Genomic DNA, 72,089 nt, shown 5'->3' with positions numbered 1-72,089 from the left:
TTAGACTATGAGGTCATGTTTGATTCATAAGATTAATAGTGAAGTATTAATAATCCTATTAAATTAGTGTGGTATTCACTATTCAATTGGATTAATATCCATTGGATTAATAATCACACCTCTATCCCATTTCTAATAATTCTACAAATTTGTTGGATTAATTATCCATTGGATTAATAATCCTAAACCAAAATGTTAAAACAAACATAAGATAATTGGACCCACGGATTAATAATCTCAATCCTATGCTCTAATCCACCCAATCAAACATGACCTGAAAAATGCTAGGAATACAAAAAAATTATCAAAATGTGATTGATTTAGCAAATTTTTTGATAAATTTAGTTACCAATTACTATTATAGTAGTCTTGTATAGTACAACTTAATACTCCAAAAAAATTTATAACTTACACATTTCTTGTATATTTAAAATAATTGATAAAAAAAAAAAAATCTCATGTATCCAAAAAAAAAAAAAAAAAAACTTGGGTCATATTTGGATCCAACTTGGAAAAAAGCAGAGATCTGAATAATATAGAAAATTTGATTAGAAAAATGATGTGGCTAAGATCTAATTTTTGTATAGTAGCAACCACACATAAAATGAATCTCAACCCTAATAAATTTTTATTTTCTTTTTGAGTACCTAGTATTGTTGAAAAATAGATCCCTGAAAAAATTAGTCATTTGGACCCATTATTTATTCTATTCAATAAGAAATTAATGTTAAAATTTGGATATTGTGACTACTGTTTCTTAATCCCCAGAACTTAAGCTTGCAAGCTGCAACAATTTTTTTTTTTTTGTGCGAATAATTAAAGATAATGGCCCCTTTCTGTTGCCACTCATGCACCAAATTAGGTAGTACCAATACGATATTGAAAATTACTGTCACCACTCAAAACCAACCAAGCTAGGCACCTGATAATGCCACACCCCTATAAGATTTCACCCTGTGAGCATGCAGGGCTGATAAGAAAATCATTTCAATCTCATTCCACAATAATCATGGCAAATTGGCAACGAAGAGATAAAACCTCAATTGGTAATAATTTAATCCACAATACCATAAGTCTCGTCTCCAGCAATGCTAGGAATCATGAAAAGTCTTTCATGAAAATGATCACGAAAGATTTGTGATCTTTGAATTACATATAAAATAAAACACCACACACTAATTAAGGTAATCTAAAGGTCACAAATCTTTCATGATCATTTTCATGAAAAAAATTTCATAATTTCTAACATTTCTCGTCTCCCAACAACCCACAAGGAAGAAGGTAATATTTAAAGCATAAGACAAAAACCCATAAAGCATATAAATAATAACTAATGTCTCTACAAAATAACTCTTAGCACTCTATTCACCAATACAACTTGTGCAACACTATTCCTTTGGACCTGTAATAAAGAAGAAGACAATAAGTTTGATAGCTCAAAAAGTAACAACTACCATAACTAGCCAGATTTATGCAAAAATAAATAAATAAATAAAATTCAATAAGTAAAATTAACCTACAAGGACTTTTCATAAATCTTTTGTGATTCAATAGTGTAAAGACAAATTCATGCACTTCAGTTATCATTAAAGATAAAATAATTCCAATAAGGCGAGTTCAATGATCATACAATTTAGAAACTAATAGGGATTACTATTCGAAATCTCAACAAATTTGATATTCAATACAAACAATCCAAACCTCAACAGTTTGATAAACACAAACTCAAGTTTTTGCAGCTGCAGCCACAGTAACATAAGCCAAAACCAAAAAGAGTAACAAAAGTGTCTCAATAGTTAGCCTCCAGTTGCTTAGGGTCCAAATCATAGTCAATTGGATTCATCCTCTTGATAAAAAATACATGAATTCACATTGAGCTTATAAAACATTTCAATCACACTAAAATAATGATCACAAATAGTTTTGATAATCTCAAAGTTAACGGAAATTCTCTTACTTGATCCTCATTTAGCATAAATACAAGAAAATATTAAAAATTCAGACAAGAGGGGATTTCATAAATCAATGTTTTAAGGCATTCTTCAAATGAAATATGCAGTTTATTGCAGTGACAAAATCCAAACTCATAAGCCAAAGAGTTCACAAAATTCTCCACACAACTATAGACAAGGAATCCAACAAAATTATAAAAACAACAGTTCTATGAGCCTGAATTCCTATGATTATTAAAATAAAAAAGTTGTCGATCATGCTGGTAGGTTTGTTCATTTCTCATCATCAAGTTTAGGAGTTATTTTTATCTTTTTCATAATTCAGAACTCCGTATGTGGTTGTGATGAAACTAGATCAATATGATTTCTAAAAGAGATAAAGAAAAAAATTAAAACATCAAGCTTAATTTTGTAATCTCAATCAGTAGTGGTGCCACACAAGTTTCGGGGTCACAAAGCACAAATAATTGAAGCAGATGTGTAGTGGCTTCTTCTACATCTAGGGCTAATTGAAAATTTTATCAGTATTTTTACTTGAATACAGTTTGCCTTATTCTAGAGATTCCCACCATTTTTCCCTTCCACAAATGTCCTCAAGAGCAGGTGGTGCCAATGATTGCCATAGCTCTTTGCATTCTGACATTATCCCCATCACCTCATCCAGAGTAGTTGTGTCCTGTGTCATTGCTGCTGAAACTTCTTCATAGATTCTCCCTAACTTACAACTGGCTGGATCAGGTATCCAATTGTGGTTAGCTGACTGCTTTAGAATGGCACCCAATCTGAAGAACATAAAAGGACCATCTTAGAACAAGCCCAGATCATTTGCGGTACCACATTCTAAACTCATCAAAGTACAAGTAACACATGCATAGGGACCCCTGTTCTAGAAGAAATGTTCTCCTAGTTAACTACATGCACTAGAGGCTGGGAAGTCTCATTGAGCATCCCTCAGACTAGGGTTTGAGTGCATACCATCCATATTTCGGATTTTACAGTTGTTAACTTGTGTTTCGGGAAATGATTGCTAGGTATATACACCTACACAACACCCTTTTAATATACCTTGAAAGGTACTTCGCCAGCGAGGTGGTATCAATCCAGGAAGTTTTGGTTTACGCAATGTACGTACATATTTGGTTTGTGTACCCAACTTTTTTTCTTATAAATAGAAGTACTCCCATTTCTCATTCAAAACTAGCTATAACTAGTTTTGGGAAAATATTGCAACCAACTCCAAACGCTGGCTTTCAATTTGTCTATATTCATATCTAAGTTGCTTTAAAACTTTGGTGCTGAATCAAGTTTGATGAGGCAAGCAAATACATGGTTATTCAAACGACAGCAAACAAATAAATACCAAAAAAATAAACAATCATGTTTGGATTGAGTGATTTGGAGAGAAAAAAAAAGAATTAGAGAAATATGTATTTCTCTTACTTATTTGATAACAAGTAGAAAGAAATTGGAAGAAATAGAGAGAAACGTTTCTCTTATAACTCTCATTTTCAATTTTTCCAAAAGTTGAGAGAATGGGACAGAAAAGAAATCAACAAATTTTTATATTTTCGTATTATCAATTTTGTCCCTGTAAAAATAAAAGAAATAAAATGATTGAAAATATAAAAGACTATTTGGTAATATAACATAAAATAATTTCTTTTCTTTTCTCTTATGAAATTTAACCAAACAAGAATGAGATATATTACAATCATTTTTTTTATTTTATTTCCTCCTTATCCAAACAAGAAAGAAATAAATTACAATCATTTCTTTTCTTTTCTTTTATCTTTTAACTTAAATAATTATTTCTTTTCTTTGCTCTTCTACATTTCCAAACATAGTGTTAGCAAACAAATAAACAATTGGTCACAACTGAAAGTAGATTTTTGGGTAAATATTGGGGAAAATAATTTTGAGTCGTGTAGATGAAAAGGACTTTGAAATTTTGGGACGGGATATGACAGATAGGGTTTTAGGGATTTCAAGCCATACCTCTTCAATGAGAGCTCCTGAGATCTTCAAGAACCCCCCTTCGAGAGCAAGAAACGAGAGCAAAAGAGAAATGGACAAGAGAAATCAATTGATTGAGTCGAAGCAAAGAAGAAGAGAGGATTTTAGGGTTTTTAGAGCCATACCTCTTCAATCCCATTGCTGACGAACCAGAGAAGAGGCTGGAGAGGGAATTTGGGTGTAAATGTAATAAAGTTTGAAAAATATTCGATTAATTCACTCAAATCCAATGACTGAATATAGGGGTGTTCGCGGATCGATTTTGTGCGGTTTGTAATTCGGTTTTGACACGCCTGCATTTATTCAGTTTGAGAAAAAGTCAACCTGCAACCGCCGACAGTGCGGTTTGCGATTTTTACTATAAAAAAATTATAAAAATGCACCGTGTTTGGTTTAATTTTTTGGAAATTATATTTTTTATTTTTGGTGTTTTTGGTTTTAAATAAATATTTTTTAATTTTTAAAATTTTAAACATATTTTTTATTTTTTTAAATATACCTTATTTAGATGTATTTAAAAAATAAAATATTTGTAAAAAATTAATAAATACACAAAAATACGAAAATATATTAAATTCTCGTATTTTTTTGAATTTTTGATATTTAGTAAATTTTTTAAGGATTTTTTTCACAAATATTATAATTTTTAAGTGTCTTTATGTTAGATGTATCTAAAAATTAAAAAAATTATTTAAAATATTAAAAAAATAAAACAAAACAAAAAAATATGAAAAATAAAAAAATTAAATTTTTTGAAAAGTGAATCTTGAATTCGAAAACCAAACAAGCTGATTTTTTCGAAATAAATTTTTTGAAGATAGAAAAACTATTTTTTAAATTTTAAATTTTTATAAGTTAGAACATCTCCGATCATTTAGTAATTATTTGATTGAATTCAAGTTTGATAAATGAAGAGCTAAAAATGAGTTCCTATCATTTCATTAAACTTATAGAAATCAAATTAAAGAAGTGACAAATTTTACACCAAATCAATGATAAAACAAATCTTTCACCAAATTTCAAACAATGATATATTTATTTAAATTTCATAAAATTTCAAAAAGAATAATGATCAAGGATGATTTTCTTTCATATAAAATGGTTAAAACAAGTTTTAGGGTAAGTAGAATTTTTCAAAAATATTTTATTCCAAAAAAAAAAAAAGGTATAGATCACAGTGTTCTATACGAGATCAAGTTTTGAATCAAATTTTCACTCAAATTTGATGAAAAAAAAATATATTTTTTACTCAAATGAGTACAAATAGGGTAGCTATGGGAGAAGAAAGGCTGAAAAGAGGTTTTGGTGTGGAGATCATCCCATTCGAGAGATTCCCACCATTTTTCCTCTCTATGAAAAACAGGTAGTGCAGAAGCTTGCTCACCATCCTCATTTATGTGCAAAGAAATAGGCAATCTCCTTAACATGGGACACCATTATATATGAATTTCTTGCAGAGATTCACAGACCATTATGCCCTTCTAAGAAGGATGATGATCAAAAGATGGATTCAAGCCCATCACAGTCTTCAATTATAAATCTTGTTAAATCTCTCACATCCCTTAACGATTGGATATCTGATAAGCTAATGTGATAGTCCCATCTTCTAATGTTCAAGTACTCTATGTTACTGGGGAGCGTTACATGACCTACACCAATACTCCTAAAATATTTGGAGTTGTAGATACAAACTTCTGATGCTTCAGGATAGTATTTCTCTTGTTCATCATCTTGGTCTTTTTTATCAACAATTCCTACCACAAGACTGTAGTTTTCCAAACTTTGGCATTGTAGAGATGTCACATAATTGGTAAGCTCTTGCACATTGTGAAACTGGGCTTCGTGAACTTTTAATTGTGTCAAGCCCAACAGCTCTTTTGATGACACTTCAACTTTTGTTCTCTTAATTCCAAGGCATTAGAGTTGTGAGAGTCTGCGTAACTTCCAGCAAGGAAACGTACGTAGGCTGTAATTCCGGGAGAGGTTGAGATTTCTAAGACCGGTCAATTCTTCTATACCTTGAGGTACTTCTTCAATTTGACTTTCAGTCAGTTTTAACTCTTTCAATGCCTTCAGTTTCTCTAGTGAAGGAACATAACTTAGTTGCCGACAATTCTCTAGTAACAGTGCATACAAGTTCTCCAACTTGGAGATGGACTGTAGCAGAGATTGTATGGCTGAATGACAAATCCAGTACCTTGAGACACTGCATATGGGTGAAGAAAGAATTTGGAATCCGTAATACTTCTGAATCATTCATTATTAGTAGTAAGGTGGTGAGCTGAGTGCAAATTGGTGGTCCAGAAGGAAGTTCATCTATATTGTTGTGTACTAAGGAAACCCTATCAAGAACTTCAGACCAGTCTTCATGCGGTACTCCTTCTAATCCTTCACCAGCTCGAACCATGAATCGAGGACCAGCTGATGTTATTTTCAGAGCCATATTCCAGATCAAATCAAGCATCCTCGCATATTTTCCCTGATTTTCGTCGATAAGACTCACCAACCAGCTGTTTGTCATAAGTTTATCCAAATCATGCGTACTCCTGAATACTTCCTTGCATATGTTGGCAAGACTCTCCAACAAGCAAGTATTTATGAGTTTATTAGTGTGACCTTCATCGAACATTGTTTCCATACTGTCCATCTTGGTTATTAGTCCTTCAGCAATCCAATATTCTATGAGATGTTTCTTAGGGATTATATGTATTGGAAAAAATTGGTTTTATATGGCTTATTTTAGGCCAACTTTGTGCCCAAAATTTAGTGGGCCCCAAACTTCTTTTGAGGTGGGTCCGAAGATGTGACGTATTTCTTGTCTCATAGCAAGTCACACGGTGAAGACGGTTTATCAAAACCATTTATGAGTGAATGAGAAGTTGACATCATTTTCGGGTTCGTGAAATAGATAATTAAAGAAGTAAATATGGGTTTCTTTGAAATGGGTTGTCCCACATTGAAACTTTAAGAAAGCTTTTGTGTGTATATAAACTTTTGGTGACAACACTTGGGTTGGGCCTCAAGTGGCACCCCAAGTTTGTAGAAGGGAAGAGTTATGGACAAAATGAACCTTAGCCCAAACCGCCACACACGCACACACGCACCGCCGCCGTCCGACCAGGCCTGGTCGTGGGTGCGGGTTGTCGGTCGGATCGATTCTTATATTAATTTTTTGGACAAAATTCATTTGAATTTTTTCCAAAAAATTTTTGCCAGAAATTTAATTCAAATTTGAATTCTAGATTTCTGTCCATTTCTAGTCCAAAATTCAAATAGATTAAACAGTCCAAAACTGTTTGCACCCGGACAGTTTTAAAACTGCTGAAACTGTCTAGCAGTTACCAACAAATCTATTTGAATTTCAAACAGTATCTGCCCAGTTTGAATTTACACTTGTTCACTTTCTTTTTGTACATGTTCGCGTCTGTTCTTTTGCCTATTAATAGAGACCATTTTTGCAGTCTTTTGCATCCAGAAAATAGACAAAAAAAATACATTGTCTTGCTGTCCAGATTTTATCTGTTTGCATAAATTCTTCATATTAGTCTTTAGGAAATTTAAAGAGAGTATAGAACACAAGGTTTGCTTGCCGTACAAGTTGTTTGGAGTGCTACTACAATTTGTGAAGATCATTGTATCTTAGGAGATAGACGCCATTTATCCATAAGTACCGCAACAAGGTGAATCTGTCTTAAGGACAGAATGTCACACACTCAACTTGGTCTTCAAATATTCATTTGGTTCGGTAAAAATAAATTCGGTATGTAATTTATTTTATTTGTTTGATTTGTTTCAATTTATTTATTTTTCACAGAAGATTATTCCAACAATCTTAAGACCGATTCGAATTATTCTATTTATAAAATTTTTCGTTTATTTCCTTTCTTCTTTCTTCTTCTTGCAGAAATTATTTTCTGTGATTTTACAAAATAATATTCTGGTTGAAAAAAAAATAGTAGTAATATATTGTTTGACAGATAGTAGTAATGTATTGTCTATTTTCTTTGACAACTAGTAGTAATATACTGGTGTCATTAACAATTTAGAATATTTATTTTGAAGTTTGTCAGAAATTAATTTTGGTTTTCTTAAATAATTTCTGAGTATTCATTAATTAAAAATAAATTCATTTTTTTTAATTATTGAAGTGTTACAGAAATTAAATTTTCTATGTGGAATTAATTTGGTTAAATAAAATTTTATTTTATTTCCAAATTAATTGGAAAAGTAAAATTTACATTCTTGTTTCTTTTATTTTTATAGAATTTAATTCTGTGAATTTGAATTAATTTTCTGTGTAGTATAAATTCTAATTATAATTTTGTTTTATAATTTAGAATTCATGGCTACTGAAACAAATGTTCAAACGAGTACGAGAATGGTGGTTGTAATTGCGCCAACCCTCTCTCCTGTTGTGACAGTACCGGTAAATTATGGTGAGAAGCCAAAGAAGTTCTCTGGAATTGATTTTAAAAGATGGCAGCAGAAAATGCTGTTCTATCCTACAACTCTAAACTTGGCTCATTTTCTCCATGAGAATGCTCCTACTCTGAACGAGGATGAAACTGACCAGCAAATGGTTGCTGCGGTCAATGCCTACAAACATGCCGATTTCCTTTACCGGAACTACATCTTGAACGGACTTGACAACATATTATACAACGTCTACTGTCCTATCAAGACAGCAAAGGAACTTTAGGAGTCTTTGGAGAAAAAGTACAAAACAGAAGATGTTGGCTCAAAGAAATTTGTGGTTGGCAAATTCCTGGACTTTGTGATGGTTAATTCTAAGACTGTGATCAGCCAAGTTCAAGATCTCCAACTCATTCTATATGACATTTACGCAGAAGGCATGTCTCTCAGTGAATCCTTTTAAGTTGCAGCCTTAATTGAGAAATTACCACAAGGCTGGAAAGAATTCAAAAGCTACCTCAAACACAAGCGCAAAGAAATGTCTTTGGAAGAATTGATTGTGCGTTTGAGGATTGAGGAGGACAACCGCAATTTTGAAAAGCAGGTTGGTAAGCATCCTATGGAGTCTAAGGAAAATGTGGTGGAACATGCTCCAAAAGCAAAGAAACGAAAGTTTTCTAAAGAAAGTTCATCACAAGGCTCTAAGGGAGGGGAAATTAAAAAGTACAAGTTTAATGGCAAGTGTTACATCTGTGACAAAGAGGGACATCGGGCCAAAGATTGCTGTAGCAAAGGCAAAAGCAAAAGAAGAACAAGCAAGAAGCCTGCTCAAGCCCACATGATCAAAGTGGACAAAATTTCCAATGGTGTTGATGACATTAATCTTTCCGCAGTTGTTTCCGAGGCAAATCTTGTCAGAAATCCTAAAGAATGGTGGGTGGACACTGGTGCTACTTGCCACATTTGTGCCGATAAAAAGATGTTCACATCTTATTCTATAGCGGACAACGGTGAACAACTTTTTATGGCAACTCCTCAACTTTCAAAGTTGAAGGACAAGAGAAGATTGTTCTGAAGATGATATCTGGAAAGGAACTCACTCTCAACAATGTGTTGCATGTACCGGACATTCGCAAGAATCTTGTTTCCGGATCTTTGTTGAGTAAGAATGGGTTTATGCTAGTATTTGAGAGTGATAAATTTGTACTTAGATTGGGATGTATGTAGGAAAATGTTACATGTCTGATGGCCTTTTTAAGATGAATGTAATGACCGTTGTACCCTTAATTATTAATAAAAATACATCTTCTTCTTACTTGCTTGAGTCTTCAAATTTATGGCATGGTAGACTTGAACATGTTAATTATGAATCTTTGCGTAGATTAATTAATATGGAATGTTTACCTAAATTTGACATTGATTCAAATCATAAATGTGAAATTTGCGTTGAGGCAAAATTATCCAAAACTTCTTTTCATTCAATTAAAAGAAGTACGGAACCACTTGAATTAATTCATAGTGACATTTGTGATTTTAAATCAATTCAAACTAGAGGTGGGAAAAAATATTTTATCACTTTTATAGATGACTATACTAGATATAGTTATGCTTATTTAATTCGAACCAAGGATGAAGCTTTGGAAACTTTCATTCAATATAAGAATGAAGTTGAAAATCAACTTGGTAAGAAAATAAAAAAACGTAGAAGTGATAGAGGTGGTGAATATGAATCACCTTTTGGTGAATTTTGTAAAGAACATGGAATAATTCATCAAACCACCGCTCCTTACTTACCTCAGCAAAATGGAATTGCTGAAAGGAAAAATAGAACTTTAAAAGGAATGATGAATGCCATGTTAATAAGTTCTGGATTACCTCAGAACTTGTGGGGGGAAGCAATACTTTCTGCTAATTATATACTTAATAAAGTACCCCGAAAGAAAATGGATCAAACACCTTATGAATTGTGGCATGGGAGAGTATCATCCTACAAATACTTAAAAGTGTGGAGGTGTTTGGCTAAAGTGGTTATCCTAGTCCTAAAAAGACTAAGATAGGTCCTAAAACAGTTGATTGCATTTTCATTGGTTATGCCAAGAATATTAGTGCATATCGATTTTTGATTCATAAATCAGAACATTCCGAAATGCATGTAAATACTATTATTGAATCTTGGAATGCATCTTTCTTTGAACATGTGTTTCCAAATAAGATTGGACAAGAGACTAGTAATAAGAAAAGATATTTTGATGCTATTACTAGTAATGATCAAGAGCAAGATCAAATTGATAAAGAGGAACCTAGGCGTAGTAAACGTGTTAGAACCTCAAAATCTTTTGGTCCAGATTTTCTAACTTTTTTGTTAAAGAATAAGCCTTTAACTTTTAAAGAAACTATGTCCAGTCCTGAGGCTCCTTTATGGAAAGAAGCTGTCAATAGTGAAGTTGAATCCATCTTGCAAAATCACACTTAAGAATTAGTGGACTTACTACCAGGTTATAAGCATCTTGGGTACAAGTGGATTTTCAAAAGAAAAATGAAAGCGGATGGATCAATTGACAAATACAAGGCAAGACTTGTGGTCAAAGGATTTAGACAAAAAGAAGGTCTAGATTACTTTGACACATACTCACCAGTTATTAGAATAACATCTATTAGAATGCTAATTGCTATTGCATCTTTGCACAATCTAGAAATTCATCAAATGGATGTGAAAACCGCTTTCTTAAATGGTGAGTTAGATGAAGAAATTTACATGGAACAACCAGAAGGTTTTTCTATTCCAGGAAAATGAAAGAAAGTGTGTAAATTAGTTAAATCATTATATGGTTTAAACCAAGCGCCAAAACAATGGCATGAAAAATTTGACAAGATAATGATGTCAAATGGATTTAAAATTAATGAGTGTGACAAATGTGTTTATAGTAAAAACACAGACAAAGGTTATGTCATTGTATGTCTTTATGTGGGTGATATGCTCATCATAGGTAGTAATAATTACATGATTAAAACTACCAAAAAAATATTGAATAAACATTTTGACATGAAGGACATGAGCATTGCTGATGTAATTCTTGGTATGAAAATTACCAAAATATCAGAAGGTTATGCTTTGTCACAATCTCACTACATTGAGAAAATACTTGACAAATTCAGCAAAGATAATGATCATTTTACTATAACACCTGTGTATGTTAATTTGTTTTTTTCAAAGAATGTAAAAGAAAGTATTTCTCAATTAGAGTATGCCCAAATTATTGGAAGCTTAATGTACTTGATGAACTGCACTCGCCCTGATATAGCTTATGCAATAAGTAAATTAAGTAGATATACGAGTAATCTAGGAGTAGAACACTGGAAATCAATTATAAAGGTTCTAAGATATTTCCGATTTACTTGTAACATTGGGCTTAATTATACTAGATATCCAGCAGTACTTGAAGGATACTGTGATGCAAATTGGATATCGAATACTAAAGACTCAAAGTCCACTAGTGGGTATGTCTTTACTCTTGGTGGTGCGGCTGTATCTTGGAAATATTCCAAATAGACTTGCATTGCTAAGTCTACTATGGAATCAAAATTCATAGCTTTAGACAAAGCTGGGGAAGAGGCAGAAGGGCTTCGCCATTTCCTTGAAGATATTCCAATGTGGCCAAAATCGGTGCCTGCTATATGCATACATTGCGATAGTCAATCAGCAATAGGTAGAGCACAAAGTCATATGTATAACGGTAAGTCATGACACATTCGTCGTCGACATAACACCGTGAGACAACTACTCTCTAATGAAATTATTTCCATTGAATATGTGAAGTCTAAAGACAACATAGCGGATCCACTAACTAAATGGTTAGCAAGAGAGTTAGTTGAGAATTCATTGAGGGAAATGGGACTAAAGCCTATTAAATAAGAGTTACCACAATGGCAACCCAACCTAGTTAATTGGAGATCCCAAGATCTAGGTTCAAAGGGACAACCGAGTTGTGAATGACTCAGAAGAATCACTAGGGAGTCCAACTCCTACCCATTTCTAGGATGAAATAGTGATGTCTACAGTGTTTTAGGTTAAGTAAAATTTTAATGGTTCTTATATCTAGGTAAACCTAGTGGAGTATGGTAGGATACTCTTCATAAGAATCACCTATGTGAGTGTGAACTGGGTCGGTTCTATGAGATTTGTGAAGGGTTACAAGTCTTTAGAGCACTCATAAAAGACCAGGTTGTTCAAGGCCAAAATGAACATAATAGTGAGAACTAAACTGTGTCTGGTGATATACTGTGTGAGTTCTATTGTCTTGGTTTACACAAACGGCTGAACAGTTCAAGACATCATATTTACTGGTTAGCTAGTAAATTCGATAGTGTCTCACAAGGAAAGGTTCAAAGCCAAAAGCTACCTATCCTTTGCAGAATATTTCCAATTTCTGTACTCTCTGTAATTAGATCATGCTATTGCATTTTCTCTCCGTCAAATTCCATTCATGTGGGGGATTGTTGGAAAAAATTGATTTTATAAGGCTTATTTTAGGCCAACTTTGAGCCCAAAGTTGAGTGGGTCTCAAACGTCTTTTGAGGTGGGTCTGAAGAGGTGACATGTTCCTTGCCGCATGGCAAGTCACACGGTAAATACGATTCATCAAAACCATTTATGAGTGAATGGGAAGTTGACGTCGTTTTTGGATTCGTGGAATGGACAATTAAAGAAGTAAATGTGGGTTTCTTTGAAATGGATTATCCCATATTGAAACTTTAAGAGAGCTTTTGTGTGTATATAAGCTTTTGGTGACAACATTTGGGTTGGGCCCCAAGGAGCACCCCAAGTTTGTAGAAGGGAGGAGTTATGGATAAAATGAACCTTAACCCAAACCACCACATATGCACACGCGTGCCGCTGTCACCGTCCGTCCGTCCGACCGATCGGCATAACCGTGCCGGGCCTGGGTGTGGGTATGGGTTGTGGGTCAGGTCGGTTCTTATATTAATTTTTTGAAAAAAATTCAAAAATTATTGCGGGAAATTTAATTCAAATTTGAATTCTAGATTTCTGTCCATTTCTAGTCTGAAATTCAAACAGATTAAACAGTCCAAAACTGTTTGCACCCGGACAGTTTTAAAGCTGCTGAAACTGTCTAGCAGTTACCAACAGATCTGTTTGAATTTCAAACAGTATCTGTCCAGTTTGAATTTACACCTGTTCACTTCCTTTTTGTACCTGTTCGGGTCTGTTCTTTTGCCTATTAATAGAGGCCATTTCTGCAGTCTTTTGCAACCAGAAAATAGACAGAAAAATATATTTTCTTGTTGTCCAGATTTTATCTATTTGCATAAATTCTTCATATTAGTCTTTAGGAAATTTAAAGAGAGTATAGAACACAAGGTTTGTTCGCCGTATAAGTTGTTTGGAGTGCTACTACAATTTGTGAAGATCATTGTATCCTGGGAGATAGACGGCATTTATTTGTAAACACCGTAACGGGGCGAATCTGTCTTAAGGACAGAGTGTCACACACTCGACTTGGTCTTTAAATATTCATTCAGTTCGGTAAAAATAAATTCGATATGTAATTTATTTTAATTATTTGATTTGTTTCAATTTATTTATTTTTCACAGAAGATTGTTCCAACAATATGATCTTCTGGATACAATACACAATACAAGAAATAATGTTACAGCTTTTCATCTTTTAGGCGACTATAACTAAATTTTAGTTGCTCAAATACTCCATTCTCTTTGTCCATGATCTGCTTTGTCGAGCTAATCAATTCATTTAGTGCGTTTCTCCACTCGTGAATGTCATTCACTCATCTCATACTTCCAGCTAGAGTAATGATTGCAAGGGATTCTCTTGCAACTTTTGTTGCAATTTGTTTCACTTTTGAAGTAAGCACTGTCTGATGTCCTTCAACCTTACTCATAATATAGCGATCCCAGTTGTCCCTTTACTATTCTGTTGTGTTCCGGACTGGGTTCCGTGAAGTTGGTAGTTGAATCTATCTTGTTGTCGTCCTTTAATTCTGCTTGATTGAGTTTTAGGATGTTTTGGGCAGGGTTGTTACAGGTTGGTTAGGCCTTGGTTTCAATTCCTTATTGCCTAGTTTTTAGGCGGTCCGCTCGAGCGGGTCTTCTTACGCTCGAGCGGGGATTGCACACTCCCAGTTTTTCGTGTCCTTGCAAAACTTCTGCAGGTGTGATTTTTACGCTCGAGCGGTGGCGCTCGAGCGGGTATTCTGACGCTTAAGTGGGTAGTACCTTTTCGGTGTAAGTTCTGGGAGGGGGAAATCTGCGCCCGAGCGGACTGGTTTTCGCGCTCGAGCGGATGTGCTTTATTCTTGTGTCTTGGCGCTCGAGCGGGTCTTCTTACGCTCGAGCGGACCTAGTTTTTGTTCTTGACGCTCGAGCGTTGTGTTTTCCGCTCGAGCGAGAATGTCGTATATCAATTCACTGTGGGACAGTTTTAAATCACTTTTTCTCATTCTTGCTCTCTCTTACTTTTCCGAAAGAGCCATTTGAGAGTCTCTCTCTCTAAAACCTTGCCTTCTCTCTAGATATTGATCTAGCTAGGGTGTTTTCCTCACCTTTGGCCTTTGCAAAAAGATTGTTGATCGTCGAGAGCTATCTTTTGATCCGAGAAACTCGTGGTTTGGAGCAAGTTCGTTTTCATCATCTTCTTCGTTGGTTGTCATCTTTTGAGGTAGGGATTCCTACTCACTCTTATGGTCTTTGACCTAGATTTTTAGTTGTTTTGATAGAGTGTTGAACTTGGGAAATTTTGGGACTTAGGGTTTCAAAATGTGTAAAAAGGGTTTTGTGATTTTGGGCTCATAACTTGTATTTTGGGTTTCAAAGTGATGATATAGTTGTTGGTTGTTGATATTGGGCCATTAGGTCAATATTGGGAAATGGGGTAGAAAACCCTAATTTGTTGTATAAATTAATTGGCATAATTAATTTGGGAAAAAATTGTAAACTTATGGAATTGAGTTGGAAATAATGAAATCGGTTCATTATAAGGTTGAATAGTGGAGTTAGATTTATTAATCGCTCACTTTTGAAAACATTGATATTTTATCTGTTGGAGCATTTATTATCTATTTAGAAATAATTGCTTGGGCTACCGGTGGAGGGTAGTTTTGATTGTTGTAGACAATGCATGATGATTAGGCAAACTAAAACTAATCAATTGGATATGTCATTGAGTATGACGGTTGATAGAATACATTAACGTTATGTATTGATTGATTGCGTATATGACCTTTGTGTATATATGTTGTGTGTGTGGGAGGAGATAGGGGATGTACTCCACGGTTTAGGGGAAGATAGGAGATGGACCTCTAAACCGAATGTTGTTTAGGAGGAGATAGGCGATGGACTCCACTAATACAGCTCATATGCTTGTCAGAAAATGTGTTGATACAGCTCATATGCTTATCTTTGGAAGTGTTGATACAGCTCATATGCTTGTCATTGGAAGTGTTGATATAGCTAATATGCATATCTGTTGAAAAGTGGATACAGCTTGTATGCTTATCTGTTGAGATATTGATATAACCAGTCTGTTTATCTATTGTAAAAATGGAAAATGTTAAATATGAGTCTTTGTCTCATATAAGTGGTTGGCCAGGTTCTGAGCCGTTGATGGAAATTGTGAAATTGATAAGAAATGGAAATGGATTATGAATTGGTTTATGAAAATTGAACATTTATCAATTGCTAATGTCTTAGTCATTGCTCATATTGTGTTTAGCATATCTCTACTGGGCTGTGGCTCACCCTTTATGGGACTTCATTTTCAGGTACAGGTAGCATGTCACCTCCAAGAACATAGCTTGGGAGGCTAGAGGCAGGCAGATTGTTTTGTTTATTTTCTTTTGGTGCATTACATGTAAATTCAAGCCAAGGGCTTTATATATATTGAGCTAGTACTCTCTTTTTGTAACCAAGTGTTAACTTGGAAAGCTGTAAGCCCGCAGGGCATTTGTTTTTGTTGTTAACATGTAATACTTTTGTAAGGAACTACTCTGATGAATAGAAGAATGTTTATCTTTATTACCAATGCATGTCTATGTTGATGGGCTTTAACGTTTTGATTTCGAGGGTGTTACAACTTGGTATCAGAGCGTACCGCGTTAGAATACTTTGGGTACGTGGGAAGTGATTAGGATCACAATGGGTTTGTCTCGCTTGATAGAGACTTAGATGTAGTGTCATATGTTATGTGCTTAATTGATAACATGCTTGTGTGACTATGTGGGTATGGAATGTAGTTTCTAGGATGTTGATTGGATCCTTGGGTTTCTGGGAGTCTTGTTGGAAAGGCACTTGATCAATGTTGTTTCTAACCGGAACTCTAGTAACACCTCAGGACTATCATTATCCGGAAATGAAATTCGTAAATGCTTATGTGTTTATGTGCTTACATGGAGTGAATTACAGTTGTCCATGCATTAGGATGAGGGTGTTATAGCTTCGGCACATTTGTAAATGTGCTAATAGTCTTGGTTACCTTTATTAGGATGTCAGGACGAGGGCGTGGTAGGCGTGGCAGGCATGGTTGGCAGGAGGTACCTGTATCGGATGACGTTCCGGCAATGCAAGAGGGTGTTGGTCAGGCCAACGTGGCCGAGCCAGCGGGTCAGCAGGCTATGGGCGCCTTGGCCCGAGAGATAGTGAGATCTTTGGGTATTCTCAGAGTTGAGAATCAGGTTGTTGAGGCAGGGCCTTCTTTCTTGAAGAGGGAATTCTTCCGATCTAACCCGGACGAGTTTGTTGGGGATCCAAAGAAGCCACTTAAGGCTGACGAGTGGTTGGAACAAATGGAGAAGACGTTCGAGATGCTTGGCATCGAGGACGGGACTTTGAAGGTGACCTTGGCATCCTTCCAGCTGAAGGGAGATGCGGGTCAATGGTGGAAGTATGAGAAGGGCAGTGTTGGTGGTACATGGGAGGCGTTTGTGAATGCTTTCCAGGAGAAGTTTTTATCTTCAGCTGCGAGGGAGAAGCTGAGAGAGCAGTTTTGCCAGCTTAGACAGCAAGGCTTGTCTGTGGCCGAGTTTGAGGCTACTTTTACCAGTCTGTCCAGGTTTGCACCTGAACTGGTGGTGTCCGAGGAACGCCATTGCTTTGAGTTTGAGCGGAAGTTGAGGCGAGGCCTCAAGTTGAGGGTTGGTGGATCTTTCATCCGGGAGTATAGACGTTTGGTGGATGCGGCAGCTCATATGGAGCTCATGATGCAGGAGGAGGATGAGGGGCAGAGAGGCTCTAAGAGGGGCCAAGATGGTCAGGGTGATGGCAGGAGACAGAGGGGTTCTAACCCTCAGCAGTCTCAGGGTGGTGTGGCTAGATCGACCTTTCCAGTATCGAGTACGGGCTCTGGGAGAGGTAGTCAGGGAGGCTTGACTTGTTTTGCGTGTGGCCAGCTGGGTCACAAGTCTTCGGTTTGCCCGCAAAAGGGAGGGGGTCAGCGAGCTGCTTCTTCTTCAGCTAGACCTCAGGGCCAGAGTCAGGGCAGGGGCCAGTCTTTGTCTTGCTATCAGTGTGGTTAGCCTGGGCACCTGAAGAGGTATTGCCCGCAGTTGAGTGCTACTTCAGGAGCGTCTGGTTCTAGACAGACGCAGGGATTTCAGCCAGCTCAATCTGTGCAGGCCTCGAGGGCCAATCCGGGAGCTTCGTCATCCCAATCAGTGCAACAGTCCTTTGCTCCTAGAGGTGAGCAGGTGGATCAGGGGCCTACAGGGCGCGTGTATGCTGTTACCGCGCAAGACCTAGTACCGGCTCCATCAGTAGTGAGAGGTACTCTTCTGTTTTGTAACTCGGTTGCTAGTGTGTTGATTGATACGAGTGCATCTCATTCTTTTGTGTCTGCTGCATTTGCATCTGTTTTGGAATTGGAGTTGGCACAGTTAGCATCTCCTATATGTGTGGTATCGCCTATTGGTAGTGAGTTGATCTTGAAATAGGGTGTTAGAGGTTATGATATAGAGGTCGCCGATCATAGGCTCCCTTTTCCTTTTGTTGTCATGCCTATGAAGGGTTTTGATATTATTTTGGGTATGGACTGGCTATCTTCATACCGAGCTGTTATTGATTGCTACCGCCACCGTATGTACCTTGAGCGGGGAGTGTTTCCATTTCTTGGGGGATCGGGTTGGTAGTGTGTTGCCACCGATGTATGATCCGCAAGGGCGGAATAAGCTTAGTGGTCTACTTGCTAGCTTTATGAGTAGTGAGTGTGACGAGACCCAGATTGTATTGCCGAGGGTGGTTTGTGAGTATTCGGATGTTTTTTCCGAGGATCTCGTTAGTTTACCACCTTACCGAGAGATAGAGTTCTCTATTGATTTAGTGCCCGGCACGGCGCCGATTTCTATGGCACCTTATCGTTTTGCCCCAGTCGAGTTGAGTGAGTTGAAGATTCAGCTCCAGGAATTGCTAGATAAGGGTTTTGTTCGCCCTAGTGTTTCGCCGTGGGGAGCACCGGCCCTCTTTGCTAAAAAGAAAGATGGTGCCTTGAGATTGTGTATAGACTACCGGAAGTTGAATCGGGCTACGGTCAAGAATAAGTACCCTATGCCCCGTATAGATGATCTGTTTGACCAGTTGAAGGGTTCCCGTTGTTTCTCTAAGATAGACTTGAGATCGGGTTACCACCAGTTGAGGGTCAGGGAGGAGGATATTCCTAAGACGGCATTCCATACGCGGTATGGCCACTATGAGTTTCTGGTGATGCCATTCGAGCTTACCAATGCACCGGCAGTCTTTATGGACTTGATGAACCGGATCTTCCGGGAATTCTTGGATCGATTTGTAGTCGTTTTCGTGGACGACATTCTTATTTATTCGCCTTCTGAGGATGAGCACGAGGAACACTTGAGAGTGGTGCTTGAGTTGCTTAGAGCCCATAGGCTGTATGCCAAGTATGGGAAGTGTGAGTTCTGGCTAGAAGAGGTGAAATTCTTGGGTCATGTGGTATCCGGGGAAGGGGTGTCTGTTGATACATCCAAGGTAGAGGCAGTGCAAGATTAGACACAACCTAAGAGTGTGTTTGAGATCCGCAATTTTCCGGGATTAGCTGGGTATTACCATCGGTTTGTGAAGGATTTCTCCAGGCTAGCTTCGCCGTTGACTAGATTGATGCGGAAAGGGGTCAAGTTTGTATGGAGTGAGACTTGTGAAAAGTCGTTCCAAGAGTTGAAGGTTAGGTTGACCACCGCTCCAGTTTTGATTATTCCGGAGAGAGGGTTGGGTTATGCGGTTTATTGTGATGCCTTACGAGAGGGTTTGGGTTGTGTGTTGATGCAAGAAGAGAAAGTGGTAGCTTATGGCTCACGACAGTTGAAAATACACGAGAAGAGTTACCCTACACACGACCTAGAGTTAGCAGCAGTGATTTTTGCCTTGAAGATTTGGAGGCACTACCTTTATGGTGAGAGGTTCGAGGTGTTCTCGGACCACAAGAGTGTGAAGTATCTGTTTACACAGAGAGACTTGAATTTGAGGTAGAGGAGATGGATGGAGTTCATTGAGGATTACGATTTTGAGTTGCACTATCACCCGGGAAATGCCAATGTTGTGGCCGATGCCCTTAGTAGGAAATTCATTAGTGATGTAGCTTGTATAGCCATCCAGGAATGGGAGATGTTGGGTGCGCTTGGCGAGTTTGATTTGCTTCTGGGCAAATCTGTTGAGGCTGCGGCCTTGTTTTCTGTTGTTGCGTAGCCTACACTTGTGACCCGAGTATTAGAGGCACAGAGAGGTGACCTTGAGGTAGAATCCCTCCGAGAGAAGATCTCAAATGGGAAAGTTGAGAAGGGTTTGACGGTGTATCCCGACCTGAGTGTGAGATACCGAGACTGTCTGTTTGTGCTGGAATCTTGCCGAGAGGAAGTACTCCGAGAGTTCCATCATTCACGCCTTGCGGTGCATCCGGGAGGCACTAAGATGTATCAAGATTTGGGTCGCCAGTTTTGGTGGCGGGGTATGAAGAGAGATGTGGCTGTTTTCGTATCAGAGTGCCTTACTTGCCAGCAAGTGAAGGCCGAGCATCAGAGGCCAGCGGGTTTGTTGCAACCCTTGCCTATTGCCGAGTGGAAGTGGGAGCATGTCACTATGGACTTCGTTGTAGGTCTTCCGAGGACTCAGCGGGGTAGTGATGCCATTTGGGTGATTGTAGACCGGTTGACTAAGTCGGCGCACTTCATTCCGATACGCGTGAGAGATTCGGTAGATCATCTTGCCGACTTGTATATTCGGGACATAGTGAGATTGCACGGGGTCCTAGTGACGATCGTCTCAGATAGAGATCCTCGTTTTACTGTTAGGTTGTGGCAGAGTTTACAGAGTGCCTTGGGCACTAGGTTGACCTTTAGTACGGCTTATCATCCTCAGACTGACGGGCAGTCCGAGCGTACTATTCAGATCCTTGAGGATATGCTTCGAGGTTGTGTCCTTGACTTTAGTTGGACATGGGAGAGGCACTTGCCCTTGGTGGAGTTTGCCTACAACAACAGTTTTCAGTCTAGCATCGGTATGGCACCGTTTGAGGCCTTGTATGGCCGACCGTGTAGGTCTCCAGTGTGTTGGGCCGAGGTGGCTGATGCACCTTTGTTGGGTCCGGAGTTGGTTAGGGAGACGACGGAGAAAGTTGAGCTTATCCGTAGGAGGCTTGTTACAGCCTAGAGTCGCCAAAAGAGTTATGCCGACCGTAGGAGGAGGCCTTTGGCGTTTGAGGTAGGTGATCATGTCTTCTTGAAAATATCACCTAGGCGAGGTCTGATGAGGTTCGGGAAGAGTGGGAAGTTATCCCCTCGGTTTATTGGTCCCTTTGAAATCCTTGAGAGGATTGGCGAGATTGCCTATCGTTTAGCCTTACCGCCGCAGTTGTCTGGAGTGCATGACGTGTTTCATGTGAGTATGCTTCGGAAGTATGAGCCGGATCCATCCCACGTGTTGGATTGGACCGACTTGGAGGTAGACGAAGATGCCTCGTATGAGGAGAGACTGGTTCGGGTCTTGGATAGGCGGGATCAAGTCCTGCGTGGCAAGACCATTCCTTTGGTGAAGGTTTTGTGGAAGCATCACGGAGTGGAGGAAGCCACATGGGAACGTGAGTTGGAAGTCCGCGAGAAATATCCGGACTTGTTTGTTGATGTGTGACCATGTAATGGAATTTTTGTAATATTGTTGAACGTTAAGAGCATTGTATGAGTCTTACGTTGTAAAACATTGTGAATGTTTTGGTTAATGGAAGTTTATTTTAACATTGTGTATGTTAAGTATATTGTGGAAATGCAAGCATGATGATAATGTTACATGTGTTATGGAATTGTGGAAAACGAGTTGAAATTGCTAAATTTCAAAAGAATGCATATTGATAATGCAGGTTGTTATGAATAATGTGTAATGCCTCTTGAAAAGAGATGGGAGTGACCGGTAATGGGTCGGATTGTTTAATATTATGTTGTAATATTGTTGAGAATGGAGAAAACCTGTTTTTGAAAAACTTGTGTTTAATTTCGGGGACGAAATTCTTTAAAGGGGGGAGGTTATAGCGATCCCAGTTGTCCCTTTACTATTATGTTGTGTTCCGGACTGGGTTCCGTGAAGTTGGTTGTTGAATCTATCTTGTTGTCGTCCTTTAATTCTGCTTGATTGAGTTTTAGGATGTTTTGGGCAGGGTTGTTACAGGTTGGTTAGGCCTTGGTTTCAATTCCTTGTTGCCCAGTTTTTAGGCAGTCCGCTCGAGCAAGTCTTCTTGCGCTCGAGTGGGGATTGCACACTCCCAGTTTTTCGTGTCCCTGCAAAACTTCTGCAGGTGTGATTTTTACGCTCGAGCGGGTTTCTTTACGCTCGAGCGGTGGCGCTCGAGCGGGTATTCTGACGCTCGAGCGGGTAGTACCTTTTCGGTGTAAGTTCTGGGAGGGGAAAATCTACGCTCGAGCGGACTGGTTTTCACGCTCGAGCGGATGTGCTTTATTTTTGTGTCTTGGCGCTTGAGCGGGTCTTCTTGCGCTCGAGCGGACCTAATTTTTGTTCTTGACGCTCGAGCGTTGTGTTTTCCGCTCGAGCGGGAATGTCGTATATCAGTTGACTGTGGGACAGTTTTAAATCACTTTTTCTCATTCTTTCTCTCTCTTACTTTTCCGAAAGAGCCATTTAAGAGTCTCTCTCTCTCTAAAACCTTGCCTTCTCTCTAGATATTGAGCTCGCTAGGGTGTTTTCCTCACCTTTGGCCTTTGCAAAAAGGTTGTTGATCGTCGAGGGCTATCTTTTGATCCGAGAAACTCGTGGTTTGGAGCAAGTTCGTTTTCATCATCTTCTTCGTTGGTTGTCATCTTTTGAGGTAGGGATTCCTACTCACTCTTATGGTCTTTGACCTAGATTTTTAGTTGTTTTGATAGAGTGTTGAACTTGGGAAATTTTGGGACTTAGGGTTTCAAAATGTATAAAAAGGGTTTTATGATTTTGGGCTCATAACTTATATTTTGGGTTTCAAAGTGATGATATAGTTGTTGGTTGTTGATATTGGGCCATTGGGTCAATATTGGGAAATGGGGTAGAAAACCCTAATTTGTTGTATAAATTAATTGGCATAATTAATTTGGGAACAAATTGTAAACTTATGGAATTGAGTTGGAAATAATGAAATCGGTTCATTATATGATTGAATAGTAGAGTTAGATTTATTAATCGCTCACTTTTGAAAACATTGATATTTTATCTGTTGGAGCTTTTATTATCTGTTGGAGCTTTTATTATCTGTTTAGAAATAATTGCTTGGGCTACCGGTGGAGGGTAGTTTTGATTGTTGTAGACAATGCATGATGATTAGGCAAACTAAAACTAATCAATTGATATGTCATTGAGTATGACGGTTGATAGAATACATTAACGTTATGTATTGATTGATTGCGTATATGACCTTTGTGTATATATGTTGTGTGTGTGGGAGGAGATAGGGGATGTACTCCACAGTTTAGGGGAAGATAGGGGATGGACCTCTAAACCGAATGTTGTTTAGAAGGAGATAGGAGATGGACTCCACTGATACAGCTCATATGCTTGTCAGAAAATGTGTTGATACAGCTCATATGCTTATCTTTGGAAGTGTTGATACAGCTCATATGCTTGTCATTGGAAGTGTTGATATAGCAAATATGCATATCTGTTGAAAAGTGGATACAGCTTGTATGCTTATCTGTTGAGATATTGATATAACCAGTCCGTTTATCTATTGTAAAAATGGAAAATGTTAAATATGAGTCTTTGTCTCATATAAGTGGTTGGCCAGGTTCTGAGCCGTTGATGGAAATTGTGAAATTGATAAGAAATGGAAATGGATTATGAATTGGTTTATGAAAATTGAACATTTATCAATTGCTAATGTCTTAGTCATTGCTCATATTGTGTTTAGCATATCTCTACTGGGCTGTGGCTCACCCTTTATGGGACTTCATTTTCAGGTACAGGTAGCATGCCACCTCCAAGGACATAGCTTGGGAGACTAGAGGCAGGCGGATTGTTTTGTTTATTTTCTTTTGGTGTATTACATGTAAATTCAAGCCAAGGGCTTTATATGTATTGAGCTAGTACTCTCTTTTTGTAACCAAGTGTTAACTTGGAAAGCTGTAAGTCCGTAGGGCATTTGTTTTTGTTGTTAACATGTAATACTTTTGTAAGGAACTACTCTGATGAATAGAAGAATGTTTATCTTTATTACCAATGCATGTCTATGTTGATGGGCTTTAACGTTTTGATTTCGAGGGCGTTACACATAAATACATTCAGTGCTTCATCTTCCGTGAGAAGCTCCACTTCGACAGCTATGCACCCATCTTCATACACATTTCAAACGATCGTGTAGTAAACACTAGTTTACATCCATTATCTTTGGTTGGTTCTAGAATACCTACCTTGTATAGAGGAAATGCTTCCCATAGATCATAAAAGATGAGCACATGCCTCTCCTTTTGGGAAAGCATGTTATGTATTTTGATGCTCTTCTTATTTCATCTCCATAATTTAAAAGATTAAGATTCAGTGCCTTGGCTATCTGCCTCTGTAGATTTCTAATGTTGAACGCTTCAGATACTGTGACCCAAATGACATCACCAAAGTTACAAGTTTCATTCAATAGTCGATTGTTGATGTGATGCATGATGGTAGTTTTTCCGATTCCCCCCATTCCTAAAACCCCAATCCTTCTAACCTCATCATATCCATCAAGTATTCCCCAACTTTCTCCATGTTCCTTGCACTTGTGGTTTTACCAAAAGATTCTGCTGTTGGTATGACCTGTCCACTAGTTGGATCATCAATTAGTAAACCATTAGAAAATCTATCCTGTTTTTGCATTTCTTCCACCTCTTGAATCGTCTGAACAACAAGCTTTCCCAACCGTGCGCGTGACAAGACATTCTTCCATCCAACTATTTCTTGCACTTGTCTTTGCAAAGTTTGGTCATCATCACCCTTTACCCTTTGCGCGTCTTCTTGCCAAACTTCGACTTCTTTCCTTCGTTTTTTCCTTGACTGTTGCTCTACATTAGTCAATTCTTTATTTATGTCATTCTCATGACTGCTCAAGTACTCTGTCTTCCTTTTGAGATTTTTTATGTTATCATCAAGGCTATTGAAATATCCAACCCAATTTCCAGCTGCTTCCCAAACATTCTTCCCAAATTCAAAAATTGGACCTAAGAATTCCATGGTGTGGCCAAGACCTGCAAATAGTGAAGAGGATTGTAGTTAACAGGAAGAATCCTAAAGAAATCTTCAATAACAATTCTAACAGTTGTTAGAAAGCAATTTGAATTTTGATTTACAAAACCAAGAGAAACAAAATTATGCTAATATTGGCAAGTTGACTTCACATTCACCTCAAACTAATAGAAAGTCAGTCTTATATAACTGACAAGAGTGATTATTAACAATAAACCAGCATTTATGTTGTTAAAGAATTTATACTCAAATTTTTTTAAATTTTAGGTAGGTGGATGATTTGAAACACAAACAAGAATAAGATCTATATCATACTTTGGAACCATTCGACGTCTAAAACCACAAACCTCTAAGAGCCAACTATTTTATTTTAATTCTTGTGTATCAATAACATATTTTTTGTTGCAACTTGCTACATTTTACTAAAAGTGAATGCAAATGGAATGTCTTCATTCAGAAATTTCCACGAAAAACTGGCAACTATGCTGAAATTTTTATTTTTGTTTTTTCTTTTTTAAGAACCACTTTGCTGAAACTAATTCCCTTGCTAGTACATTGCACACTATTTTTAGAGATTGAGTTTTCAGAGATAAAAGTAAGTTTCTAAATACTGAATTGAACTTGCCTCAATTATTTGCCTAAAAACAATCACAGAGGCAACATACTTCGAGAACATGAGTTGAAACAATTCAGTTTTTTTTTTTAACAAAAAGAAAAAACAAATATCTTTACACACACACACACACACACACATATATATATATAGAGAGAGAGAATTGGCAACAAGTTCCACACCCACCACCTTCAAAAGCATGTTCATGTCTTGAATTCTACTCCCTCTCTACTCCCTCTCCATTCTAGTAGAAAGAAGGCACAAGTGACAGACTAAGAAGAATAATATTTTACTGTTGAATTCTCTAGTTTGGTAATATATTTATGTTTTACTTCTTAGTTTCGGAAAATTAAAGTAAGAGCAATTGCTTGTTGTTATATATATCAAATCAACCATCAATTATTATGGACCAGGGTCCTTTGTTTACTCAACTAAAACTAAATAGATAAATTCTAGAACATGGAATACTCTGTCCTTGAATCCTTCGTCCACTGTCCAATATACTTTTAATTATTACATCACGCCTCATTCTCAAATCCAGTGGCTTGGTTGATTGGCACTCCTATAGGCTCATCTAGCAATACAAATTCGGGGGGTTCCAAGTCTTCCATCCATCAAAAACATTTCTTCCATTAAGTGTGGAACTTCAAATTTTAAAGACTTTCCTTTTGCCTTGCACAGCCTAGATTGAGGTACAGAATCAACCAAAGTGAATAAAATAAACTTGTAAGGAACATGCAAAGAAACATATGTTCTACCTGCCCCACGAATACCCTTCTATTACTTAACCGTTAGGTCAACTAACTAATTTTGCTAATGTCAATGATTTTATTTATTAAAATACTTATTTAACCTCAATACCAACTATAATTGTAATAATTTCTGCATGCGCTATTCCACATAATCACTCGCCATTATTCAGTTAAATTTATATGCTAGTATGCTCTGAAAATTTTAAGTTATATTATTGGTCTGTCATAAGTTGGGAAACCATCCAAGAACACTAAGGTTGACATCCAATTCTCATCTGTAGCATTGCTCTGTTTTTGTTGATGTGCAGAGAATTATGAAACTCTGCTTACATAGCTAATTAGTAGATATTGATCAAACTGACTTTTGACTATTACAGGCAACTAAACCTCTTTACTATACTTTTTGTTATAATTGGACCCATTATTTTTTGATAAGAACTTAATGTTCCAATTGTTTCTTAATCCCCAAACTTCAGCTTGCAACAACTTTTTGCCATGATTTTTCAGGCACCACCAGTCTTTCAGACCAAAAAGAATGAACAATGGTTGATTAGTAGACAATAAAATTTATAGAAATTTAAGCCAAAACCTTGTTCACCCTTCCTATAACCAGGTCAAATAGAGAGTTTGTGCAAGCCTAACATAATGGATGAGAAATTTTAGCCAAGGATACCTAAAATTAGTTGAGTTGGGTCTTAAGGGCAAGCATTGAGTTGGGTCTTAAGGGCAAGCAACTAAATCACTACTGATATTGACAAGTATTTTGATGCAAACACATAGGAGAGGCCACTTTTAGAGCACCTTTGCGACTAATGGTCATCAACTCTCCTGTCTTGTGCTTCTTTGAAAGAAACCAATCTTAATGGTCTGAATTAGAGATTGATGTTTGTAAGCTCCCTCGCATAATTAATGATAACGGTTGCTTTCTGTTACCATTCATGCATCAACTTAGATAAATAACGATACAACATTGAAAAATAAAGAAAGAATGTCGCGCCTCAAAGCCAACTAAGCTAGGCATGTGACAATCTCACACACCTATATGACTTACAACACCCTATGAGCATGCAAAAAAGAGATGGTGAGAAACACAATTCAATTGCATTCCACAAAATAATCATGGCAATCAAGAGATAAAATCACAACCAGTAATTCTTTAATCCACAATACCAAAAGTCTCAACAACAATCCACAAATTCAGTTTAGCTAGTTTAATGTTTAGAGCATGCTCAACCTAGAGTTCCATAATCTGACTAATAGAAAGATTAATTGCCTCCATCAAAGCAAACAAGAGTTCTATAATTTAAATTAATGTCTCAACAAAACAATTCAAAATAACTTCTACTCGTAGCGCTCTATCCCAATAATAACTTCCATCGCTTGCACCACACTATTCTTCTGGATCTGTAATCAAGAGGAAGACAATCAGTTTGATAGCTCAATAATTAACTATTGCAACAACTAGTCGAATCAAGTATACAAAAAAAAAAAAGAATAATTTCAATTATATAGTTTTTTGTGATTCAAGGGTGTAAAGAAAATGTCATGTACTTTAGTTAATATTTAACATAAAATCATTCCAATAAGGTGAGTTCCATAATCATAGAATTTTACAACTCGTAGGATTTACAGTTCGTTTGGATCATATAGTTTTGGTGAGAAAAGAAAAGATTTAAGTAGGTGAGAAATGGAGACAAAGTGTGAGAAATAGTGAGAAAGAGAAGTCTCTTATTTTGACTATTTGATTTCTTATCGAAAGTTGTGATATTTGGTGAGAAACAAGTTGATTGGTTGTAAAATATTTACAATACCAAGATTACCCCTTAATATAAAAAAGAATAAAAAGAAATCTCACTCAAATTTCTCTCTCACATGATTTGCTTTCTTACCAAACTAGATATGATAGTGAGAAAACATGTCTTTTTTCTTTACTCAACTAGATGGGAGAGACCACAATAAAATAAAAAAAAATTCTTACCCCACGATCCAAACATGGTGTTACTATTCAATATATCAACAAATTCAATAATTCAATTCAATCAATCCAAAACTCAACGGGTTTGATAAACACAAACTCATGTTTTAGCAAACGCAACCATAGTAACGAGTGAGAAAAGCCAAAACCACATTTAGCTCCATGGTCAAAAATCAAAAGAAAGTAGCTTATGTGTCAACATTTAACTCCCATTTGCTTTGGGTTCACATTATTGTCAAACAAAATTCATATCCTTCATAAAGTACATGATTCCACAATGATCTTATAAAATATTTATATAAAAACAAAAACAACTCGGGCCACGAGACTCCGACTAAAATAAAATCTGAAGAGGACAAAATGTATGCAACCTTACCCCATCTTTGAAGAGATTGTATCCATAACTAAGAGGTGATTTCATTACTCAATGTTTAAACATTTTCAAATCAAAATATGCAGTAAAAAGAATTCTAGAAGTGGTATGAGATGACTTACCTCTAGTGAAATGAATCCACACTCAAGAGTTCACGAATCGAAAACTGTAAGCAAGGAATGTTGGAAATGGTTATAAAATTCTGGATAAAACCAGAATTTTTTCTCAAGTTTGGTCTATTTTTTAGGTGGGCCCCGAGTGTCGTTTTACTCGGGTCAAAGTGGTAACGCGTTCTATGCCGCGTTGTGATTCACGTGGTATATTTGGTTGCTCAAAACCATTACCGAGTGAATGGGAAATTGAAGCCAAAGTGTGCTCCATGGAAATGGAGTTTTGGTGGAAATTCCTTAAGGTTGTAAATTGGCTTGTCCCACATTGATTTGGTGGGAAGTTTTGAAAGGGTTTATAAGGCTTAGGGTGAGATACTTGGGGTGTGCCCCAAGGGGTACCCAAGTGTTTTAGAGGGAGAGGTTATGGGCAAAATGGGCTAGACCTATTGGACCCAAAAATCACCACACACGCGCGCCGCCGTCCGTCCGTCCGGTCGGGCTGGCCTGGGTGCGGGTGCGGGTGTGTGGTTGGGTTGGGCTTCCAATCTTTTTGGGCCAAAAACATTTGAATTTAATTTTATTTTTTGGTAAAATAAATCCAAACAGGGCCCTTCCCGTTTTCAAACAGAAATAAACTGTTTTGGAATTAGTGCACACCCAAACAGGGCCCTTCCCGTAATTGCTATCTGTTTGAATTGTTGAATCTGTTTGAATTCAAAACCCAACAGGTATCATACCTGTTCAATTCAAAACCAAGAGCCACATACCTGTTCAATTCAAAACCAACAGCCACCTTCGCATCTATAAATAGGACCACCCTCACTTGATGTTTTCATTCAGAAATTTCGTATTTCACCTCTGCTAATTATATTCTTCATCTTGCTGCATTTTATTTTCGAAAGAAAGAGTGTAAACACTTAGTGTGTTCGTAAGGCAAACAATTAGTAGTGCTGCTATTGTTTGTGGTAGATCATTTCATCCTGGGAGATAGACGTCCAAATTCTGAAAGCACCGTGGAGAGGACGAATCTGTCTTAAGGACACAGTGTCAAACACTGGACTTGATCAGAAAAATAATTCGAAAAAATTAAATCAAGTAGGTTATTTAATTTACTTTCAGTGTTGTTTTTATTTGTTTATTTATTCAGATTTTAATTTTGTTTTTGTAACAAAATAAAATCTGTTTTTTATTTATATATTTTTATTTCAAGTTTGATTTTTGTAATCAAACATATTCTCTCATTTTCTTTATTTCTTTATATTCTGGTTGTTGTTTAGTACACAACAGAATTTAATTAATTTAAATACAGTGAAGATTGTTCAACAATCTTAAGACAGATTCCTTTTTGGGTATCTTCATTGTATTTAATTTTCTGTGTTTTCAAATTAATATTCTGGTTGGAAAAACAAATAGTGATTTATGCTATTTGACAGATAATAGTAATATACTGTCTCTTTTCTTTGACAACAACTAGTAGTACGATACTGGTGTCATTAACAATTCAGAATATTATTTGGTATTACAGAAAATTCTTGTGATATTTTATTTTTCTAGTTTTAGTAACAAGGAAAATAAAATTATTTTGTTGTTATAATTATTTTCTGGTTTTAGTAACTAGAAAATTTAATTTGTGTGTTTAATATTTTCTGATTTTTGTAATCAGAGATTATGGCTACTACAACTGAAACTGCATCTGGCAGTGGTACTCCTATTGATACACCTACATCGGTCCCTATCCAGAACCATGTTCATGTACCAATCAATCATGGAGAAAAACCGGAAAAATTTAACGGTACCGAGTTTAAGAGATGGCAGCAGAAGATGCTGTTCTATCTTACAACTCTTAATTTGGCCCAGTTTCTCCATGAAGAGGCTCCAGCACTTAAAGAGGGTGAAAGTGATCGGCAGGTTGTTGCCGCTGTAGATGCTTGGAAACATTCAGATTTCCTGTGCAGAAACTACATCCTAAATGGCCTTGACAATATGCTGTATAATGTATACAGTCCTCTGAAAACAGCAAAAGAATTGTGGGATTCTTTGGAGAAGAAATACAAGACAGAAGATGCCGGCACGAAGAAATTTGTCGTCGGTAAATTTCTGGACTTTGTTATGGTAGACTCCCAAACGGTAATATCTCAAGTTCAAAATTTTCAAATAATTTTGCATGATATTCATTCAGAAGGTATATCTCTTAGCGAGTCATTCCAAGTCGCTGCTTTAGTGGAAAAGTTACCACCGGCTTGGAAAGATTTCAAAAATTATTTAAAACATAAATGCAAAGAGATGACTATGAATGAATTGATTGTAAGATTAAGAATTGAAGAAGATAACCGAAAGGCTGAAAAGAGGAATGGAAAAAATCCCATTGAATCCAAGGCTAATGTGGTTGAACAAGTTCAAAAACCACATAACAAAAAGAGGAAGTTTACTGGAGATGGTCCTAAACAAGGCGATAGTAGCAAGAAGTTCAAAGGAAAATGCTATAACTGTGGCAAAACTGGACATCGAGCTTCTGACTGCCGCCGCCCTAAAAAGAATCATGGAAGTACAAGTAAGAAGACCACCAATCAGGCCAATGTAACAGAATTGGATTACATCTCTGACGGAGTGAATGACATCAACCTTTCTGCTGTGGTGTCTGAGGCTAACTTGGTTGGAAATCCCAAAGAGTGGTGGGTTGACACTGGAGCAACTCGTCACATATGTGCGGACAAGAAGATGTTCACAACCTACAATGAGGCTGCAAATGGTGAACAACTTTTCATGGGAAATTCTTCTACTTCTACTGTGGCTGGACAAGGGAAAGTGATCTTGAAAATGACATCAGGGAAAGAACTGACCCTCAACAACGTACTGCATGTACCTGACATCCGGAAGAATTTAGTTTCTGGGTCTTTGTTAAGTAAAAATGGTTTTAGGCTTGTATTTGAGTCTGATAAATTTGTATTAACAAAGAGTGGTATGTATGTTGGTAAGGGATACATGAGTGATGGTCTCTTTAAGTTGAATGTAATGACAGTTGTACCGAAAGTTGCTATAAATAAGAATAACACATCTTTTGTTTATATTCTTGAGTCAAATTTATGGCATGGTAGATTAGGACATGTGAATTTTGATGCTTTGCGTAGATTAATTGGTTTAGATCATATACCAAAGTTTGAAATTAATCCTAATCATAAATGTGAAATTTGTGTAGAAGCGAAACTAACTAAGGCTCCATTTAAATCGGTTGAAAGAAAAACCGAACCTCTAGAATTAATTCATACTGATGTATGTGATTTAAAATTTATTCAAACTAGAGGAGGCAAAAAGTATTTCATAACATTTATCGATGATTGCACAAGATATTGTTATGTTTATTTACTTAGAAGTAAAGATGAAGCCTTAGAAATGTTTAAACTCTACAAAACAGAAGTTGAAAATCAACTTGGTAAAACCATTAAAATGGTTAGAAGTAATAGGGGTGGTGAATGTGATGCACCATTAAATGAATTTTGTGCACAACATGGCATTATTCACCAAACTACAGCCCCTTATTCTCCACAGCAAAATGGAATTGCTGAAAGGAAGAATAGAACCCTAAAAGAAATGATGAATGCCATGTTACAAAGTTCAGGTTTACCACAAAACTTGTGGGGGGAAGCAATATTGTCTGCTAATTATGTTCTTAATAGAATACCCCACAAGAAAACCAAAAGCATTCCTTATGAATTGTGGAAAGGTCGACCACCTTCCTACAAATACTTAAAAGTGTGGGGGTGTTTGGCAAAAGTTGAAGTACCTGTTCCTAAAAAGACTAAGATTGGACCAAAAACAGTAGATTGTGTGTTTATTGGTTATGCTCAGAATAGTAATGCATATCGATTTCTGACTTATAAATCAGATATACCTGATATAAATGTGAACACTATTATAGAGTCAAGGAATGCTGTGTTTTTTGAACATGTCTTTCCTTACAAGAAAGGACAGGAATTAAGTTCACAGAAAAGAACTTATGATTGTACACAAAGTCAAGAGACTAATGACAATCAAACACAAGAGACTAGTAATAGTCTCGACCAACAGGATTTAACTAATGATGAACCAAGACGCAGTAAAAGAGCGAGAACATCAAAATCCTTTGGTCCAGATTTTCTGACATACTTGTTAGAAAATGAACCTCAAACCTTTAAGGCAGCAATGACAGGTCCTGAAACACCTTTGTGGAAAGAGGCTGTTAATAATGAAATTGAATCCATTATGCAAAATCATACTTGGGAATTGGTGGATCTTCCACCAGGTTCTAAACCTTTTGGATATAAATGGATATTCAAGAGAAAAATGAAAGCAGATGGTTCAATTGACAAGTATAAAGCAAGACTTGTTGTTAAAGGTTACAGACAAAAGGAAGGTCTGGATTATTTTGACACATATTCCCCTGTGACAAGAATAACATCCATTCGCATGCTTATTGCTATAGAAGCGTTGTTTAATTTTATAATACATCAAATGGATATTAAGACAGCTTTCTTAAACGGTGATCTAAATGAAGAGATCTATATGGAACAACCCGAAGGGTTTGTAGTATCAGGACAAGAAAAGAAAGTTTGTCGACTTGTAAAATCCCTTTATGGATTAAAACAAGCACCTAAGCAATGGCATGAAAAATTTGATCAAGCAATGCTTACTAATGGGTTTAAGATAAACGAATGTGACAAATGCGTCTATGTTAAAAACACTGACCAAGGATATGTCATAGTTTGTCTTTATGTGGATGACATGCTTATCATTGGAAGCAGTCAAAACATGATCAAATCAACTAAGCAGATGCTTAACAAAAGATTTGATATGAAAGATATGGGGGTCGCAGATGTTATTTTAGGAATGAAAATTACTAAAACATCTGACGGATATGCATTATCTCAATCTCATTATATTGAGAAAATTCTTGATAAATTTATCAAGGATGATTTGAATTTAGCTAGAACACCTGTAGACATCAGTCTTTATTTATCGAAAAATAAAGGTGATGCAGTGTCTCAGTTAAAATACTCCCAAATCATTGGAAGCCTAATGTACCTAATGAATTGTACTCGTCCTGATATAATTTATGCTATCAGTAAATTGAGTAGGTACACTAGTAACCCTGGAGAAGACCATTGGAAAGCGATCATTCGGGTTCTTAGATATCTAAGATTTACTCGTGATCATGGTTTGAACTTTACGCGATATCCAGCAGTACTCGAAGGTTATTGTGATGCCAATTGGATATCGGATACTAAAGATTCAAAATCCACTAGTGGATATGTCTTTACTCTAGGAGGCGCTACTGTTTCTTGGAAGTCCACGAAACAAACTTGCATCGCATGATCCACAATGGAATCCGAGTTCATTGCTTTAGACAAAGCAGGTGAAGAAGCAAAATGGCTTCGTCACTTCTTAGAAGACATTCCAATGTGGCCAAAACCTGTGCCAGCTATTTGCATTCATTGTGATAGTCAATCTGCAATAGGCAGGGCACAGAATCATATGTATAATGGTAAGTCACGACATATTCGTCGTCGACATAATACCGTAAGGCAATTGTTGTCAAACGGAATAATCTCAATAGATTATATAAAATCTAAAGAGAATATTGCGGATCCGTTAACAAAAGGTTTGACAAAAGAGCTAGTGTATAGTTCATCAAAGGGGATGGGATTAAAGCCTATTACATAAGAGTCGTCATAATGGTAACCCTACTTATATGACTGGAGATCCCAAGAACTAAGTTCAAAGGGACAACTAAGTTATGTATGGCTCGCCAGAAATCACCAAGGGATTAAAATTCCTACCCATTCCTATGGTGAGAGTGATATCTGCAACATATGTTGTCTGCAGGGGTATAAGGATAAGCTTTGCTTTTAATGATTACTTATATCTTGATTAAGGCATAAAATCAAGACGAGTATAAAGAGATACTCACAATAAGAATCACCTATATGAGTGTTGAACTGGGGCCGGTTCTATGAGAATGAAAAAGGCTAAATTCTCTAGAAACACTTATGAAAACCAGGTGCGTTCAAGGCCAAAATGAACACAACAGTGAGAAGCACGATGTGTTAGAAGATATTTTGTGTGAAATCTATTGTCTTGACTTACACAAACGGCTGAACAATTCAAGGCATCATGTCCATTGGTTAGCCAGTAAGTCCGATAGGTTATCACTAGGGAAGGTTCAAAGCCAAAAACTACCTATCCTGATGCAAGATATTTTCGACTTATACTCTTTCGTTAAAGTCTGCATATTGTTGCATTTCCGTTGTCATCAAATTCCATTCATGTGGGGGATTGTTGGAAATGGTTATAAAATTCTGGATAAAACCAGAATTTTTTCTCAAGTTTGGTCTATTTTTTAGGTGGGCCCCGAGTGTCGTTTTACTCGGGTCAAAGTGGTAACGCGTTCTATGCCGCGTTGTGATTCACGTGGTATATTTGGTTGCTCAAAACCATTACCGAGTGAATGGGAAATTGAAGCCAAAGTGTGCTCCATGGAAATGAAGTTTTGGTGAAAATTCCTTAAGGTTGTAAATTGGCTTGTCCCACATTGATTTGGTGGGAAGTTTTGAAAGGGTTTATAAGGCTTAGGGTGAGATACTTGGGGTGTGCCCCAAGGGGTACCCAAGTGTTTTAGAGGGAGAGGTTATGGGCAAAATGGGCTAGACCCATTGGACCCAAAAATCACCACGCACCCGCGCCCAAACAGGGCCCTTCCCGTTTTCAAACAGAAATAAACTGTTCAATTCAAAACCAAGAGCTACATACCTGTTCAATTCAAAACCAACAGCCACCTTCACATCTATAAATAGGACCACCCTCATTTGATGTTTTCATTCAGAAATTTCGTATTTCACCTCTGCTAATTCTATTCTTCATCTTGCTGCATTTTATTTTCAAAAGAAAGAGTGTAAACACTTAGTGTGTTCGTAAGGCAAACAATTAGTAGTACTGCTATTGTTTGTGGTAGATCATTTCATCCTGGGAGATAGACGTCCAAATTCTGAAAGCACCGTGGAGAGGACGAATCTGTCTTAAGGACACAGTGTCAAACACTGGACTTGATCAGAAAAATAATTCGAAGAAATTAAATCAAGTAAGTTATTTAATTTACTTTCAGTGTTGTTTTTATTTGTTTATTTATTCAGATTTTAATTTTGTTTTTGTAACAAAATAAAATCTGTTTTTTATTTATATATTTTTATTTCAAGTTTGATTTTTGTAATCAAACATATTCTCTCCTTTTCTTTATTTCTTTATATTCTGGTTGTTGTTTAGTACACAACAGAATTTAATTAATTTAAATACAGTGAAGATTGCTTAACAAGGAATTCAACAAGCTTATAAAAATAATAGTGGTTCTATGTATGTAAAAAAAAAAAAAATCATAAATAAATTACATAAAATATTTACATGTGCGGGGCCCATAAATTATTGAATCTACACTAATGTGAATGTTTTGTGTAGTTTATGTGGTTAGTTTCTGTATACCTAAATTTTTTATAAATAAGGTTAAGTACTCCCGTACCTCATTCAAAACTGACTAGTTTTGGGGAAAATAAGTATAACAAGGGAAGAACAATTGTTTCTACCTTCCTATGATTGTTCAAAATAAACAAGAATAGATCGTGTTGTTCTTGGGGTATTTTTCTCTTTTTGCGTAAAATCAATTAATCAAAAGCCTAATAAGTGAGTGTCATCTATAAGCCTAACCAAATTGGTCTAATACCAAACAACCACTCTAATCCCAACATACTCTCAAATAATTCGGTGAAATCATGCAAGTTTTCTTTCTCTTCATTTCTTATCTTTTCTCACCAAATTACCCAATCCAAATGGAGTGGAAATGTAAAATAAGAAGGGATTTGAATTACCTTAATGATGATTTCAATATTATTCAATTTCATTTCCTTCAAGAGATTCAGTCCCCTCCTCCTCCTCCTCCTCCTCTTCTTTTTCATCTTCTTCTTCTTCATCGAGGTAATCTTCGTCTTCGTAGATATCCTCCTCCTCCTCTTCATCTTCATCTTCATCTTCATCTACTTCTTCATCGAGTTAACCTTCGTCTTCGTAGGCATCTTGATATTCTGTTAACGAAATGATTATACATTTTAAATATGATATGTAAAGCATATATGTCATTCAATTTTGCTAATTTTGTCTCTCAATATTATAAATTATTTTTATTTTTCTCATAAATGTTTCGAGAACAAACTAACAAAATTAAAAAACCTTTAAGAACCAAAGTCATATGTATATTTTATTATCATTTTATTAACTATTTTAGCTATTGAGTTTAAACAAGATCAAGTTAATATAAATTAAAATTTTAATAACAAAATTAATAAAATTAAAACTTGACACAATGACACAAAATGTATATTTAAAGACCATAAATATAATGTATCATTTATTTTTATATTCTTTTTTGAGTATCACTATTTTGAACGCCATTTATATAATTTTTCCATTCAACCCCAAAAAAAGATTGATTAAGGTTTTTTTAATTGGTTTTAGAACTTTTGAAGTGTATTTAAAATGTTTTTTCAACTTCTAGTCTTTTTGTTAAAATGTCTCTTATTGTATTTCTCTGTTGAGTGATGATATGTGATTGCTGGCACAATAATATTGGTAATCCTTTTATATAAACAAAAAAAAAAAAAAAAAATTACTTGTCAAAAAAATTTATTTTTACTGATTTAGTATCCAGCAAATTGGTTTATTATTACTTTTATATTTAACTTTATTTTCTCACATTTCATTACAGGATTATTGAAAATTATTCCTACAAGAATTTGTACAACTTTAAGCATGTTTTATTAGAAAATTCACAAAATAACAATGTCTTGTATATGAGACCAGGACTCCTCCAGTTCATAATATGAACTAGATGTGGTCACCACCATAGATTTATTTTGATAATTCAAATGATTTATTTTGTAGGATTCTTCGTATATACCATCTATATAAAAGAATTAGATCGATCTGATATTCATAATCTATTCAATTTATTGCGTTTATCACTAAAAAAATGAATGATTTATTTTTAAAAATATACTATTGTCTAGTTTTTGTTTTATTTTTTGAAACAACTTAAATTAAATAGGCTACAATTATCGAATTAAGTAATTTTTTGTGTGGATAATACGAAGAGTCTGACAAAATAAATGATTCAAATTATAAAAATGGGACCCGTAGTTAATCTCATGAGCCCAGACAAACATCCTCTGATGTATTGGAGGGGAATCCAAATCTATATCTGTGCATGTGTACGCTTGAACTTTTGTGTGCTGAGTGTTTGTTGTTACATTTTCAGAAATAATATAATGGCAGATCCTTCACAAATGCAATATGATTTAATCTAACAGTGAGAAAATAATCAATAATTTATAATATTCAAATTTATTATATATATTTATATATTAACAATATAATTCGAGTTGATTGGGTTGTGAAATTTAAGCCTTATTCAATTTAATTAGGCTGTAAAATGTAGCTCAAACCTTGACCAAATTTAAAATCATAATCTAAATTCTAAAAAATTTCAAATTAGACTAGGTTGCTCATATTAGGCCAACCAAAATTGAACCCTAGTTTTAACAAAGAAGGTTTTGAGTAATCAGCAATGTTTTTAGGGGTCATGCGAAGTAGTATTTTTATTTAAAATAAAAAATTTGAAAAATAAAGTGAAAGTAATCAACAATGATAATTGGCAACCTTATATGTCCATCTGCTACTGGTATTTTCTTTTATCCAAAACATGTATGGGAGTGACAATATTAATTCGAGCCTAGCTATCTGAAACTTTCATAAAATTAATCCAATGTGTCACGGTGACTTGGCTACATGTAGCACCAAGGATCCTCTAGAGTGAAATTTTCCCTAAAGTTTCCTAAAGTGCTACAGTGTATGGTTTAGATTTACTGGCAAGTCACTGGCAAGTCACATCAATTTACTGGCAAGTCACATCAATTATTTAAATACAGTTTTCCATATTTAAAAAAAGGGCAAATACATTTTGTTATTTGTGTCATTTTGGTCCTTATAATTTTTAATTAGTTTAATTTTGAATTTTAATTTAAAATTTTGTCTTAATTTGGTTCAATTAATAATTCTGTTACTACTTTTAAAGAAAAATAATCACTGAGTTGAGTAAGTTTATAATTTTATTATTAAAAATATGACACATGCCATTTAAATGCATATTTTTCATAAAAAAAATGTTAAGAATTATAATCAATTAGACTAAATTAAAACAAAATTACATATTCAACTTAAAATCAAATCAATTAAAATATAAGAACTACCATCAATTTTTACCCTTAAAAAAATCTAACATGATGTTACAAAAGTACCTGGGTAGCCATCGTCGAATAAAGGTTGAAGAATGGTTTTGGTGAGGGGATTATCCCATTCCAGAAATTCCCACCATTCTTCTTCTCCAGTAATGCTTTCAAGAGCAGGTGGTGCTGAAGCTTGCTCACCATCCTCATTCATATGCAAAGAAATAGGCAATCTCCTTAACATGGGACACCCCCCTATAGCAATTATTTTCAGAGATTCACAGACCATTATGCCCTTATTTATGCTCTTCAGTTTTGGTAGGTTTATTAGACGTAAATACTTTAAATTTGGGAGTGTGATTGTGTTGCCATCATCTCCACGATGCCCCCCTCGATCACTCGTCTCTACTTCTACTATTATCTCCTCCACATTCTCGCAGTGAAACACATCAAGTGCCTCAAGGTTTGGGAAGTTGTGCAACAACAGGGCAGAGAAAATATTCACGATTTTCGGACAGTACCAGAACGCCAATGTCTTAAGGTTAAATGAGATGTAGTGTGGTGGAACAACTCTGTCAAAGAGTACCCTAAAATTGGGTAATTTACGAAACCGTAATGTCTCAATCGTTGTTAGCGGGATGTGGTAGTCTTCTGAAAAGCATGATGATGATGATGATGATGATGATGATGATGGTGATGACGATGAAAAGACAGATTGAAGCCCCCTACACTCATGAATTACAAATTCTCTTAAACCTCTTGCATTCCTTAACGACTGAATATCTGATAAGCTAATGTGATTGTCCCAACTTCTAATCTTCAAGTAGCCTATGTCGCTGGGGAGCACTACGGCATCTACTCCATTACTATACAAATCTCCCCAGTCGTACACACAAAGAAGTGTGCGTTCTTTAGTGCAAAAGTTACTTTCATCAACAATTCGCACCGCAAGGCCGTACCTTTCCAAACTTTTACATTGCTCAGAATTCACAAACTTGGTAAGCTCTTGCTCATTGTGAAACTGAGCGCAGAGAAATTTTAATTGCTTCAAGCAAAACAGCTCTTCTGCCGACACTTTTACTTCTGTACACAGAATTTCAAGGTAATGGAGTTGTGTGAGTCTGCATAACTTCCAGCAAGGAGACATACCTAGGATGTCATTATTCGAGAGTTCAAGCTTTCTGAGATTAACCAATTCTTCTATACCTTGGGGTACTTCTTTAATCTGACTACCAGTTAGTGCAAAATGTTCCAATGCCTTTAGTTTCTCCAGTGATGGCACATATTCTAGTTCACGACAATCACGTAGTAACAGTTGATGCAGATTCTCCAACTTGGAGATGGATTTTGGCAGAGACTCTATGGCAGTGTAGGACAAATCCAACACCTTGAGACCAGGCATACACAAAAACAAAGAATCTGGAATATTCGGAAGTACTTTTGACAAACTGCCTCGCCCTAGGAAGGTGGTGAGGCGAGGGCAAATGGGTTCAGAAGGAAGTTCTTCAATATCGTTCTGCATTAAGGAAACCCTCTCAAGATCCTTAGACCAGTCTTTATGTGGAACTCTTTTTAATCCCTCACCAGCTCGGACCATGAATCGAGGACTAGTTGATGTTATTTTGAGAGCCATATCTCTTATCAAATCATGCATCTTCACAGATTCTTTCAATACACCTTTTTCCAACAAGTAGGTATTAATGAGTTTATTCAATATAGCGTGCCCTTTGCTGAACATTGCTTCTCTATTGCCCATCTCACGTATTAGTCCCTCAGCAATCCAATACTCTATCAATTCTTCCCTCTGGATGTTATAGTCTTCTGGATACAATGCACAATACAAGAAACAATGTTGTGCTTGTTCATCTTTTAGGCGACTATAACTGAATTTAAGCCGCTTAAATATCCCTTTCTCTTTGTCCATAATCTGCTCTGCATTTCTCCACTCGTGAATTTCATTCACTCCTTTCATACTTCTAGCTACAGTAACAATTACAAGAGGCAGACGTGCACATTTTTTGGCTACTCTTTCTGCAGTTTCTTTCACTTGTGGATCAAGCACTGTCTGATGTTCTTTAACATTTCTCATAAACAGATTCAGTGTTTCATCTCCCGTGAGACGCTCCACCTCAACATTTATGCATTCCATCTGTCTAGACACTTCTAACGATCGTGTAGTTAACACTAGTTTACATCCATTATCTCTGGTTGGTTCTGGAATACCCACCTCCTCCAGAGGAAATGCTTTCCAAAGATCATCTAAGATGAGCACATACCTCTTCTTTTGGGAAAGCAAGTTATGTATTTCTGACGCTGTACGTAATTCATCCTTATTATCAGAAAGATTAAGATTCAGTTTCTTCGCTATTTGCCTTTGTAGATTTTTTATCTCCAATGTTTTAGATACCGTGACCCAAACAACATCACTAAAGTTACAAGTTTCATCCAAAAGTTGATTATTGATGTGTTTCATGATGGTTGTTTTGCCGACTCCCCCCATTCCCCAAACACCAATTTTTCTAACTGCATCATCCATCAAGAAATTCCAAATTTTTTCCTTGTTCCTTACACTTGTGGTTTCAGCCAAAGATTCCACTGTTGGTATGGCGTGTCCACAAGTTGGATCATCAAGCAGCAAACGATTAGAAAATTCACCATTTTCATATTGTTTTCCCACCTCTTGAATCGTCTCCACTACACGGTTTCCCAACTTTGCGCGTTTGTAGACATTCATCCAACTTACTTCTTGCACTTGTCTTTCCAAAGTTTGGACATCATTTGCTATCCTTCGCACATCTTCTTGCCAAAGTTCAACATCTGCCCTTCGTCTTTTCCTTGACCGCTGCACCTTATAATTCACGTCTTCATTTATGTCCTTCTCTCGGCCTTTCAATTGCTCTGTCTTCCTTTTGAGAGTTTCCATGTTAGTATCAAGGTTAATGAGATTTCCAGCCCATTGTCCAGTTAAATCATACAAATTCTTCACAATTTCAATGGTCAAACCAATCTTTTCCAAGGACCAGTCCATTCCTGCAAATACGGAAGAGGATTGTAGTTAACAGGAAAAATTCTAAAAAAAACTTCAATATTGATTCTAATGGCTGTTAGAAAGCAATTTCAAATTTGATTTACAAAAGCAAGAGAAAGAAAAACATGCTAATTTATGCAAACTGACTTCACATTCAGCTCCAAATAATAGAAAGTCAGTCTTTGAATTACTGACAAAATAATGATTGTGCTAAATAGATAGCTAGTAACAATAAACCAGCATTTATGGTGTTCAAGAATTTCTGTTGTAACATTGATTGTAAATTTCAAGTGGATGATTTGAAACACATACAAGAACAAGATCTATGGCAGAGTTTATCTGCCAAAGCTCGACGCAAGTTAGGTGCTAATTGACCGAGTTGCTCAAAAAAAATTTTTAATATTATAATAACAATTTTTTTTTTGTTATTATTCTTATAATATTAATTTATAAAAACTCAACTTTGTTTATATTTTTTTTATTAAATCATAAATAACATCAAAATAAATAATTTATAATGATGCGAGAGATAAAAAAAAATGGAAGAACCGATGTGATGTCTTTACAATTTCTTGGCCAAATTCTAACACTCTCTTAACATATTTTCCCAAAAAAAAAAATATATATATTAATGACCAAACTTCAAATACTAGAAAAGAAGAGCAAGAACTATTCCATTAACACTTTATATCCTAAAACCCTAACACAAAAATAGTGAATCCTATAAATTAGACCAATAACTACTTATTTGGAGCACCACCTAAACATGCTCCAGGAGTATTGAATAATTTTTCGAAGCTCACTATGCTGTCTCAGAAACATATGTTGAATGTTGTGGAAAACAAGGTAGAGTCAATATATATATATATATATGCAGTCTGCACAAGCAATTCATATGCAACATGCGTGTGCAACTCGAAAAAAATAATATTATAAGAATAAAAAAAAAAAAAATATACATATAGTATGAGTCGCTCAAGTGGTAAAAGTTTCTTTATTAAACCTATGGTTATGAGTTCGAGACCCTTTCTCCTCTATACCTAATTTTTACGAAAAAATATGAGACATAAACCCAAAATATGACAATAAGAGAATCAAATGTGTCAACACAATACCACCAACAAGCAGCCTTCACTTTGTAATAGTGAGACAAGGCAAATATTGGGGTATTTTAGAAAATTCAAAATATAAGACACAAATGTATCAACACAACCAACAAACTTCACTTTATAATAGGTATTTTGGAAAAATTCAAAATATGAGACCTAAATGTGTTAACACCACCAACCTTCACTTTATAATAGTACCAGCAGTCCGTAAAGTTCTATACACACAATGCATGTGTAACTCCAAAAAAAAACAAAAAATTAAGAATGATGACAAAGAAAAATATACATATAGTATGTAGTGTTCAAATAGTACAAGCCTTCATATTAAACCTATGGTCATGGGTTTGAGGCCATTCCTCCTCTTTACATAATTTTTACAAAATTCACCAAATGTAAGGATATTTTGGATGTCAATAACACCATTACAAGATTCACCAAATATAAGAGTATTTTGGAAAAATTTGGAAAAACTCAAAATATGAGACACAAATATATCAATACCACCAACCTTCACTTTATAAAAGTATAGGGTATTTTGGATGTCAACAACACCATTACAAAATTCACCAAATATAAGAGTATTTTGGGAAAATTCAGGAAAACCTAAAATATGAGACACATATGTCAACAACACTGCCTTCACTTTATAATAGTTTAGAAGATGATAGATATAGAAGATATATGGCTTTTCTTAGCCATATAAAATAGACCTCTTAGCCAAAATAAATAAATAAATAAATTTCTACACACAATAATTTGATAAATAAATTTATATTAATTAATTTTAAATTAAAAAATGAACCAAAGTGATTTACTTTGGTCACTCTGGCAAGAGAGGTCTATTTCTGAAACTGTTTATTGGCCGCAGCTTTAATCTTTTTAGGTCAAAATGACATTATTTATCCAAAAAGACAATTATCTGTTCAAAAGCTTAACTATTTGTCTATCTATTCAAATACCACATATCTATTTGGGTTTGGTTTTCAAATTTTTAATTTTTTTTTTAGAACTAAAAGTTAATTTAGTGATGAAATGAAAAAATGAAAAGGTCCAAAATGAAAGTAATATTAGGTGATAGGTCAAGGGGATAAAGTTATATTGGGTGATAATTCATGGGGGTAAAGTGTAATTTATCCTATTGATGAAATGGTATTTTTAGTCATAAAGGTCCAAATTGAAAAAAATTAGTAGATGAGGGAGGCTAGTTGTTAAAATTTTTAGTGGAGGGGAGTCAAGTGATAATGCCAATAGTTGCGAGGGATAAAGTGTAATTTACCCTAAATATTAGGGAAGATTTCAACAGATGATTGGTCATCTTATTTAAACATCATTAGGTCTAAAAAGTGAATCTACAAAGTAGACTTATATATCATTTTTCTTTGAGAAATTAAATTATTATTAAAATATTACCCAATATAGGTCAATTAGCTTAATAAAAAATTATAGAAGACTAGTTTTAATTAAACGTATTATTCACTTTCACGAACCTATGTAATAATTTAAAATATTACTAATGTTCTGATGCTCAAAAAGTTTCACAAGTAATTCAATTAAAAATAAAAATAATTGGTTATCTCACACGAGAAGGCCTATGGTGTGCACCTGTAAGGGTGCATATCATATGTACCCCACTACAAATTAGTGTAATTTTATTATAAAATTTCGTAACATTGACTATAAAATATTTCACCACAAACGAACGCAACAAAATATTCACAATTTTGTAGTTCATGTAACAAAAGTTTATGGTTTAGTTACAACACTTTTTGTTCAAGGTTATATATTTTATGATTGATGTTACAAAATTTTATGGTAAAATTACACCAATTTGTGGTGGGTGCATGCGGTTAGTTTTAATAGTTAGTTTAAAACTATTGAACTATTTTTGTTTTAATAGAAATTGCTTTCTAGAGTTTAAATAAATATGATGAATTATTTTTATTTTATAAAATTTTATATTTAAAAAGTACAAAATTTTCAATCCGTATGTAGCGCGGGTTTATTGCTAGTACCATTATACTAGAAAACTCAATAATAAAAGTTTTACATTTCATAAAAAAAGAAGATGAAGGCCATGTTTGGTTTGTATTTGTAAAATAGGTTTGAAAAATAATTTTTTGAAAAGAGTTCACAAAATTTAAAAATTTGTTTGGTGGTTTGTTTTGAAAATAATTTTGGAGTTTGAGATGATTTAAATTTTTTTTGTAGTTGAATAGATGGGTGTGAGAGAAAAAGTGATTGATTGATGCGTAGGATATAAGAGAAGGAGAGATGAGAGAGAAAAAGTGATTGATTAATGTATAGTAGAGAGAAAAATGATTTTAGATTTTTTTTTTCCAAATATTTTCAACCAATTTTTTTTTTTTTTTTTACTTATTAGGTGCTCCCAAAGTACCATGTCTTCATATTATTTCACCGAGTGGTGATTCATCCCACTAATTTTTGGACCACTAATAGCTCTAATGAGCTTAAAAGAAAAAAAAAAAAAAAAAAAAAACTCAAGCCAAAACATCACATCACTTTGGTGGGGGCCACTGTGCCACATCATTAGTGATGCTCTAGAGCTCCCAATTTAGTGCTCTAAAACATTATTCTATTTCACCAATCATTATTCATCATATCACTTCATGTTTCTCAATCACACAATACAAAATCATAATATCCCACATTTTTTACCAATCGTATACTCCTTTAATCACCTGTTCTGAGAGTACCCAATAATCACCCAATATAATATACTACTTTAATCTTCCATATTTAAAATATATATATATATATATATATAGGGTTTATTAGAGACTCTTCGTCTTTCCATTTTCACATTAAAAGGACAAAAGAAAAAATATCAATGCTACGATAGAGAGAATGGAATGTCAGGAGAACGAAGACGCAAAACAAAAAGGAAATGCATAAAATATAAACAAATAATAATAATAATAATAATAATAATAATATTATTATTATTATTATTATTATTATTATTATTATGTGCCATTCTTCGCTTGACACATGACGCATTTCTAGACTATACTTGTGAAACGCACAACTTTACTAGACTATACTATACTAGATGAATATGGTGTCCCTGGTGGCACCTGTATCGGTCCTAGAAAGGAGACATATTCCTATTAGCTATTGATACTCTCAAACAACACTAATAGGTATCATGAAAAAAAATTTATGAAAATTATCATGAAAAATTTATGACCCTTGAATTACATTTAAAATAAAGCATCACGCACTAATCAAGGTAATCCAAGGGTCATAAATATTTCATGATCATTTTCATGAAAGTTTTTTCATGATCCCTAACTTTTCTCTACTCCCAAATATGCAGCAGATACTTATTAAAAGTATTAACTACTTTTAATTAATTTTTTTATTAATTTTAATGTATCAGATACTTTTTTTTTAAGCATTTAATACTCCAAGCCTCGTATAATTTATTTTTTTATTAATACAAAATTATAATTGTATCATTTTTTACATAGTATTATAATATACCTTAATTGTGATGATAAATAAAACAATATTTTCTAATACTTTGCTTAGTTTTTTTATAAGAAAAATATAGTGTGTTAAAAGTAATAGAATTTATCAAAATGGCATATCCTTATGTATTATGCACGTCCCATGTAACTACATAGAAAGTAAAAATTAACAAATGAATATAAAATAGTAGAATTAAATATTAATAAATAAATAAGTAAACTTACTTGCAACATTTTAGACTAGTGTAAAAAGGAAAAACACGTGGACAAATTCATATGGATTGTTCTATTATTACGATATAAACATACTAGTATATTACCCGTGCTATGCATGGATAAAATAATATATTATTTATTAAAAATATAATAATTATATTTAATTTTTTTTATATTTTGTCTCACGTAAATAAAATTATATATATAAGTTTAAGGGTTTTCTTTCAAATGTTCTTTTACTATAATATATAGTATAGATAAATTAAAATTGTTGTATTGACAATTAATAATAAAAATTATGGTTTATTATAAAAAAAAAAATGACATAATTCTAATACTTCACTATTTTAGAATAAAAATATATAAATTTAAAAAAATTAGAATATTGGTTTTTGAAAGGAAAATAATTAAAGAAATTTTAAAAACTTAATGAGTAAAAAAGAATCATCATAACATGTAAAACCGCTAAAATCACGGTTAAACAAGCAAATCATTCAAACCAAAAATGGTTTAGGTTAATCAGTTAGGTTAAAAAATCAACCAACTTACACAAAAATTAATTAATTAAAATTTTTAAATTTTATTTTATTAAAATTTAAACTGTTACTAAATATGAAAATCAATCTAGTAATTTAAATTTAAAATTGACACAATATAAATTTAAAATTATAATAATGTATCTCATAATTTATAAGTTTTAAATACAATTTTAAAATTATCATAATTATCACATAATTTTTGTCTTAAGAAGTAGTAAGAGTGACATTGAGATTATCGATATATCTATATATTTTATAAAAGAAATACTTTTAAAGAGAGATATTATGAGAGTTTCAAAATTCCATACAAAATTATTTTTAAAATCAAAACCTGTGATTGTAAAATAAAAGTTAAATGAAAACTAGCCAATCGAGATTTTCTTAATTGTTTAAAATTAAGAAAATCAAAAACTTAGTGTGAGATTAATCATAAGGTTTTGCACTAAAAATCTCATTTTGCTTATATAAATGGGATCATAAAATTCACTTTATGTAAGTGAAATAATTCACTTTTTTTCTTTTTTTCTCGATGCGGGATTATAAAATAAAAGTTAAATGAAAGCTAGCCAATGGAGATTTTCTTAATTGTTTAAACGTTAAATTGTTTGGGCCAGAAGTTTATTTCGAATCAAGCAATTTTAGTCGTTTAATCTTTAATTAGGTCAATTTTTAATTTATTTCGAATCAAACAAATTTAACTAATATATTTTGATAAAACTGCTAAAATCGCAGTTAAACCAGCGAATCAATCAAACCGAAAATGATTCACCCTATCAGTTAGGTCAAAGGACCAACCAACTTATACAAAAATTAATTAATTAAAACTTTTAAATTTTATTTTAATTTTAAAATTTAAACTATCTTAAACTGAAACACACATAACACTACAATATTAAATGGGAGCATAAGGTTTATACAGTGAAACAACTCATTTTTTTTCTCTTTTTCTTGATGTGAGATTGTAAAATAAAAGTTAGCAGTTGTTTGGACAGGAAATTCATTTTCAATCAAGCAATTTCAGTCATTCAATTTTTAATAAGGTCAATCTTAATTTATTTCAATTCAAACAAATCTAAGTAATATATTTTGATAAAACAACTAAAATCGTGATTAAACCAGTGAATTAATCAAACCGAAAACGATTCAGCCTAATCGGTTAAATCAAAAGACCAACCAATTTACAACAAAATTAATTAATTAAAACCTTTAAATTTTAGATAAAATTTAAATCATCTTGAACTGAAACATGCATAACACTATAATATTAAATGACAGTATAAGATTCGGTTTATATAAGTGAAACAACTCACTTTTTATTTCTTTTCTGGATGTGTGGTTGTAATTATTTTAAAGTTAAATATTATGAGAGCTTCAAAATCTCATACAAAATTATTTTTAAAATCAAAACGTCTATTTAAAATTATATAATTAAAGTTAAATAGAAGCTAACCAATAGAGATTTTTTTAATTGTTTGAAATTAAGAAAATCAAAAAAAAAAAAATTGGTGTTGATTATAGTTTTTTTTACTAAAAATCTTCTTTTGCTTTATATAAATGGGAGCGTAAGATTCACTTTATATAAGTGAAACAATTCATTTTTTTTTTCTTTTCCCGATGTGGGATTGTAAAATAAAAATTAAATAGAAGTTAACCAATGGAGATTTTCTTAATTGTTTAAAATTAAGAAATTTTAATAATTTTAGAATAAGTGTTTGGAGCTCCTAGAAGGTTTCTCCCTAAAAACTCCATCTTTATTATATAATACTAGCGGTAACCCGTGCGATGCACGGAAAAATAGACTATATGTTTTGTGTGATAAATAAATCATCTTAATCTTAAATTATATCTTAATAGCGACAACCCATAATATTAAGCCATCTAGGTAGATGTTAACAATAATTTACCCACAAAATTTTACAATAAAATTTGATATGCATAAGAAATTATTAATTATAAAAATTGTTGAGAATAATAGTATCACAATCACTTGATAACATAAATAACTTGTATCAAACTAAACAAAACATTAAAAGAGAAAAATTCTATAAGCTCAGAAAAATTATCATAAATTTACTTGGACTTTTAAATCAGTGGTGTATATTATTATTGCGGAATCAAATTATAAATAAATATCAACTTTTAATTATAATTTATAAGTAGTTTTTAAAAAATTTTAATCTATGTTTGTTGTCTTGCTTATAAAAAGAACTTCTCAAACAAATCATTAATTGATTATATTAGCAACTCTCTATCTTTGATTTCCTCTATCAATTACACACTCATATCATATCAAAGTATAAATCATTCTCCATAGTTTGAATAATACTTGCATAGTTCCTACGTCATTTTAAAAAAATTAATCAAGATAAGAATGTCATAGTATTATAAAAATTATATAAGAGAATAGTTTTAATCCATTTTATTTATAAAAAAATGATAAAAAATTATTTGAATTGTATTTGAAAAAATTATAACAAATGATAGCTTTAATCATTATATACCAAAAAAAAAAAATTATATCGGTTACTCAACGAAAAAATGATCAAATACAAATGGTCATATGGGCTCTAAATTGATAGTATAATCTAGCAAATCAACTAATAATAATATAGAGATATTGACAAATATGTAGTACTTTCCTATCATCTTTGTATTATATTCATTAATTTCATATATTATATGAAAGTTTTATTCGTCTTGATCCTTCAATAAAATAAGGATCAAGAAAACAAATTTGATAAGAAATTGATTCTAAACTTAATTATTGAAAAAACAAAAATTTTAAAGAGAGAATTTAGAGATGGGATTGAAAAAATACTATAACGAATGACAGCCTTATAAAAGAATTTTAAAAAAAAACATAACAATGATCTAATGCAAATTATTTTGAGTAACTAATAGAAAGAATCTCAAATTATTACCTTTTATAAATATAGTGAAGAAAATTAATTTTGTGAGATTTTTGTGCTACCTTCTCCCATGTAACCTTTATTATTTCATTATTAATACTATTCTCATTCAGAACGATAATTTTTTATTTTATTTTATAATCTTTATCATTTGGTAGATAATAATGAATAATAAAAATTATCAAGAGAATGTTAAGAATTTAATAGGAGATAAGAAGTTATAGATAAAAGCATTTCATAAGATAAAAAATTTAAAATAAAAAAATATAATATGTGATAGGAGAAATAAAAATAAAGATTTAGATATATATGTTTTTGATAGATATATAGATTAACAAATCATATCTTTATCTAAATTTTATTATTTTAATTTTTTGAAAATCATTTATTTAATCTTTATTTTTATTTGTTGGCCATGAAATTAATCTTTATAAATTATTTATCAATTTTTATATGTTTATTTATCTATAAGTCATGAAATTATTTTTTTTAAATAATTTTTAAAATTCTTATCTTTATCTATAGGTCATGAAATAAATTTTCAAAAATTATTTATGAATTTTTATATGTTTATCAATAATGAAATTAATTAAACTATGAAATGAGGGGGGGGGGGGGGGAATAGAGAGTAATTTTGTTTTTTTTTAAAAAAAAAAAATCAATTATTTAATCTTTATCTTTATTTTTAAGTCATGAAATTAATTTTTATAAGTTATTTATCAACTTTTATTTGTTTATTTATGGGAATAAATTTTAAATTATCTATAAGTTATGAAATTAATTTTTTTAAATTAATTGTTTATTTTTTATCTTTATCTGTAGATTATAAAATTAATTTTCAGTTTTTATATGTTTATCTACATGGACGAATTTTGAAATTCAAATCTTTATCCATAAATAATGAAATTAATTTTAATTTTAATTAATCAAACAAATAAAAAATGAAGAAAAATAGAAACCATGAAAAACAATCAAAGAAGGTTGTCACCTAAGAAGAGAGTGTTTTAAAATTATGAGAATTTAGGAATAAATATTTATTTTATTTTATAATCTTTATCATTTGGTAGATAATAACGAATAATAAAAATTATCAAGAAAAGATTAAGAATTTAATAGGAGATAAGAAGTTATAGATAAGAGCATTTCATAAGATAAAAAATTTAAAATAAAAAAAATATAATATGTGATAGGAGAAAAAAATGAGTAAATTAAAATAAAGATTTAGATATATATGTTTTTGATAGATATATAGATTAACAAATCATATCTTTATCTAAATTTTATTATTTTGATTTTTTGAAAATTAATTATTTAATCTTTATCTTTATCTGGAGGCCATGAAATTAATCTTTATAAATTATTTATCAATTTTTATATGTTTATTTATCTATAAGTCCTGAAATTATTTTTTTTAAATTATTTTTAAAATTTTTTTCTTTATCTATAGGTCATGAAACAAATTTTCATAAATTATTTATGAATTTTTATATGTTTATCTATAATGAAATTAATTAAAGTTTGAAATGAGAGGGGGGGTGAAGAGAGTAATTTTGTTTTTTTTTTTATAAAAAAAATCAATTATTTAATCTTTATCTTTTTTTGTAAACCATGAAATTAATTTTTATAGGTTATTTATCAACTTTTATTTGTTTATTTATGGGAAGAAATTTTAAATTATCTATAAGTTATGAAATTAATTTTTTTAAATTAACTGTTTATTTTTATCTTTATCTGTAGATTATAAAATTAATTTTCAGTTTTTATATGTTTATCTATATGGACGAATTTTGAAATTCAAACTTTATCCATAAATAATGAAATTAATTTTAATTTTAATTAATCAAACAAATAAAAAATGAAGAAAAATCAAAAACATAAAAGGCAATCAAAGAAGGTTGCCACGTAGGAAAGAGAGTTTTAAAATTATGAGAATTTAGAAATAAATATTTGGAGGCTTTTGACAAAACAACTACATTTGGTTATATAGATAGTGAAACAAATTTTGCTTTTTCTTTTTCTCCCAGTGTGAGATTATAAAATAAATCATAAACTAATTAGAGTTTTATTTTTATATGGTTAAATACAAGTTAACCAATGAAATTTTTTTTAATTGTTTAAAATTAATAAAATCAGTATGAGAAATCGCGATTAAACTAGTGAATTGGTTAAACCCAAAATGGTTCAGCCTAATCGGTTAGGTCAAATGACCAACCAATCTATACAAAAATTAATTAATTAAACCTTTTAAATATTATTTTAATTTTAAAAATTAAACTGTCTTGAATTGAAGTATGCACAATACTACACTATTAAGATTCACTTTATATAAGTGAAACAACTCACTTTTTTTTTTCCTTTTTCCGATGTGGGATTATAAAATAAAAGTTAACAATTATTTGGACAGAAAGTTTATTTCTAATTAAACAATCTCAGTCTTTTAATCTTTAATCAGATCAATCTTTAGTTTATTTCAAATCAAACAAATCTAATCAATATATTTTGATAAAACTGCTAAAATTATAATTAAACCAACAAATCAATCAAATCAAAAATGATTTAGTCAAATCGGCTAGGTCATAATTAATTAATTAAAACTATTAAAATTTAAACTACATTAAATTGAAACATGGATAACATTATAATATTAAATGGGATATTCATTTTATATGAGTAAAATAACTCATTTTTTCTTTTTTTTTTCTCGACGTGGGATTATCAAATAAAAGCTAACCAATTGAGATTTTTTTAATTGTTTAAAATTAGAAAAATCAAGAAAATTAGTATGAGCTATTAAAACTCTCACAAGACTCCTCACTAAATGGGATGGAAGTATAAGATTCCCTTTATATGAGTAAAATAACTCATTTTTTTTCCTTTTTTCTCGACGTGTGGTTATCAAATAAAAGCTAGCCAACGGAGATTTTCTTAATTATTTAAAATTAACAAAATCAAGAAAATTAATATACTATTAAAGATTCACTTTATATAAGTAAAACAACTATTTTTTTTTTTCTTTTCCGATATGGGATTATAAAATAAAAGTTAACAATTATTTAGACAGAAAGTTTATTTCTAATCAAGCAATCTCAATCTTTTTTTTTTAATCTGATTAATCTTTGGCTTATTTCGAATCAAACAAATCTAATCAATATATTTTGATAAAACCGTTAAAATCACAGTTAAACTAACAAATCAATCAAATCAAAAATGATTTAACCTAATCGGCTAGATCATAATTAATTAATTAAAACTTTTAAAATTTAAATTATATTGAATTGAAACATACACAATACTATAATATTAAATAGGATGGGAGTATAAGATTCACTTTATATGAATAAAATAACTAATTTTTTTCCCTTCTTCTCCTCCTGATGTGGGATTATCAAATAAAAGCTAACCAATGAAGATTTTTTTAATTGTTTAAAATTAAGAAAATCAAGAAAATTAGGATGAGATATTGAAACTCTCACAAGGCCAAAATTAGGATGAGATATTTAAACTCTCACAAGGCTCTTTACTAAATGGGCTGGGACTATAAGATTCCCTTATACGAGTAAAACAACTTTTTTTTTTCTTCTTCTTTTCCCGATGTAAGATTATCAAATAAAAGCTAACAAATGAAAATTTTCTTAATTGTTTAAAATTAAGAAAATCAAGAAAATACTAAATGACATAGGAGTATAAGATTCCCTTTATATGAGTAAAACTACTTTTTTTTTTTTATTTTCCTTCTTTTCCCGATGTGGGATTGTCAAATAAAAGCTAACAAATGGAAATTTTCTTAATTGTTTAAAATTAAGAAAATCAAGAAAATTAGTATAAAATATTAAAACTCTCACAAAGTTCCTCACTAAAAACACCATTTTCCTTATATAATATATAGCTAGATTGGACTTGATATTGAAGCAAAATATATGTTAAACCGATTGAAATTGAAGAAATAAATTACCTAATGACTTAAATTAATTCCTAATTATTAAATATTAGTATTTTACATTATAAAATTATATTATAGTTTTTTAACATGCTTGAGCTTGTGTAACTCACTACCAATAATTAAAAATAATAATTTTTTTTTACAAATGTATCCTAATTATACCTGTACCTTACTTTTATAAATTTTGTCATATTTCATTTCTGTAACATATCCTATCCATATCCATATCCATATTCATATACGTGCTTCCTAGGTCACGAAAATATGCTATTCAAAATTTAAGATAAAATTGTGTATATTTTGTTCTCTCCAAACCCTTGCTAAGGCTACAATTTTTTTTTTTTTGACTAGTTTTCTTATATTACTTCAATATTTAAATGTGTTTCCCTAGTTTGTTTATTTAGTTTCAATGTCTGGCATTTTTTTTTTTTTTTTTTTTGGGTTCATTTGGACTACATAAAATTGGTACTTAGGTAACGAACATAAAATTTACAATAAATTATCTCTATGTTACAAAACAATGATTAAAAATTTAGATTGGTGGATCGGGTCTGGATCGGGATTTCACAATCGTTTGAGATTCAACTATCCGGATAAAAAATATACAAATATAAAATTTACAGTAAATTAACTCATATAATACAAAACAAGGATTAAAAATTAGATCAATAGCATAGATCCAGATCGGGATTCCATAATCTGATGAGATCCTACCATCAGGATTGAAAGCATACCCAAAAAACAATGATAGAGACGTGGTTAAATTCTGAAAAATCACCTAAATTAAACTCTTAAAATGCAAATAAACTTCAAGCACAGCACAGCACAGACCAGAAAAAAATAAAAAACATAAAAAAATAAAATTGAAATCAAACGGACAAGATCTCACACAATGACAATTGTAAAGTGATAAAACAAAAACAAGAGTTTTCATACCTTGTTGCAAAAAATCAAAAAGCAGATCAAGTCCGTAACTTCTTCCGAGGGGTTTGAAATATCAAATGGAGAAAGAACAATTGCGATGGAAAAGATGAGAAGGGGAGTGATGGAAAATATAGTGTGAATAACGAGGTCACTGTGAGGAAGGGACTGGGAAGACTGTTGTGATGACTTTTGTAGAGAGAGAACAATAATTATGAGGAAAGGGTTGGGAAGGAGAGATTATTATTCATTCATCGCCCCAAACCAATCAGAAAGTGACATCTGGTACAATGTGAGTAGACCCAGCCAAGTCAGCTAAAGCATAACCCAGGCAAACAAACGTTTATGAAACGGCAACTGAGCGTAACTAGCCTACAACTATTGCATTGCCTTGGTTTGAGAAGTAGGTTGATTTTTTTATTTTTATTTTTTTGTTATTTTAGTTTGGATTTAAAAAGTTAGGCTTGAAAATAATTTTTTTGACTTTTTAATTTTTTGTGAAAGAAATAATGTAATAATTATAAGTTAGATGTTATATTTTATTTTATTGAACTAAAAAATCTTTTTTTTTTTTTTCTTTTGAGTTAAAATAGTCTCAAACCCAACCAAACTCATCTTCCCAACCAGAGGCATTGTTTCCTTCTTTCACCTTGAATTTGGTTTTCTAATTTCGCATATGGGTTACACGATAATGTATTACAATTGTTTGCTTAAATGCCTCAATGAAGTATTGTTTCATTTGGTTGAGTTTTACTAATTTTCTGATTTTTATTGTGGCTTGAGTTTCATTTTCATTTCTAACAATTAACTACCTATACCCATTGCAGATCTGAACAAGTGAGGTCTTCTTGGCTTAAATCACAAAGGAGACATTTGGCTTGACTTTTTTAGGTGGATGTGTTTGTTTGTAGTGAAGCCACTAGATGACACATGATTGTATCCGTTGAAAGAAAATTTGAAATCAATGTCGGTGAAGTAAAGCGAGCCAATTGAAACATGCTGGGTTAATTTTTAATTTTATTTTTTGGTTGAAAATATGACTGTAATAATGATCACGCGAAAAGTTGTAGCACCACAAAAAAACCTTCTTCGGCCATGTAATTTCATTAATTTTAGTTAACTTTCGAAAGTTTTTTTATTTTTTTTTTATTTTGTGTCGTAGAAATTGTAATGGTATAATAGATAATCAAAAATTTTACTCATAAATTTCATATAAGAGAATGTTGATTTATTTAGTTGTTTGCTTATGAACCAATTAGTCTTTTTTGTATTGAAAAATTTATTTATTTGATTTGGCACCATTTGAATTTAAGTGAATACCCTTTTTAATTCATTTTTCTAATTTTCTTATTTATATTTGGGATAAGAATGGAAATGTGAGGTGTAAGATTTTTTTGGAGGGAATGGTGGCTGAAGTGTTGGTTGTAGAGTGTGGATATCTACATTTTTGTTAATGTGATTTTCTGATATTACATTAGAGTGTTATGTTTTGAAAAAGTGCAGTAAAGAGTTTTTATGTGTTACATTAATTGGAATATTACGTTTGAAAAAAATACACTAAAGAGTTTTTTTTAGAATGTTTCGTGTAAGAAAAATACACAAAGAAATTTTTTAGTATGTTAAATTGGAGTGTTACGTTTGAGAAAAATACAGGAGTTTTTTTTAGAATGTTACATTGTTAGTTTGAGAGAAGTGTACTAAAGAATTTTTTAGTGTATTATATTAGAGTGTTACATTTTTTGACTGTTATGTTTGGAAAAAATACAATAAATTTTTGGAGTGTTATGTATGGAAAAAACACATTAAGAAATTTTTTTGAAATATTATGTTTAGTAATTTTAACATTATGAGAACACCCACTTTTATCCCTCAATACATAACACGCTCGTTTATACTTGGCCCTTTATGAAATTCACGCTAGAATAAGATCTTCGGATCCATAAAAAAACAAAAAAAATATCAAACAATTTATATGATTATTATTTAAAATTTATTAGTGTTCGCCAAACATAATATCTTTTAGTTTACATATTAAGCTTTTTTTTTTTTTTTTTAGATGGCACATATTAACTAGTGCCCAACCACGTAATGGCGTTTGATGGAGTGCATAGTGGCAAAAGCTCAAATAATTCTTTCATCATGTAATTCATAGTTTTGGTTGGTAGAATAGTGGATTGACTTCATCGAATTCTACTTCTTTTTTTTTTTCTTTTTTTTTTTTGGGAAATTATGACATAGTCTCCGTGTTTTGATCTTTAAATTATTTTGATCCCTATAAATAAATTATTTAATATTATTCAAATAAATATATGAGGATGTGTATGATAGTATTATCTATATATATTTATAGTCAAATCATACGAGTGTTTATAAATAAATTATTTAACACTATTCAAATAAATACATGTGGTTCCAATTTGATGTTTATTACTAGTTTTCATAATTGTTGACCATACAGTTTTCTAACCATTCCAACTCAATTTTAGGAGCAAAATGAAAGAAAAGAAAAGAAACACAAAAATTGATGGATTCTCTAATTCACATAACCTTTAAATTCATAGCCAAAAAAAAACTACTGCACAAAATGCTGGCTATGATGTGGAAAATAAGAAATGGATGTAGTCAAACTCAAGCCAAAATGAAATAATTATATTCACTCAAACATTTCAACAAACAGTACCAGTACATTGTGCAACCCAGTTGCGAAAATAGAACATTGTGTTTATTCATTACCAAAATAATGGTAAAAAGAACACATCAATGTATTACCGCCAGCTATCTTCAATCAAAATGCACCTCCCTGTTCTCCGAATGTGTTTGCAGTGGTCGGCAATGGTGGATCTTGGAAAAAGTGGTTGTGCATGACATGGTGGGAGCAACTGACAAGATGCAAAACGACACATTACTCATGGTGGTTCTTTAATGCTTTATTCAGAAAATTGAAAAATATGGCGAAAGTAACGAATTTTTCATGCAAGTTCTTGACCTACTTTATTCATGTCTTCTACAGCTTTGAGAGTAACAGAAAAGGGATATCAACTGTTAAATGAAAATGCAAGGAGAAGCTTTCATCAATGCACCTAATATGTATGTTTTTGTTATCGTATCTATATTTTCTTACGAAACTATATACAAATTGAACCATTAATAGAGAAACCAGCCCTCGTTGATAACTAGTAACCTCGTATGCATCTACTATTATTTTTCCATATCCAAAAATATTTAAGCAAGTAACAATGTGAGCTCCAACCTATTTGAAACTACTGTGCCATAAATAGTTGATGCAGATGTCTTATGGCTTCTGCCACATCTAGGAAGCGACATATTTTTAATCTGATACGATATAACAATATTTACCTTAGTATTTAAGGGAGAACAAAGGCTGAAGAATGGATTTGCTATAAGAATCAGCCCAATCCAGAGATTCCCACCATTCATTATCTCCCCAAATGTGCTGAAGCGCAGGTGGTGCTGATGCTTGCCCGTTATCCATGTGCAAAGAAAGAGGTAGTCTCCTTAATGTGTGACACTTGTCTACAACAATATCTTTCAGAGATTCACATACCATTATGCCCTTACATATGCTCTTCAATCTTGGTAGACTTAACAGTTGTAATCTCTTGAAATTGCGGAGTGTGATTGTGTTGCTATCCTCTTGATGATGACCCTGATCGCTCATCTCTACTTCTACAAATATGTCCTCCACATGTTTACAATAAGACACTTCAAGTTGCTCGAGGTTTGGGAAGTTCTGCAACAACTTAGCAGGGAAAATATTCCTAATACTGGAACATCTACAGAAGTACAATTTCTTAAGGTTAAAGGAAACACTGTATGGAGGAACAACTCCGTCAAAGAATGCCCTAAAATTGGGTAATTCAAGAAACAATAATGACTCAACAGTTCTTAGTGGAATTTGACTATCTTCTAAGGAGGATGATGACGAAAAGATGGATTCTATCCTATTACAGTATCGGAGATGACATGTTCTTAAATCTCTAGCATCCCCCAATGACAGAATATTTGATAAACTAATGAGATTGTGGCATTTTTTAATCTCAAAGAACACTATCTTTCTTGGGAGCACTAGCAAATCTATTCCACTTTTAAAAAGTATAGACTCAACATTAACACGAACTTCATTTCCCATGGTGCTGATGGCATATTCTAAATCATTTCCCACTATAAGACTGTAGTTTTCCAAGCTTTGACATTGTTGAGACGTCACATAACTAGTAAGCTCTTGCACATTCAGTAAGTGAGCACGGAGAACTTTTAATTGCCTCAAGCATAAGAGCTCTTTTGCTAACACTTTTGCTCTTGTTGCATCAATTCTAAGGCATTGGAGTTGGGACAGTCTGCATGTCACGACCCAAACCCGCCCCTAGGGGTTTAGTACCGTAACCGTCTAGTAATCCGAGATTACCGAAGGCCTGCTTAACTGTAGAACAGTAAAACAGAGTACAGGGGCATGGCAGAAGCCAATACAGTAAATAAACAATGTCTAATGAGCTGTGACAGTCTGTATGCAAAAAGATTTTTCATACATTTATATATGAACAGTACAGAACAGTATGTACAACATTTATAGTCAATCAGAACAGGGACCCAATCCCTATTAAACAGTACAGTACAAAAGCATTCAGTCTATACAGTTATACAAAACAGATACAGAGACAGACGGGGAAATTAAAATACCCCTAAGCCATAGCTTGGCAGGCTCAGAACCTCGCAGTGAGGCACAGTAGTTGGCTTGACAAAAAGGGAGTCTGACCCACGCTCCTAGCTCTGGTCTGGTGCCTGAACACCTACATATATATATATATAACAGTGAGCTAAAGCCCAGTGAATAACATAATGCGTAAAGAGGTTAAGAATGAATGTCCTTTCAGTAATGAAAACAGTTCATTGATTCAGTATATCAGTCATTCAATCATAACAGTCATATGTGGTACATCCATTAGCATAGCAGTACAGTAAAGAGTAGGTCTTAAAAGACCGAACAGTAAATGATGGTCATCATATCAGTAAACAGTAGTGGTTCCAACATGGGAACCAACAGAGATCTCTGTAACAGTAGCAGTAACAGTAAACAGTAGTTGTTATGGATGCCACAATACAGTTCAGAATAGAGGACATACATTTATTCAGTTAACAGTATCAGTTCAGAAAGCAATTCAATTAACAGTCAGAAAATATTCATCTTTGAACATATCTTTACATAATTGTTATTCACAGAGTTCTGGGCTAAGCAGCTGGAGCGCGTCTCCGAAAGCCAACCCTAAACAGTGACAGAACGAACACATACTAAGTTCACAATCGGGAAACAAAGACTAAGTCCCTACTTAGAGTCGATGTGGTTTTACATCTATATCCTCATTAAGATGTCTTAAACTAGTGTCGACGTCCCCGAACGCCCCGGGAGGAACGAGCTCCCGTTCCGTTCATTTTGGGGTCACTACAGCTCAGGACTCTCCAAATTGTCACGGTTCTAAGTCTGAACCAAAGAGTCCAAATCCGGCAAATTGTTTTGAGAAAACAGTTTTTGAAAGAAGTGCCAAACATGGACTGCTTTGCCAGATACAGAGTCGCCACCTAAATGTTTTTTAATGGGAAATTTAGAAAACCCTGACTCGGTGCCAAAGGCCACGTGTCCGTCATCACCAAAGTTGCCTCGGCTCGGGAACTTGGGTACGATTGGGGAAGGTCACTTCGTGAGCACCCCCGCTCGCCCGATCAAAGATCGGCCTCTACTAACCATGATATCTATTTTTGAAAACTTTGTGTGTCCTTATTCCGGTTATTAGCCTAGGTTGCTATGTGATGCACACAGCATATAAGTATAGACCGGGTCACTTGAACTGGGACAAAACATTTCATGTTTGTGTTTTTGAAAGATGGTTTGCTACTCGCAAGTAGGCTTAAAACATACAGTTGATGATTTATCCCAATCCAAATAACCCAACCTTCACCCACAGGCATTCAGGCAGTTATATCACATAAGCAAATAGCCTCATGGCAAGCATGCTATCATGGCATTCACTCACACGCATGCAAGGATGCTAAAGCATAAAGCTTACCGAGTACTCCAAGTCAAAATAGAAACTTCATTAGAAATCCATGCATGAATCCTAAGTATACAGAAATGCCTAATGCAATACATGCAAAAATGCAACTATAGCAGGCTCGGCTATTCTAAACATGGCATATGAAATGCTACAGCTAACATGTATTCAATTTTGGAATTGAAAATACAATGCAGTTAGTATGATGCGCCGAGCCCGGTGCATGCAAAACAGATGAATGAATGCAAACATGCTATCATACTGTATGCTAATTAAAATATGCCTTAATCTAACCATCAAAAGCGGATAAATAAAAGGGAGAAAGACGTGGGGTTGGAAGACATACAACACACACACGCACACTTATTACAGTTGTGCCCTCGCGCAGAGGGTCCGAATAAATAATACAGTCCCGAATAAAAGAATATTACAGTCCAAATAATATACAAGTTCCTAATTAATTAACAAATTAACTAAGAAAACTGTAAAACTGGCGTGCAAGCCAGGGACTGCCTTGCGCGGAAATCCACTGAGATGCCCCGATTAGCCTCTGTTTTGTGATTTTTCTTGGAAAGCGCGCCAAACTCTGGAAGTTTGCTGATTCTTCATTTGCTGCAACAGAGAGCAGGAAAGGGGCATGGCAATGTATTTTCACAGATATATGCATGCCTCGATCCTCGTGCCATCAATCACGCATATCGATGCATGATGGCAGAGGAGTCGAAATGTGCAACTCAATATAGAATGAATGCACGTGTAAACACAACAAGAACCTAACTCCATCATGGGTAATCCGGAGTGTCGGTGACTGGGAATTGAGACACGTTCCGTCACTCGGAGTACGAAACGCACCTCGTTTCCCGCGCCCGGGCTAACTCCTATTCCGAACACGATGCAATATGCATGACATGCATGAATGCAACTAAGATACAGCCTAGCATGCTCAATGCTATGAAAATGAGATGCCTCGAAATGCGTGCACACGGGCACGCAAACCGAGAAAATGACATATGCAATGCAATGGCATGGAAATGGCATATAGAATGCAACATGGACTTATACTAACATGAGAGAGCCTCAGCTACACTCACATAAGAGGCCGATGGATGAAAATGAAGTGCCTCGAAATGCGTGCACACGGGCACGCAAACCGAGGCAATGGCATACGCAATGCAATATGGCTAAAATGGCATATAGAATGCAACATGGACTTATACTAATATGAGAGAGCCTCAGCCACACTCACATAAGAGGCCGATGGATGAAAATGAAGTGCCTCGAAATGCGTGCACACGGGCACGCAAACCGAGGCAATGGCATACGCAATGCAATATGGCTAAAATGGCATATGGAATGCAACATGGACTTATGCTAACATGAGAGAGCCTCAGCCACACTCACATAAGAGGCCGATGGATGAAAATGAAGTGCCTCGAAATGCGTGCACACGGGCACGCAAACCGAGGCAATGGCATACGCAATGCAATATGGCTAAAATGGCATATAAACATGCTAATGGAATTTAAGCACTGAAATGTGGGGGAAAACAGCCCCGAAATGAGGCGAAAACACACCCGATGCATGGAATCTCTCCCGAAATTCAAAATTAGGTACATGAAATGACTTACAGCTATACAAAGCATGCATAATTGGTACATGGAATGAAAATACAGAAGCAAGACAGCCCCAAAATAAGCATTTTACCAGTACAAATCATGGCCAAACAGCAAGCATAGATAGGGCAACAATGGCATGCAAAAATGGCCCTAAACATGAGGTTATGAAGCAACTCACAGCTGCTGCCCCCAAACAGGTTAGGGCCCTTCAACAACATTGAAGAGGGGCCCAAAATAAGCCACTTTACAGAACTGTAAAAACTCTAAAAACAAACATAGATATGGCTAAGCTCTTATGCAAGAAAAAGGGCCAAAAGGTGGCCAAAGAGGCAAGTGGTATATGCACAGCCCAAACTGAAAAATTCCCTTCTACAAAATTGAAGAGAGACCAAAAATAAGCATATTTACAGAACTGTAAAAACCCCAAAACAGTATACAAACATGCTAGAAATGCAATTCAAAATGAGGCTCAAAAAGTGGCTATAACACAAAGTATGCAAAATATTCCAAAAACGGCAAAAGACCCTTAATGAAATATGTTAAGAAGGTCAAAGTAAGACTATTTTCAGTACTGTAAAATGGCCAAAAACCGAAGCATGATGGGCTGCCAAAGCATGCAAAAATGGGGACCAAAGGGGGGATATAACATGAAGTGGCACATGAAAGTCCCAAACACTGATGAGCCCTTCTTCAATGTTGAAGAGGGGCTCAAAATAAGCCTATTTTTAGTTCTGTAAAACGCCCAAAAATGGAATCACACTAGGCTAATAAATCATGCAAGAAAATTGACATACAAGGGGATATTGAAGCAAGTGCAATATGGGGGCTCAAACAGGGTTGAGCCCTTAATGAAACAAGAAAATGAGATAAAAAAAATGACCTTTTCAGTTTTGGTAGGAGCTCAAATCAGTAAGCATGTTGGCCAAGAAATTGGTGCAAAAAAGAGCTAGAAAAGAGGGAAAGTGGACTTACCCTTGGAGGCTTGACTTTGGTTGCCTCTTGGCTTGAGTTTGTGGCTCCTTAGGCCTTGGAGAACACCTTCAACCTTCTGGAATGGAGGATGGAAGGGTGGGGGTTGGTGGTGTAGAAGAAATGGTGATGTAGGACTTGGAAGTTTTTGCTTGAAAGAGAGAGATAGGGGGGAATTTGTGTATCAAGGCTTGAAGGCCAATTTTTCTAACCTCTAAAACCAATATTGCCTGCTGGTTATAAGGACCAAAAAGAGGGGGAGCATGGAAGGAAAGGGTGGGGGAAAAGGACCAAGGCTTTCCCCCACAAAATATCCCCCGGATACAGATCTTTTCTGGGGGAAAAAGCTATACAGCTGTAAAGTGCAAGTTGCAAGGAACATGGCCGGCCACCTTTTGGGGCTTCAGGTGGCCGGCCGGCCACCCCCCCTAGCCGGCCGGCTAGGGGTCAAAAGGGTCAAGTTCAAATAGTGGCCGGCCACCACAAAAAGGTGGCCTCCCAGGTCCCCTCATCACAACCTTGTGGTTCGAATTTGGAAACTCTAAAACAGGAGAGAGAACAAGCCATTCCTAGGAAGGGTTCAAAAGGGTCAAATGGAAATAGTGGCCGGCCATGAACTTTTAGGGTCCTCCCATGTGTGTACAACACAAATATGTGGTTTGGGTTTGAAGAAAGTGGCCCCAAGGTGTTCAACATTGGCTCGGAAGCGAGAAAAACGGGTGTCGGAGGGCGAAAATGGAATATAACTGGTTGCCAAGATAATTGCTGGCCTCCCACCCTCCAGTGACCTTCCTGGTGATAAAACAGGGGTACCTGCCAAAAATGAACGAAAATCGATGCAAAACGAATGCTCGGGGGCCAAAACACGCAGTTCGGGGCCCCGAAAATGGGCTGCCAAGCACCAAAAGTGGCGTTCGGCCACGAAGTGGGTTTCTCTGACCCCAGTGTCCCTCAAAAGGGAGCAAATAAGATGTATGCCAAAATTTAGAGCAAACGGAGATGGTTAAGCGGTCCCGAACCGAGGCACACGACCAACGGTTCCGAAAAACCGGAAGCCGGGCTCCGAAATGGGCAAAATGGCCTATGGCCACAAAATGTAGCCCACGGCCACTAAGAGATGGTCTACAGGACCTCTCCCTCCCCTCAGGAAAAGAAACAGAGAAAACCGAGCCTGGTTCGCAAACTGAGGTAAGGCACAAAAGAGGGTTCGGAAGTCCGGAGGCAGGGCTCACGGCCAAGACTCTGAAACTTCTGAACGAGCACGATATGCAACATCACCAAGCGCTCAATCGGTGACGTCTGAGTCTTAAGGTCAGTCAAAAATGGGGTGTCTACAGTTGCCCCTCTTTGACAGAACTCGGAAGTCATAAGAATGACGGGAGTGAATGTCAAAGCCCAGAGACGACCCATTTTTAACAAGGCCGAAGACTTAGACAAACATACAAAATAAACAGAGATGTGCCCGCAGGCATGCCCGCAGACAAAGGGGGCAAAATGCAAATGATAATGCAAAAAGCCGAACATAACTTAGGATCATGCAAATGCAACAAGCCGTTATGAAGCACGTAGATGCAACAATTTTAAGCAAGAATGCAAAGCAACAACTACATTTCATGCAGTTAAGAATGCGGAGAATTGTTCAATTCTCGTCGCGTCTCACACGGAGAGGATACGATACCTGTGCGATTCGTCTGGTCGCACCAGCTTCAAATGAACCGTACATACAACATCGTGCCTGATGGTGCTGGGGATCTCTCGCTTCTTCTTGGTTGAACCACAGGTACTACTTTTCTCCCTGACTATGGTCGCAGCTTTCCCTATTCTCCAACGGGGTGACAGACTAGGTTGGTTCAGTATCCAGAATTGAGGTGCATACACGCTATCTCAACCTATGGGGCTTCCATACAGATTTCAAGCCGAGGACACGCCTCTGGGTATTTAAACCAGACTTTAGTCTCGGAAATCCCGAACCTTTGCGTTCTAGGCATGAGCCATTCGAACTCTAGTTTCCACCGTCTCAGTTGGTCTCCTAGGAACTCACCGCGAACACAGGCAGGTGGCTATACCAGACCACCGGAAGTCGTTCGGGCACGACAAACACCAAAGGAATTGCACCTTTAGAGGATTTAAGGTCTCCTAGACCGAGGAGTGCACAAGACAGTGCGATGCAGAGTAAGGTGCGCAAGATAGCGCGAGGAGATGCATGCACAATGCAAGACTTAGCACACAGCTTACGACATAGCATTCTATTCAATTGGCACACGGCTCACAACACAACACTTTGTTTAATCTGGGCACACAGCTCTTTCGGGTGCACAGCTCATTTTTGGGCACACAGCTCATTTCTGGGGCACACAGCTCATTTCGGTTTGCATTTTTGAACGCACAGCTCAAGTACTTAAATTTCTGAACACGCAGCTCATACTCTTTGTCGTGATCACGCAGCCCACACTGATCGAGAGTTGAACACGACGCCCAAACATTGATTTTCTGAACAAACAATCCAAATTGATGGTGAACACACAGCCCACGCTGATTGAGAGTAGAACACGCAGCCCAAACTCTGATTTTTCGAACACGCAGCTCGAATTAAAGGTGAACACGCAGCCCACACTGATTGAAATTTGAACACGCAGCCCAAACTTTTGAATTTTCTGAACACACAGCCCAGATTGGTGGTGAACACACAGCACACCCTGATTGAAAGTTGAGCACGCAGCCCAAACTTTTGAATTTTCTGAACACACAGCCCAGATTGAAGGTGAACACGCAACCCACTCAGATTGAAAGTTGAGCACGCAGCCCAAACTTTTGATTTTCCGAACACGCAGCTCGAATTGAAGGTGAACACGCAGCCCACTCTGATTGAAAGTTGAACACGCAGCCCAAACTTTTGATTTTTCGAACACGCAGCTCGAATTGAAGGTGAACACGCAGCCCACTCTGATTGAAAGTTGAACACGCAGCCCAAGCTTTTGAATTTTCTGAACACGCAGCCCAGATTGAAGGTGAACACGCAGCCCACTCTGATTGAAAGTTGAACACGCAGCCCAAACTTTTGATTTTCCGAACACGCAGCTCGAATTGAAGGTGAACACGCGGCCCACTCTGATTGAAAGTTGAATACACAGCCCAAGCTTTTGAATTTCCTGAACACGCAGCCCAGATTGAAGGTGAACACGCAGCCCACTCTGATTGAATGTTGAACACGCAGCCCAAACTTTTGAATTTTCCGAACACGCAGCCCAGATTGAAGGTGAACACGCAGCCCACTCTGATTGAAAGTTGAACACGCAGCCCAAGCTTTTGAATTTTCTGAACGCGCAGCCCAGATTGAAGGTGAACACGCAGCCCACTCTGATTGAAAGTTGAACGCGCAGCCCAAGCTTTTGAATTTTCTGAACACGCAGCCCAGATTGAAGGTGAACACGCAGCCCACTCTGATTGAAAGTTGAACACGCAGCCCAAACTTTTGATTTTCCGAACACGCAGCTCGAATTGAAGGTGAACACGCAGCCCACTCTGATTGAAAGTTGAACACGCAGCCCAAACTTTTGAATTTTCCGAACACGCAGCTCGAATTGAAGGTGAACACGCAGCCCACTCTGATTGAAAGTTGAACACGCAGCCCAAGCTTTTGAATTTTCTGAACACGCAGCCCAGATTGAAGGTGAACATGCAGCCCACTCTGATTGAAAGTTGAACACGCAGCCCAAACTTTTGAATTTTCCGAACACGCAGCTCGAATTGAAGGTGAACACGCAGCCCACTCTGATTGAAAGTTGAACACGCAGCCCAAGCTTTTGAATTTTCTGAACACGCAGCCCAGATTGAAGGTGAACACGCAGCCCACTCTGATTGAAAGTTGAACACGCAGCCCAAACTTTTGATTTTCCGAACACGCAGCTCGAATTGAAGGTGAACACGCAGCCCACTCTGATTGAAAGTTGAACACGCAGCCCAAACTTTTGAATTTTCCGAACACGCAGCTCGAATTGAAGGTGAACACGCAGCCCACTCTGATTGAAAGTTGAACACGCAGCCCAAACTTTTGAATTTTCCGAACACGCAGCTCGAATTGAAGGTGAACACGCATCCCACTCTGATTGAAAGTTGAACACGCAGCCCAAGCTTTTGAATTTTCTGAACACGCAGCCCAGATTGAAGGTGAACACGCAGCCCACTCTGATTGAAAGTTGAACACGCAGCCCAAACTTTTGATTTTCCGAACACGCAGCTAGAATTGAAGGTGAACACGCAGCCCACTCTGATTGAAAGTTGAACACGCAGCCCAAACTTTTGAATTTTCCGAACACGCAGCTCGAATTGAAGGTGAACACGCAGCCCACTCTGATTGAAAGTTGAACACGCAGCCCAAGCTTTTGAATTTTCTGAACACGCAGCCCAGATTGAAGGTGAACACGCAGCCCACTCTGATTGAAAGTTGAACACGCAGCCCAAGCTTTTGAATTTTCTGAACACGCAGCCCAGATTAAAGGTGAACACGCAGCCCACTCTGATTGAAAGTTGAACACGCAGCCCAAACTTTTGATTTTCCGAACACGCAGCTCGAATTGAAGGTGAACACGCAGCCCACTCTGATTGAAAGTTGAACACGCAGCCCAAACTTTTGATTTTCCGAACACGCAGCTCGAATTGAAGGTGAACACGCAGCCCACTCGGATTGAAAGTTGAACACACAGCCCAAACTTTTGAATTTTCCGAACACGCAGCTCGAATTTGAAGGTGAACACGCAGCCCACTCTGAACCTACAGGGTGCGATGACGGAACTCGCAAAAGTTGAAACAAACTCAGATGCCCGACATCTTCCTTTTTTCCTTTTGCTTTGAAGTTTGGAACCTATATAGCTTCAGATGGGTTCTGGCTTTACTGTTCCTACACGGGTCGGGTTGAACCCCGCGGCCCTTTTTTGAAAGAACAAAATCTTGTTTTGCACAAATGTGGAGAACGACACGGCACTCTGAGCACAAGACAGTTTTTGAAATTAAGAAATGTGTTCTTAACTGGGCATTGAGCCTACGACTGAACACAGCGAAAAAGATTGAACAATGGAAAAGAAAAGGTAAACAACCTAAACGCATCGAGACACACTCGGAACGACTCAAAGCCAGAATCAAGACAAACAAAAACAAGAGACACGACACAGACGTGTTACAAAGACGAGAGACCTCTCAGTACGTGAGGAGCCAGTTTCTTCGGGTATTGTTTCCCACCATTTCTCAGTTGTGATTCTCACATCACTCGGCCCTCAAGCTCTGTTTTTGCTGGAAAAGCCCTTTTCCTCACTTTTTCTCTCAGCGCACATCTCTCTATTCTTTAATCTCTCATTTTTTTTTTAATCCCTCCCCTGGGTGGTTGATGGATGAACAGGAAGTTGCGGGCTCACACCCAACATAATCAGCTCGCGGCTATTTCTTTCGGTGACATCTATCGATGCGCCGGATGAGGGAATGGGGCATCTCGATCCATTCCAATTCGTGCTTCGCACTCGGCTTGATACCTCGCTGCTTGGAGGATGAGAGAGCTTTCAACCCTTTGTTGTTAACTTCAGTTATCCCTTTTTCTGGCGGGTAGAGTGTCCGTTCTTGACAAGTAGAGTGCCCTTCCTGGCAAGTATTTTGACAAAGGGGAAAAGACAGAACACCTAACTCAACTGTGCCCTTAGTTCATTATTTTGACCATTTTTGTTTTAGTTTTCTCCTAAAAAATTTTGACCAAAATGAGAGTTGGATTAACACGCTTGTTCGATTTTCTGATTTAAAATCATGCAAGTTAGGTTGTGAGCACTGAAAATTTTCCTCTTTTGGGTCCAAGAAATGGTCCACCTTTAAAAAAATGGAATAATTTTCGAGAAGATTAGTCAACCTTAGTAAAAATTCTCAAAAACTATTTTTGCAAATGACCACTGTTCAACGAGTACGAAACCTACTCTCGAGATGCACAACCTCGGATTCGAAGGAAAATTGCCCCTTGCTTGAGAGGAACTGCATGGCAACGGAAAGTTGCCCCTTGTTTGAACAGCGCCACGGCGCATTGAATGGCGACGGGAAGTTGCCCCTTGTCTGAATGGCCCCGCAGCGCATCGAATGGCAACGGAAAGTTGCCCCTTGTTTGGATGGCATCGCAGTGCATTGTAGGCAGTCCTCAGAGCGACGAACACAACCAAACTCTCGGATATAGAGAAAGCGAAGATGATCAGAACCATTGCATGGACACAATCGAATTGTTTTACGACTGGACTTCAGAATGAAGTTGCCTACGTATCCCAAAGATGGGAATCAAGCCTCACGTAGTTCGGGGTTAAGGTACACTCGGGTATTAACCTCTCCTTTTTAGGTTCTAACTTTTGCCAAGGCGCCCGTTGCGGGTTTTCGACCTTGTGAGCTTTGTTCTTCTTTTCTTTTCAATTCTTTTCATTTCTTTTCTTTTTTGATTTTCTTTTTTTTGTTCTTTTCTTTGCATCTTTCTTTTTTGTTCTCTTTTTTTCTTTTCTTTTGCATTTTTTTGTTTCTTCTTTTTTTTGTATTTTTCTCTTGCTCTAACTTTTGCCTGGGTCGCCTTTCCGGGTTTTCGGCCCAGCGAGCCTCTCAAGGGTAAAAGTGTAGCTTTGTCCATGTCAAATGGTTTTGAGATCCTGAAGTCATCTGAATCCAGGAGAATGGCTGCTGTTTTGCTTTGTAAGCTTCTTCTGATGAGATCTGATCTTCTTGACCTGTCTTTCCTGGCCTCTTGTTCGAGGGCTGCTTCAAATCCGGCCACACAGGCCTCACATCATAGTTGACCGTTGAATCTTCTGAATTCAAGTTCAAGGTTTGGAAGCGAAGGGGTTGAGTCTCGAGGCCGAGAGTGATCCTAGGCTGCACAATCTCAAGAGCGATTCCACACAAGTCTTCGTAAGACTGCGCAAAACATTTTGTTTTTGAAAATTTTTAAGAAAACGACAAATCGCTCGCGCTGAAGATAGTGTGAAACTAGTCTGGATCAAGCCAGGGTCCTTCTCAGTACTCACGCTAACAAGCATGATTTCATTCATTAAGGGCTTAGCACGCCTCTCTTTCTCTCAAATGATCAAAGTTTTGCAAATCCCGAGGAATTCCTTCCTCTTTGTTTTCACCGCAGTGTTCAAAAAGTTTTGAAAAACTTAGGTCAATGCAATAATTTCAAGGCACAAGAGAGCAGGTGGAATGCACTGTCATTTCATTCAGATTCCGTCACAACTAGCACATGGCAGAAGCGAACACAGAAGTGCAAAAATTACTGCTGTTTCATTCAAATCTTTTGGTGTTACTGGCTCCCTGGCAGAAACAGACTCAAAACAAAACGAAAAGACAAACAAAATGGTGATGCCCGAGGTAACACCCCCGGAATCACCCGACCTTTGTACAACAGGACTGACTCGATGCAACAAGACAAACCCTTAATCAAGAAGACTGACTCGAGACAATGAGACAGACTTAAAACAAAACTACAGAACTGACTCAACACCCAAGTCAGAAACTACAAAACTAGCATTCGCAAATGCTCAAAATAGTGCGTGCTATACGCCACATCCGAGGTGAACCGCGCGCCGCCCGCAGGTGGTCCAACCCCTGATCACATACTTGCATTATCCTCGAAATCCACCAACCTGGTGGTGACAGACTTTGTCGAGCTTGGAGGGAGGATGACTTCATTGTCAATCAAATCTTGCACTTCGTGGCGAAGACGGAAGCAATTGTCGGTGCTGTGACCGGTTTGCTGATGGTATGCACAGTACTGGGTACCATCATGCTTAGCTGGAAGAGGACTCGGGAGAGGCCGAGGCTCGAGGGGTTTGAGATGCCCTTTTTTTGACGAGGATTTGAAGGGCCTTAGACAAAGGCATATAGAGGGCATGGAAGACTCTGCGACCTCGGGGCGGATGGTTCGAGGCTTGCTGACTTTTGCTGGACGCACTCGAAAAAGGGTCGGCAGGTGCTACCTTGGCTCTCTGATCTTTTCTAGGTGCAGGGTTAGGATTGGAAGGAACTGTTCTGGCACGACGGTCCCCATCTTGACTTTCCCTC

The 72,089-nt window shown here is 35.3% G+C and overlaps 2 protein-coding genes and 2 long non-coding RNA genes across 8 annotated transcripts; all 4 read right to left on the bottom strand.

Moving 5' to 3' along the window:
* Window positions 1-1,017: 1,017 nt before the first annotated feature.
* On the bottom strand, window positions 1,018-4,231 carry LOC114313230 (uncharacterized). 2 transcript variants are annotated; one of them, XR_014360839.1, is made up of 4 exons: window positions 4,091-4,209; window positions 3,948-3,985; window positions 2,522-2,734; window positions 1,018-1,402 (listed from the first exon to the last, which is right to left on the bottom strand). It is a non-coding gene; the product is annotated as an uncharacterized LOC114313230 (long non-coding RNA). The 2 variants fall into 2 exon arrangements; XR_003647106.2 differs by lacking the exon at window positions 1,018-1,402 and having other exon boundaries at window positions 2,330-2,734; window positions 4,091-4,231.
* A 20,333-nt stretch (window positions 4,232-24,564) lies between these two features.
* Window positions 24,565-25,086, bottom strand: LOC145813215 (uncharacterized). Its single transcript, XM_082908498.1, has one exon. It carries the CDS (start codon window positions 25,084-25,086, stop codon window positions 24,565-24,567), a length of 522 nt encoding a protein of 173 aa, XP_082764624.1.
* A 2,511-nt stretch (window positions 25,087-27,597) lies between these two features.
* Window positions 27,598-55,592, bottom strand: LOC145819986 (disease resistance protein At4g27190-like). 4 transcript variants are annotated; one of them, XM_082914205.1, is made up of 6 exons: window positions 55,388-55,592; window positions 39,292-42,249; window positions 36,811-37,023; window positions 35,705-35,969; window positions 28,934-28,977; window positions 27,598-27,867 (listed from the first exon to the last, which is right to left on the bottom strand). In XM_082914205.1, the coding sequence occupies exons 2-3, from the start codon at window positions 42,245-42,247 to the stop codon at window positions 36,992-36,994; spliced, it is 2,988 nt and encodes a 995-aa protein (XP_082770331.1). In that variant the 5' UTR covers window positions 42,248-42,249; window positions 55,388-55,592; the 3' UTR covers window positions 27,598-27,867; window positions 28,934-28,977; window positions 35,705-35,969; window positions 36,811-36,991. The 4 variants fall into 4 exon arrangements, with proteins under 4 accessions (XP_082770331.1, XP_082770330.1, XP_082770328.1 ...); XM_082914204.1 differs by having other exon boundaries at window positions 35,705-35,965; XM_082914202.1 differs by lacking the exon at window positions 35,705-35,969.
* Window positions 55,593-57,991: 2,399 nt separating this feature from the next.
* LOC145819985 (uncharacterized) lies at window positions 57,992-58,869 on the bottom strand. The gene is made up of 2 exons (XR_014360838.1): window positions 58,730-58,869; window positions 57,992-58,251 (listed from the first exon to the last, which is right to left on the bottom strand). It is a non-coding gene; the product is annotated as an uncharacterized LOC145819985 (long non-coding RNA).
* Window positions 58,870-72,089: the final 13,220 nt, after the last annotated feature.

Source organism: Camellia sinensis, chromosome 2 (assembly GCF_055761805.1).
Source record: "Camellia sinensis isolate YWXY chromosome 2, ASM5576180v1, whole genome shotgun sequence".
Lineage (NCBI taxonomy): Eukaryota > Viridiplantae > Streptophyta > Magnoliopsida > Ericales > Theaceae > Camellia > Camellia sinensis.
The sequence above is the reverse complement of the archived record's forward strand: the minus strand, read 5'-3'. Positions and strand labels throughout refer to the sequence as shown.

Bases quoted from the DNA above. Each gene is read 5' to 3' on its own strand.
- LOC145819986 (XM_082914205.1), bottom strand. From the start codon at position 42,247: ATGGACTGGTCCTTGGAAAAGATTGGTTTGACCATTGAAATTGTGAAG. The intron at 37,024-39,291 runs GTACTTTTGTAA...TTTCGTTAACAG, and splicing joins ATTCGACGATGGCTACCCAG to AATATCAAGATGCCTACGAA.
- LOC145813215 (XM_082908498.1), bottom strand. From the start codon at position 25,086: ATGGAATTCTTAGGTCCAATTTTTGAATTTGGGAAGAATGTTTGGGAA.